The sequence below is a fragment of the Aphis gossypii genome, unplaced genomic scaffold (genome assembly GCF_020184175.1).
Source record: "Aphis gossypii isolate Hap1 unplaced genomic scaffold, ASM2018417v2 Contig00103, whole genome shotgun sequence".
Lineage (NCBI taxonomy): Eukaryota > Metazoa > Arthropoda > Insecta > Hemiptera > Aphididae > Aphis > Aphis gossypii.
The window spans coordinates 39,396-94,224 of record NW_026083016.1 but is presented as its reverse complement, the minus strand read 5'-3'; the positions used below and the strand labels follow the sequence as shown (position 1 = coordinate 94,224).

The 54,829-nt window shown below is 29.9% G+C and overlaps 5 protein-coding genes and 1 long non-coding RNA gene across 6 annotated transcripts; 4 read left to right on the top strand and 2 right to left on the bottom strand.

Moving 5' to 3' along the window:
• The first annotated feature begins 11,296 nt into the window (after positions 1-11,296).
• Positions 11,297-12,543, top strand: LOC126553237 (uncharacterized). Its single transcript, XR_007606456.1, has 3 exons — positions 11,297-11,440; positions 11,513-11,648; positions 12,417-12,543. It is a non-coding gene; the product is annotated as an uncharacterized LOC126553237 (long non-coding RNA).
• A 357-nt stretch (positions 12,544-12,900) lies between these two features.
• LOC126553227 (52 kDa repressor of the inhibitor of the protein kinase-like) lies at positions 12,901-15,810 on the top strand. The gene is made up of 6 exons (XM_050208382.1): positions 12,901-14,014; positions 14,074-14,567; positions 14,636-14,795; positions 14,927-15,119; positions 15,181-15,497; positions 15,575-15,810. Exons 4-6 carry the CDS (start codon positions 14,930-14,932, stop codon positions 15,656-15,658), a joined length of 591 nt encoding a protein of 196 aa, XP_050064339.1. The 5' UTR covers positions 12,901-14,014; positions 14,074-14,567; positions 14,636-14,795; positions 14,927-14,929; the 3' UTR covers positions 15,659-15,810.
• On the top strand, positions 12,937-14,788 carry LOC126553235 (zinc finger MYM-type protein 1-like). The gene is made up of 5 exons (XM_050208389.1): positions 12,937-12,983; positions 13,569-13,681; positions 13,736-14,014; positions 14,119-14,567; positions 14,636-14,788. The coding sequence occupies exons 1-5, from the start codon at positions 12,937-12,939 to the stop codon at positions 14,786-14,788; spliced, it is 1,041 nt and encodes a 346-aa protein (XP_050064346.1).
• A 5,116-nt stretch (positions 15,811-20,926) lies between the features above and the next one.
• Positions 20,927-22,137, bottom strand: LOC126553234 (ATP-dependent DNA helicase PIF1-like). The gene has a single exon (XM_050208388.1). It carries the CDS (start codon positions 22,135-22,137, stop codon positions 21,109-21,111), a length of 1,029 nt encoding a protein of 342 aa, XP_050064345.1. The 3' UTR covers positions 20,927-21,108.
• Positions 22,138-24,567: 2,430 nt separating this feature from the next.
• On the bottom strand, positions 24,568-25,925 carry LOC126553233 (uncharacterized). The gene is made up of 3 exons (XM_050208387.1): positions 25,099-25,925; positions 24,683-24,967; positions 24,568-24,609 (listed from the first exon to the last, which is right to left on the bottom strand). Exons 1-3 carry the CDS (start codon positions 25,576-25,578, stop codon positions 24,568-24,570), a joined length of 807 nt encoding a protein of 268 aa, XP_050064344.1. The 5' UTR covers positions 25,579-25,925.
• Positions 25,730-28,575, top strand: LOC126553232 (uncharacterized). The gene is made up of 4 exons (XM_050208386.1): positions 25,730-25,748; positions 27,957-28,025; positions 28,152-28,217; positions 28,280-28,575. Exons 1-4 carry the CDS (start codon positions 25,730-25,732, stop codon positions 28,573-28,575), a joined length of 450 nt encoding a protein of 149 aa, XP_050064343.1.
• The last annotated feature ends 26,254 nt before the right edge of the window (positions 28,576-54,829 follow it).

Sequence of the window (54,829 nt, the reverse complement as noted above, 5' to 3'; positions counted from 1 at the left end):
ATTTTGAATCTATTCTGATGTTTTTGGAATATAATCCACGACTTATTTCAGATTGTAGTTCTAGTCGGACTAGGTATCTAGGTATTTATTATATAATATATTATTATTAAGGGGCCTGGCTACGGTTATTATTCAAGAGATAACATTTAGGCAATTTATAATCTCGTCTAAGCCGCCCGAGATCAATGTGTTAGTTGTAAATGATTATTAGTGTAAGTGAAACGCAATGCTGGTTCCGGCTGGGATCATCGTGTATCGAAGGTTGCCACTCTCGCATACGCATGCACATGTCAATAACTCGATAACAATAAAAATTCACTGTACGAATTTTACGACAATACTTACTTATTGATATGACAAAATTAAAGTTAGTTGACGAGGTCCGTTCTTAATTCTGAAAAAATATTTAAATTCAGCAGAAAAATGTCTGTAGATCTTACAAAACATTCCGGTTTTAATTTAAATTTAATATTATAATTTGAAAAAATTCATATTTTCAAGTTTTTATTACCACTTTATTAGAATATAAGATTTAATTTTTACAAAGTATTCCGTACGATCTATAGTCTGCAGAGTTCAGGATTTTTTTCAAAATCAAAATCGGACATCTTAAACTAACTTTAATTTTGTCAAAATTATACATCTTTTGAGCTCAAATTGACTGTAGTAGTGAGGCCCTGTTGTATTAGGATTTAATGAATTTTAATAATTAAGCAATAATAAAAAATAGAATTTAAATAGGTTAAGATAACAATTATGAAATATAGTGTTGTTAAACTTTTATATTTTAGTTAGCATAGTAATCAAAACATAGTAGTAAGAAATGTAAATAAAATTAGTTATTAATTGGGTTAAAATAATAATTACGTAAGTTAATGTGTAAATTAGTACAATACAATCGATAATTACTCAATTGTAAATTTAGTATATAAGAGATATGGTTAAGGCAGAAAAGGGGTCATTGGTGGTGATCGCGTGATTCGATTACCACTGGACGCCGCGTTAAATAAAGTATTTCACATCATTTTTGGTTTTACTTTATTTTGGTATACGTTCGAGTAATTGGAATATACGACAAAGTGGCGCCCAACTCGTGGCTCGTTACTCTACGACTTTTATTTTGTGTGTGTGTGTGTGTGTGTGTGTGTGTGTGTGTGTGTGTGTGTGTGTGTGTGTGTGTGTGTGTGTGAGTGTGTGTTATACACGATTTTTCGAGAGAACAGAGAATTTGTGTGCGTGTGTGTTGAGTACACGCTAATTCTATTTTTGGATTTCTTCAGTTGTGTGTGTGTGCGGATTACACGCAAATTATTGCTGGATGTCTCCAGTTATGCGATATACATGAAGCGGATTTTTCAACCCAGCATTTGTGTGTGTGTTGATCATCACATTTCGTCGCGATTTCGTCTAGATTCTACAGTGTGTGTTTTCAGACAGCGCAACAAGGTTAATATTTATATATATATATATATATTTTGTTTTATTTATTTATTATTTTAGTATTAGTATAGTTATTTATCTATAAAATTGTTTTATTATTATTACTATTTAACAATTTATTAATGGGATATGAACAAAGATAATAATAGGGCACTTGCTATATCGAAATTAACAGATATTTACTTAAAGAAAAAACCAGAACTTATAGAAATTTGCATATTAAATAAATTAAAATCAGTAGGTACAGTATATGGAATAAGAACTAGATTATCAAACTTTTACAAGGGAAAGTCAACATTTAATGACCTTGAGGAAACATTAAACGACTTTGAAAAACAGAGTATTATAGATACATCAATAAACAATAAAATTAGGGATACTGATATAAAGGCAGAATTAAATGAGACATCATTAAATAATCTAGAATTAAGTAAAGAGATAGCAGAGAGTAAGAAGGTGTATGTACGATAATTTAAATAATAAAGCACAGGATATCACTCAAAAAATTGAAAGAATTATTGGTGGTTGTGAAAATTATTATCAAAATAAAGAAAACGAATACGAAATAATTAACTTTAATAATCAGGAATTAGAGGCAGGACCTTCGGGGGACATTACAAAAACAAGTAGCACGGAGGAGCAATTAGATAGAATAGAAGCGAAGGAAATTTCGAACAGTGATAATTTGTTAGTATACGATAATATTATTTTAAACTCGAGTAACAACCTATACAACAATACTTTAGAACCAATAATTAATAAACAAGAGAAAGAAAAATTAGTACCTTTTTATGACGAAGTTGCATCAGTAGATTATAGTACACCAAATAAAAATTTAAACATTGATTCGGGAAATAAAATTGATTTAATGATTGAGAACAACAAAATAGATTTAATTATAAAAGTGAATAAGGAAGAACAACTAATAAATAACCCTACAAACAGAAAACAAGAGAAAAACATCATAAATGAAAGACCGAAAACCCTATACGTAACTCCGGAACATTTCACGGGAAATGAGGACGTAAAAATATTTTTGAGACAATATTCAATGATTACAGAGTTTAATAATTGGTCTGAAAAAAACAAAATAAAATTTTTACCCATGTTTGTAAGAGGTACAGCTAGCAATTTTTTGGACAATTTATACAATATAAAAGATAGCTGGACATGGAAGAAAATGGAAGAAGCGTTTATAGAACAATATCTCCCTATAGGGCACATAGCGTTATTAAAAACAATTTTAGAAAATAAGAGACAGGGAGAGTCCGAAACAGCAACGAATTTTATTACGGAAATAGAAAGCTTGTGTAGACAGATTGATAATAAAATGAAAGAAGAAGATATCTGCATTTATGTACTAAAAGGTCTTAAAGAAAATATTTTACAAACAATTGCTATGCAGGATAATACTACTTTAAGAAAATTAAAAGAAAACCTAAATAAGTTTGAATTAATGCAACACAGAATAAATAACAGGGGAGCAACCACGAGTGAATATACGGATATGTTAAATTTACAAGTAATACAATTACAAAAGTATCACGATGAAAAAGAAAGGGAAGAGAAAAAGAAACTTCAGGAGGAAAATGAAGAATATAAGAGAATAGACCAAATTAGTGAAGAGGTAAAGCGTTTAAACATACTGGGTAAACAATCTAACAAAACAGTTGAATTTGAAGACAGATACGACGAAGAACGATACAGGACGTACAAACCAGATAGAAATACAAGATGATGAAATTACGACAGAAATAGAGATTATAAAAAAACAGAAGAATATAGGTACAGAAGTCCATACCCAGGAAGGTCACGAGAACAAAGTCGGGTTGCGAGCGGTTATAATAGGGGTAGATCTTACTCAAGGGAAAATCAGAGAAATAACAGAGATAGATCATATTCAAGAGAGAGAAGATATCAACAATACGATAATTATATAAAAAAAAACATAGACACTTATAATAGACAAGACAGTAGAGACAGATGCAGCAGTAAAGATAGACAAACGAGGTCAAGAACACCGGAAATATATAGATATGAGGACAGACAATGAGAAATGAAAGGAAACATGGAATCCGTTGTATGTTACAAAAGTGACCAAAGGGGACACTATGCCATGCAATGTCACAATTCAAAAAACTAAAAAATACCGGGTTGGCGGAAAAATTTGGAAAACTAACTCGGGAAGATAAAAAATTAATTAATAAAGAAAATAATAGACATCTACACTTTGTAAAAAAATGGTACGAAAATAAATCCATAAGATATGAGTTAAATAAACAAGAAGAGACAATTAGGAAAAATAGAGTTTTATCAATAAAAATTCAATTTGAAAATAAAATAGAACATGCAATACTGGATACAGGTTCAAACATTTCATGTATAGAATATGCCTTAGTAAAAAAACAAAGTAAATATAACATATTATACAAAAAATAATAGTAACAGAAGACATCTTAATACCACCCAAAACATTAACAAACATAAATATTGGAACAAATATAGGTGTACTTGATGAACAGTCAGTCATTCACCCAGTGGACCGTTTAAGTCAAAAACAATATTTAAAGTTGGAAACGGATAGATTAGGGAAAAAGGCCACAGCAATTCAACTATACAATTTCTCAAATTTATATACAAAGGTATACAAAGGTACAGTAATAGGAACGACAGAAGATTATATAAAAAGGACAATTTACTTACAATTAATAAAACAAATAACGATGTATGTGATAACCAAGGTACAATTATTAAAATTTCTAAAGACCTAACAAACGAAAAGTTCGAAAAAGCAAAGGCTCTAATAAGTAAATTCCAACATTTATTTACGTCGGAATAACTAGATTTAAACTGTGCCAAGGTAGAGGAATGTGAAGTTAAATTAAGCTCAAAAGATCTGGTTTTTCAAGCACCATACAGAGTGTCTCCAAAACAAAGAGAAAAACTGAAAAAAAAAATCAATGAAATGATTAATGCAGATATTATCGAACCAAGCAAAAGTAGCTACGCAGCACCCGTTTTTCTCATACCAAAGAAACAAAAATGGGAATACCGATTTTTAGTAGATTTTAGGAAACTCAACGAACAAACAGTAAACGACAGGCACCCTATTCCACGATCACAAGATATATTTAGAGCTCTAGAAGGGGCAAAATACTTTTCAACAGTCGATATGGCACAAGGTTACTTTCAGATCCCAGTAAAACAAGAAGATCGAGCAAAATTAGCTATTACAACTGCTTTTGGATTATTTCAATTTAAACGAATACCACGGGGTTGGAAAAATTCAGCACCAATTTTTCAAAGAACAATTAATCAAATATTTAGCGAATACCTATACAGATCAATAGTAGCCTATCTGGACGATATTTGCTGTTCGGCAGACGAATTCGAAAAATCATTATATAATTTAGAGAAAATGTTCATTAGGTTAGATGAGACAGGACTAAAACTAAAAACAAATAAATATTTTTTTTTTCAATCGGAAATAGAGTTATTAGGGCACAAAATTTCAAAATACGGATTAAAACCATTAGAAAGAAACATTGAAGCAGTAAAAAATTTTCCCAGACCAACTAAAATCAAGGATGTTAGGGCATTTATTGGATTATGTTCATACTACCGAAAATATATCAACAATTTTTCTAAGATAGCAAACCTTTTAATAGACATAACAAAAAAAGATATTGGATTCAAATGGGAAAAAGAACAAAAAGACGCCTTTGAGGTACTATAACATACAATAATTTCAGCCCCAGTGTTGGCACATTTTAAAGAAGGAAGACCAATTTATATAACAACTGACGCATCATTAGAAGGACTAGGAGGAATATTAGAACAAGAAAACAAACAAGGAAAAAAACACCCCATAGGTTACACATCTAGAAAATTAAAAGGAGGAGAAAAAAATTTTTCCATGACAGAGCTGGAAATGGCAGCAGTTGTTTTTGTAATTAACTATTTTAGGGAATACCTATTAGAAAGGGAGTTCACAGTATACAGTGATCATTCAAGTTTACAATATTTCAAAACAATGAAAAACCCTTCATCAAGAATAACAAAAAGTATTTTTAAATTAATCGAATATGATTTCACAATCAACCATAAAGCAGGATCAGCAAACTTAGCAGCAGACAGTCTATCCAGGTTTCCAATAAATTTAACAGAGATAGAAAAACTAAGTACAAATGCAGAAATCAGTATAGAGGATATAAAACTGGAACAATCAAAAGATGAATTTTGCTCAAATATGTTAAAAACACTTAAAGGGGTAGGAGAAGAAAAATTTAAAAGAAAATCACGAAGATACTGTGAAAAAAATAATATACTATACTACAAACAATGGAATAAAAATACACTGCTTAACCTACTAGTAATCCCGAGAAAATTAGTCAACATCGTACTAAAATCATATCACGAATCAATTTTTAGTGGGCATTTTGGAATAACCAAGACAATCGCAAAATTAAAACAAAAATATCATTGGAATACAATGATAAAAGACACCACATAATTTATTAAGTCTTGTATTTCTTGTTAACTACTAAAAACACCGGTCGGTAAAACATCTGGATTACTACAACCAATACCTATAGAGTCAGGAAAACCGTTACAAAGATTGACGTTCGATTATTTAGGCCCACTCCCACCGTCCCACGGAAAGAAATACTTTATTGTGGCAACGTGTAATGCAACAAAAATGGCTTTTGCAAAAGCAGTAGCAAATGCAACAGGAGCAGAAACAATAAATTTTCTGATGGATTTAGTAACATCATACGGGGTCCCAAAATACTTTTGTAGTGACAGAGGAACACACTTTGAAAATAAAGAAGTGGAGGAAGCGTTTAAAAGTTTAGGTATAGTTCAAATATTTTCTAGTGCATATCATCCGCAGACGAACGGAATGACAGAACTAATGAACAAATTAATATGTAATAGTCTAACTCACTATGTTAATAAAAACCAAAAAGATTGGGTATTATATTATAAATTAGTGGTTTTTGCATACAATACATGCCCAAGCTCAAGACTAAAAGTAAGCCCTTTCTTTCTACTGCATGGCATTGAGGCCAACCAACCGTTAGATAATAAAATTTTACCCAATATTGACAATTTTAATCTAGCGAAATCACTAGAAGCATTATAAGAAATCAGGAAAGAAATACCAAACATAATACGAAAAGAACAACAAACACAAAAATTAAACTACGATAAAACTCATAAAACTGTTAACTACCTACCCGGTCAGAAAGTATTAATAAAATTCCAATTTCAGGAAGCGAACAAATCAAAAAAATTAGCATATAAGTATAGAGGACCTTTTAAAATAATTAAAAAGATATCTAATGTAAATTATAAGGTAGAATTAATTTTTTTATATAACAGGAAATCAACTACGGACGTCATACATGTACAAAGAATAAAACCATTCACAGACAGGGAAAAATCGTTTTAATAATAATAAAAAAAAAAAAGTAAAACTGTATAAACTAATAACAACCAATTCATATAATTACATAGTTTGTTTTAGAAATATGTTTCAGTTCATGATATTGATAATAGCAAGCGCCATTGCAGAAGAAAAGATGAGCATAACAGTTTCCTCAGGAGCTTTCTTCAATGAAGTACCAGAGGTAATAGTATATGAAAAAAGTATACCCTTCATATACACACAAAAAATAATAATAGAAGAGAAAAATTAAATAGATAACTTATTAGAAGTAGAAAATTACTGCGAAAACAAGAAAAATAGCTACTGTTACATTATACAACAATCTCTAATCTTATTAAAAACCCTTAACTTAAATATTAACGAAAACAAAAATCTGGGAAAATTATCAGAAATAGTAGGAGATCAAAAAAAAAAAAATAAACAAGAAAAAAGGCAAACAATTCATAGGAGACTTTTATAATTTTTGCTGTGATGTAGCAACCGAAAAACAAATAAAAAACTTTTACACAAATGAAGACAAATTAAAACAACAAGCTGACAAACTGAGGGACGTATTTTTATCAGACCACAAAGATCTAAACCAGATTACATCACAATTAAATAACTATACAACTGCAACTAGTAATAAACTTGAAAACTTAAAAAATATTTTTAAAACATACCTTAACGAAGAAAAAAAATGAATTAATAGAAAATACTAAAACTAACAAGGAAATAAAAGGGATGCAGGAAATAATCTTTAATCTGCTAACAATGATTATGAAAATTATAAATTATGAAAGAGACACAAGTACACAACTACATTGTAAAATTAGGAAAATACCCCCAAGACTAATCACTATAGACACCCTACACACAGACTTACAGAAACTTTCGGAAAAATTAAGAAAAGATGGATTTGAACTGGCAATAAAAATAGACAACCTCTCATTGTATTACAATACACCAATAACTGAATGTCAATTCTCAAACACACAAGTTTTAATAAAATTAAAAACTCCAATTCGTGAATTTAAGTCAGACTGGAAACTATTCCAATACGTACCAGCCCACTTCAAATATAAAAATGCAACATGCATAATACACTCTGAGAAAACATACATGGCAGTAAATACAATTAACAATTAACATAGGATAATATCTGGGATAGGTCTCCAACATTGCGCCCCCCTTTAACAGACCTATGTTACACACCCAGGTTACCCTCGGACTTAACTCTAACACCAAGATGCGTAGAATCAATTTTTAAAAATTTGCCTCTGGAAGAAATAAATTAATACTGTTACTTTCAATGCGTAACGCAAACAAACAATGAGGAAACAATTATTAAACAAATTGGGGTCAGCACATACGCAATAACTAACTCACAACCAACATTATTTATTAGAAAAGAAGTAGGGAACACCACAACGACACAACAAATTTACATGAACTATGAACACCCCGGACTTATTAAAATAAAATTGCCATGTAATCATGAATTATTTAGAAATGAACTACTCATAATGTCTCTCATCCCAAAAATGTACCCTTGTGAACTCAGCAACAATAATAAACTAACTATACAAAGAGTGCTACCCATATCATGGACAAACATCAAATCACTTAAAATAATACATGAAGAACAAAAAGAAAAAATTTACTTTACAAATCTAACAGAAATATTGAACACAGACTGGACAAAAGATATCCCAAATTTCCACATTAATAAACAAATAAAAAATTACGACCAATACTTCAAAGACATTATATTAGACGGGATGCCGAACAGATTAATAGATGACTTTTTGGGAGACATTATATTTATAACTTGGCTGACCTTACTAACTTTAAGCATAATTTTTATTTGCTATAAGATATACCCAGTGCTCAGTGGTCATAACAGTACAGTTGCTTATGACAGCACATACATTAGCCCCACTTATATCTCCGAAGCAATAAATATAATACTTAAAATAAACTAAAAATAACTTAATTAACTAATTTCCGCTGCACATGAAAAATATCCACAAGACATCCATAAGTAAGGAAACGGGAAGAAATCTGCGAAACGAAGACGAACAGCACAAGTACGCAAGTCCATAACTCTCGGCCTAAATCAAAATAAAATAAAAAAAAAAACACAGTATATATTTTTTTTATATATATAAAAAAAAAAAAACAAAAACAAAACCCAACAACGTACCTTGTATCATAGTTTTTGTAATAAATAAAGCTAAAATGTATAGAAATGTAATCCAAACAAAACTTATAGGTGTGTAAAAGTACCCAACCTTGTTTAAATTTTAAAGCTATAATATAAGAAAAACTTGTAATTCCCCCTCTAACCAAAAAGAATTTTTTTTTACACTTGTATAATATTCCTAATATAAATATTCCTTGTATAACGTTCCTCGAAATCAAAATGTACACCTACCAAAAAATATTACTCAAAAACTATGTTCACTGCTCTTCCATGTTCGCCTCCAGGGCAGAAACATCCACATGGTACGGCGGTCGCTCAAAACCAGTCGGCCACTCCATGGCAACACTCAGTTGTACAGTGCTAATATAACTAATACATATACATAATAAAGAAAACAAAAATAATAAGAAGAAAAACAACAAAACAAACACAACATACCATAAAACTCATATTATATCGACACGTTTTCCGTCACAGTTATAATTTCCGGAAAAAAAAAAGGAGGAAAAATTACAATAAAAAACAGAGTTCGTAGAGCGACTTGAAAGAACGCAAAACAGCTACTGAAGTAAAATATTACACAAGAAATAACACAAAAACACATCAGCAAATTCAAAACACCTAAAACACAGATCAAGCATATTCCACGTCAACATATTTCAGGCATTACAACTTCATAGCATCACAATATACCCAACCTGTACTGTCGCAGTAAGCAAAAATCGACGCTCAAATGTGTTTAACAATGAGAACATTGCGAATAAGATCAAATTAAATTATTCATGCACCGAACAGAGGAGTAATATATGAGGTCATATTTTTTGTAATTTCGGGGACTGTTGTATTAGGATTTAATGAATTTTAATAATTAAGCAATAATAAAAAATAGAATTTAAATAGGTTAAGATAACAATTATGAAATATAGTGTTGTTAAACTTTTATATTTTAGTTAGCATAGTAATCAAAACATAGTAGTAAGAAATGAAAAATAAAATTAGTTATTAATTAGGTTAAAATAATAATTACGTTAGTTAAGGTGTAAATTAGTACAATACAATCGATAATTACTCAATTGTAAATTTATACTCTATTCCAAATGAGATCAGCCTTCGGCGGCCGAGTTGTCCGCATGGGCGTGGCTTACGCCGCTGGTAGAGTTGCAGTCGAAACACTACTAGGTGGGGGAACCTGACTACCACCGGACGAAAACTGGTCGCCGCGCAAGGCTTATCTCATTTGGAATAGTGTGTAGTATGTAAGAGACATAGTTAAGGCAGAAAAGGGGTCATTGGTGGTGATCGTATGACTCGATTACCACTGGACGCCTCGTTAAATAAAGTATTTCACATCATTTTTGGTTTTACTTTATTTTGGTATACGTCCGAGTAATCGGAGTATACGACAGCCCCTTAGTATGGTACATTAAATTATTCATGAATCATGATACAAACTAAATATACTCTGATATTTATAACATAAGTTAAACTATATATTATCTTTGTATTTTTGTTTATATTTTTAACATAATATTATGGTCATATGGGCACGTAAGACAATGTTGAGACGAGACACAACTTAGAAAAACCTATATATTTCTCATTTTATAACGTCATTATAAATTGTATATTTCAAAAATATTTTTAAAAAGTTAAGTTTTTAATGTTGAAAAAATAACTTAAAATTAATATATAAGAAATATTTTAAATGTAATATTATTTTATATTATAAACATAATATTCTTAAAATATTCCAACATCATTAACTTCCTAATATTATAAAAATAAGCCATCTAAAATATTAAGAAAATGTTTCGTAAGTAATATTCTGATTTTAATATTTTATTAAAATTATAGTTATACTAAACTATAAATATTATGAATTTAACCTGGGAGAAATATTATTGTAATATAAATATTACGGTTTTGCTATGTGGGACAACTTTTATAGAAAATTATGAAGTGGGTTGTAGTTCATTTTATGGATGAAGACTCAGTTGAGGCAGTCCCTGATACTTGGCATCGAAAGCATAACCTAACTTGTGCTTGGCCTTTCAACAAACATTCAATAAAAAGATATATTGAAAAAAGGGTCTACCCAAATGACTTAGAATTTCAATGGCTATCAGCAAGAATACTTGGACAAAATTATTGTAAGTCATATATTTATTGAATTTGGTGAAAAAATATTTGTTTGATTTAATTTTTTTATACAGCAAACTTGCAAGAAGCTTTTGCCAAAGCTAATAAAGCTCTTATGCTCTCTGATTTGTCTACCAATGAAGATGGTAATATTAAGAAGAAGAGTAAAAAAAGTATTTTTGAAAAAAAAATATCTAGTCCTCCAGCATTTTATTAACTACCAAGTATTACCCAATATAGATTTTAACCTAATTAAAAAACATATTACATTTTGTTTTTAATTATAATATTTTTAGAAAGAAAGATTTTAAAAAATAAGCCTAATTTATTTGAAATTAGTGATGATGAACCAGTAGGTAGTAAACGATGGTTATAATTCTGACAAAGATCCAGATTATTGTCTGCTTCATTCACTTCAGACTTCAAATAATGGTAAGTGCATAATATCATGATACTGAATTATATTATTGATTTATGTAGACGATAGATAATTATAATATATCTAATCCTTTGAATATATTCATTATTCTGTTCTATATTAATTAAAACATAAATATGTTTATTTCATAGAAAAATTTTAGAGGACGTCACACCCGCATATTACGTTGTCTACTTGTCTCTGTCTTACACGCTTACATTATAGCAAATTTCACTCTCAGCAGATCACGTTTAGCTCCGTTAATTTATTAGAGTGAATTTACCTCTTATAAAATTTAAAGGTAAAATAATTTTTGAGGGCATCTCATCGGATTTTTATTCTATTTTAATGGTAAAGCGAATTATGAGTATTTAAAGGTACACAAACAATTTACAATTTTAAAATACTCATAACTCGCTTTAAAATTAAAATAAAACAAAAATCCGCTGAGATGCCTTCAAAAATTATCTTACTTTTAAATTTTAAAAGAGATAAATTCATTCTAATTTTTAAATTATTGGAGCTAAACGTGATCTGCTGAGAGTGAAATTTGCTATGTTGTACGAGTGTAATATGGAGAGAAGTAAACAACATAATATGCGGATGTCCTCTTAATATAGTGCATAAAAAAACTATAATTTTATTTTATTAATACTGTTTTATTAAATTGCTTATTTTTAACTATATAATTTATGACGCACTGATAATCTATGGAAATGCCGATGATATAAGGGCGACCCCGATTTATATAAATATATTTAATTTTAAATCTATTTTTATAGCTACGATTCAAAAAAGCACAAGTACTGTTACATCTGTATTTGAAGAAGTACATACTAACATGCCATATATTATATCATCACTAGGGCTCGGATTTATATGTTAATACATATTTTTAGTGTGACTTGATAAATTAATTTAGGTAAGTAATAAATTCATTTCAAGAGATTTCCAATAAAATGAACTATAGTTTATTTTACATATTTTTACATATTTTGCCATAAGTACATATTTTTTCATATTTCTCAATAATTCCATTTTTCCTACATATTTCGACAATTTGTTCATTTACAATTAATAATTATTAATTATATAGGTACGATTATATTATTAAATACAGAAAATTTCCCATGTTTCTAAAAGTATAAAATTGAAAATAGTAACAAAATAATACTAATTATTAAGCTTAATCTACGGTCGATAAATGTCCGATATTTATGACCTCAATAAACGATAGATAACGATATATTAATACGTGTTTTTCGATTAAAGTACTGACAGCTTGTCAATATGTACATAACCATGACGCGGACCTGGTGCTGTCACGGCGTCAAGAGATGTGAGGATGGGTGGAATTAAATAAATAACACCAGTGGCGTACACACGGGGGGGGGGGGGTGTTCAAACCCCCCCTTGAGTATTTTTTCAGTTTACGTAATTACCTACGTAAAAATGTATAATAATAATAATGACAATTTGAAAAAAAATTAATAGTACTAATAAAAATAAATAGTTAATACAAAATTAAATTAGGGGAATTTCAGTGTTACCGTCACAATCGAGTTTCGATTAAAAATGTACGAGAAGACCGTTGGCACCGAAGTTATTATTACATATGGGATATTCCAAATTATATTCTATTATATTTTAACTTATAAGCAACGCAGTTTGTTATAGATATTATTGATAACTGGTTACAAATTAATGAAATTATTGGGAATTTTGTTCAAACACAAACATGAGGGTCGACAATCGAAGAATATTTATAGATCTGTGTAATCTGATATAAATATACGAGTATAATATGCCTTAATAGCTATTATATTGTAGTATAGAAATTATTTCTTAGTTTTCAATTGAATTCCTGACGCTTTGGACGTTTAGTAAATTGTACTTACTGTTTAAATATTTTATAAAACAATAAAAATGAAAAGAATAAATGAATATTTTTCTACTAATACGAATAAAAGAAGTTCCGTGCCTGCTATTCCAATAGTAGCAGAAGAATCATCACTAATTTGTGATACAATTAACTTGGAGGAACCAGGTAAATATTTAATATATTATATTATCAATTGTATTAGATCATTCCTTGAATCAGATTCACGTAATAAATATTTAAGCCCTAGGATACAAAATGAAGTGATAGCTATATGTGGTGATTTATTATTAAAGAAAATTGTTGAAAAAATCAATGTATCCAAATGTTTCTTAGTCTTGGCTGATGAAACAACAGACATTTCAGTTACAGAACAACTCACAATATGTGTAAGATACTTAAGTGGAACGGAGAATGATGTACAAATCAATGAAGATTTTATCAAGTTTGTTGAGATTCATAGTTTAACAGGAGTTGATTTAGCATCTGCAATTCTTAATGGTAATTTAAAATAAATATTATTATTTTAAACAATAGTTATTAAATAAGTTTTTTTTCAGGTCTCAATGTTAGTGGTATTAACTGTGATTTTTTGTATGGCTAAGGGTATGATGGGGCTGCGAATATGTTCGGGCAATTTAAAGGAGTAAAATCTATTATACAAGCAAAGTATCCTAAGGCATTGTACTTGCACTGTGTTGCCCATTCCTTAAACTTGGCAGTATCCTCTGCGTGTGATTTACAACCAATTCGAAATTGCCTTGGGGTCATTGAAAAATTGTATTGTTTTTTTAATACACCTAAACACAAAAATGCACTTTTTGAAGCTATTAGTAATAGTGATTTGATACCAAGCATAAAATCATTAAAACGTTTATGTGCAACCAGATGGATTCAAAGGTATGATGCCGTTAATGATTTTGTTCAGTTATTTCCATACGTTGTAGTTTCATTAGAAACTATGTCAAGTTGGAAAGATGTAACTGCAGTTGAAGCTAATATGTTAAGAAATACAATAGACTCAGAATTTCTTATATCAGTACAAATTATAAAAGTACCTAAATCAATATATTAAATCATGTAGTTGAATTAAAAATTAAACGTTTATTTGTTTTATAATAGGTTTTATTTTCATATGGGCTGCCATTGTGCAAACAACTACAAAGCAAAGACATTGATTTAAAAGAAATGGTTGGTTTAGCAGAAGATAATGTTAATGCTCTTAAAGAACTAAGAACTAATATTGAACCTGAATTTAAAAAAAATATTTTATGAGGCTCAAGTAACTAACATTAATGATTAATATATATTATGTTTTTACAATATTTTAATTAATTAAAATCACTAGTTTGCTTCTTAAAATCATATTTATAAATACAGTTAAGAGTATTTAAATTTTTTCTTTTAATTTAGAAAATGGCTGAAGTTCTAGATTTTCAAATTGTAGCAAAAAGAATAAACAAAAGGCAAATACACCGTGCTAATCCATCATTATCATCCGAAGAACCAGAAGATTATTTTAGAGTTACTATTTGTATTCCTTATATTGAGTCATTCATAAATCAACTAGAGCTCAGATTCTTAGAGCACCAAAATATTTTTAAAGGTTAGTTCCTAATAACATAAATTTATATTAATATATTATTTATAATACCTACGTTATTCAGGTTTTCATTGTTTATTTGACAACAATGAAGATTCTAATGAAGCTGATTTTGAATCTCTCGTTTCATTCTACTTGCCTTATAATGATTTGTCTACCACTCTTGGTGAACTTAAAATGTGGAAGCTAAAACTTGCCCGTCTAAATTTTAAACCATCTAATGGAATTGATGCATTACAACTTTGTAGTCCCGTGATATTCCCAAGTATTCATATGTTATTAAAAATTCTATGCACATTGCCGGTATCAACAGCTACTCCAGAAAGAATGTTTTCAAATTTAAAAAGAGTAAAATCTTATTTGAGAAATACTATGAAAGAGGTAAACAGTTTTTTATCATAAATATTTTTAATCCTTATTTACTACATTTTATACTAAAAAAATAATTATTTACACAGGACAGATTAAATGGATTGACCATGTTGTCGTTATACCGTAATATAAATTTAACTCCTGAAGAAGTCATTGATGAGTTGGGATAAAAACCCAGGAGAATAGACATTGTTTTATGATGAAAATAAATATTAGTTTAACAACATATCATTTTGATTTATCAATGTATAATATATAATATATATATATATATGTGTATAATTTTTTATATGTAAGCCCCCCCCCCATTGAAAATAGCTGTGTACGCCACTGAATAACACAATGAGATGTCTGAGGTCAGGGTGGTTGTTTATTGTTAGGTAAAAACAAAAAAAACACTGACAACGTCAAACAAAATATTTCGTACCAAAATGTATTAAAGGTGCGAAAGAAAAAAAAAACAAGACGTGCAAAAACGTGGTGACGATATTGGTTTAGCAAGAAAAAAAAACAACGGGGAAAGGTGAAAAACTGTTGTATGCGTAAAGGCGCGGATCACTAGACTGACTAGCCTAGGTCCGGTTCGCGGTGTCGGCGGCTCGGTTGGTCCGCGTGCGGTTATCGCACGTCGGTGTCGTCCGTCGTCATCTGGTGGTTGGTAAGAAAAGTAATTAGCGGTATTCCGCGTAAATGCCGTTTGAATTCAAATGGGTATTACGCGGGACCGCGTCAACCATGTCGAAAGTACGATCATATAATACATCCAAAGCTGCAAAATATGTTTCTGAATTTCCGGACGAACATTTACAAAGTGACGGTAAAATTTTATACTGTTCTGCTTGTGAAAAATCCATAACGACTGAACAGCGGTTTCAGGTAGTACACCATTAAAAAACTATTAAGCACTATGTAAATAAAAATAAAAAAATAAAATTTAAACAAAATTTTTTTTCATCTACGTCTTTCGCAATTTCTAATACATTCAATAGCGATTTATGTCAAGCTTTGATTAAGGCTGATATTCCGCTATCAAAACTTCAAAATTCTTATTTAAGATCATTTTTGGAAAAATATACAGCACACTTAGTTCCTGATGAAAGCACATTAAGAAAAAATTATATTCAACCAATCTACAATGAAACTCTTACGTCTATTAGAAATTCAATCGGCGATGGACCCATATGGGTATCGATTGATGAAACAATTGATGTAGATGGTAGATTTATTGTAAATATCATTATTGGCAAATTAGATGACAATAAATCGAAACCTTTTTTGTTAAAATGTGAACAATTAGATAAATGTAACCACCAAACTATTGCATAATTTTTTAATAATTCTATGAATATACTATGGCCTGATGTAGTTTTGCATGATAATGTATTATTATTATTTGTATCTGATGCCGTGCCTTACATGGTAAAAGCCGGTAAAGCATTAAATGCTTTTTTCCCCAAAATGATTCACATAACGTGTTTAGCACACGCATTTCACCGTATAGCAGAAACCATCCGATCAAAATTTATAAAAGTAGACGAATTAATATCTACAGTTAAAAATATATTTTTAAAAGCGCCTAGCCGTATCGAAATATTTAAAAATATGTACCCGGATTTAAGCCTCCCTCCACAACCAATTGTAACTAGATGGGGGCCTTGTTAAATGCCGCTAATTATTATTGCCAAAACTTCCAAGAAATCAAAAATATTGTTGCCAAACTCGATCCGACTACTTCAATGTTTATAGAAAAAGCTGAAATTCTTTTAAAAAATAATGATTTGAAAAATGAATTAGTGTACATTTCTGTTAATTTTTTTTTTTTTGGTGGATGTCATTACAAAATTAGAAACTCGTGACTTAACTTTAGTTGACAGTTTGAATATTGCAGAGAAAACAGTAAAAAAACTTGAAAAAGTTCAAGGAAAAATTGGTGAAATTATAAATACCAAAGTAAAAAATATTCTACAAAAAAATTCTGGTTTTGCACAAATTAAAAATATCAAAAATATTCTTACTGGTTGTTCTTCTGATGTTTTATTGGATGTAGAACTTACTCCTTCAGACATAGCCAAAATGCAATACTGCCCAATAACATCAGTGGAAGTCGAAAGATCATTTAGTCGGTATAAGGCAATTTTACGACCAAATCGAAGATCTTTTGAATTCCAAAAATTAAAAATGAATATAATTATAAATTGTAATTGTGATTAATAATTGTATACCTTTTTTTTAATAATTCTATTATTTAAACATAATTTGTTTCATTAGAAACTCATATTGATGTATTATATAATTAAATATTAATAAATAAATCATATAAGTTAAATACATATTTTTAGTTTTTTAGCACATATTTTGGTAACATTAATACATATTTTGGTTTCATAAATACATATAAATCCGAGCCCTAATCATCACCAATTGGGAAGGTATTAGTTGAGCCACATTCTATAAACCACATAAATAATGAACATAATATTGAAAACAAAAATATGCCTGAACATCAAAAACTTTCTACACCAGTAGGTAACAACTGCCAAAAGAATGCTATTATGCCTGAACCGGTGAAGTCAGGTTTAGGTATAAACTATTATGAATTTATATTACCTATGATGAATTAAGAACGTGCAACCTTGTAAAGTATATTGGAGTACATTTTTATATTTTGAAGTATTATTAATTATCAGTATATTTATATCACACTCAATTAATTACCAATTTTTTTATTCTTTAAAAAAAATATATCAAACGGATGTTTTATAAACACTTTATTTGCAAATACAGTATTTAAATACTATTTTAAAATCATATTTTACAAGGTTGATATAATATATAACAAAAAATATTTTGTCCTTAATAAATGTATATTATATTTTTGTTTGAAAAACAAAAACCATAACTATTATATTATAATATAATTTTTAATTTGCAGCTAAAACAAATTATAAAAGTCATACAGAAAATAATTTTTCTGATACAGTCACAGTCGAATTTATGATGCCTCCTTCTGAAATGTTGAATCTATATTATAGTTATAATTTTTTCAATTTCATGATAGCATGTTATTTATTGTTCTATAGATTTCCAAAAATTTGTAATTAATTCTTTGGCAAAATTAAAATATGATTTAACTGCATTGAACAACACTGTATAAACTTCATGCATATCTTTGGATACATTTATTGAAAACTCACATAGTTCAAACCTATCTGAATGTATTAATTATAATGATCAGTTAAATCTTGATAAATATTTTCCTATTACCAACGAAGAGGATCTAAATAGCCTTGAAAGCAAAATTCTTAAAAAAGATTTTAAATCAAATTTGGTACGTTAGTTTTTAAAAATTATATTATTTATGATTTTCCATAAGTTATTAAAATATGTCAAAATTGTTAGCCAAACTAAAAAGTACTAACAAACTCATAATTGTTTTATTATAATATATATATTGTTTATTAAATTGTATATAGGTATCAAAGTCCAGCTGTATTGGTTAGAGTTAAAAATGCTGGAGATAACATCAGAAGAATTATGTCAAAAATGTTCTCTGATGAATTTCTCTGTGCATATTCACTTCAAGGTTTCAAAAAGAAGAAAAGTTTTATCAAATTAGGAAGTTACAGTGTATTAATTGGTAAATAAATAATATATTCATATCTTTTAATATTATAGTGATTTTTCCAACTATGGCAATATGGGAAGGATGTAGGTATATTGGAAACACGTGATTCACAAAAATATTATGATTTTATGAATATAGGTACCTAGCTATATTATATTAATTAATAAAATCTATGGGGGTGGGCTGAGTATGCATTTTATACTCCATGATGATTTGAGTTAAAAAATACTTTCCGCCACCACTGTTTTACATTGTAGTTTATAAACAATTATTCTAAAAAATATACAGAGTGTTCAAAATATTAATATTAAAATATTATTACTATTTATTATAATAAAAATTAAGCAGTAATTAGACTAACTGTTGGGACTGATAAATAATACTATGATAACGCTGTTATGTTAGACACACATTTATTTGGTAAATTTTTTAATTATCTTATTAATTAGGTATATCATATTATTGATTATCAGTCCTAATTAGATTAATGACTGTTTCCAGACTTTGAACACTCTGTATTATATTATCTTTCATTTTTAAATATAATATACATTTTTTTTTGGTTTATGTCTATATAATATATATACTGTATAGTGGTGTCACGAGGGCACTTATTAGGGTAGATTGCTGAATTTTATAAATGGGTGGCAGATCTATATTATAATCCTAGTTAAAGCTGATGACTAAGTTTAGTTGTTAATTACTTGTTATACATTTGACAGTATAAGATACAACTATAGTCTATAGGTAATTTATACATTGGCACAAAATTGAGTGGGTGATTTTAATGTGATTTATGATTCAAAAAGATACTTCTGTATATATAATAATATATATACAGATAATAATTAATAATATACTTATTACAGCTTATATCTTTTAAAATCTTCTTTACAGATTCCTTAAGAATTCATCCGAAGTATAAATCGATTGTTGAAAAAGAATTCCATGTGCCATTAGCAGTTTGGTTGGTGCATGCCATATATCGGCTTGTTAATAAAAATGTGTGAAAACTTATTTTCTATAATACTATAATTATTTGTTCATAATTTTGTTTAATATACTCGTATTTTTTATAAATATAATTAAAATATTTATGTAAAAACACAAAAATATGTTTATTTTAATTTTAATACACCTATACATATATGTTATTATCCTCTTTTCTATGTATGATTTTTATTATGTTATATAATGTTTTGAAGTGTAATTTATTAAAGTTTATAGTATCCAAATAAACTAACCTAACCTCATAAGTCATAACCAAGGCTCGGAACTTTAGGCATTTGCATATTTGTTTAGAAAGTGCATATTGAACTTCTGGTTCGATACAAATTTGATCCATACTACGTATATTTCAAATACAAAAATGTTTGTTGCATAATTTTGCCTATTTCGTCATTTTTTGTACGAATTAGTATATTTTAGGTTTTAGAACATTTTTATGCATATTTCATAAATTTAACGAAAACAATTTTTTTTTATAAATCTATAGTTTCCTAAACAAAAAAATATTAGATATTTTACATAATAAATTCATCAAAAAATACGTCAACGGCTATTTTTGTATTGCTCCCAATACATTTAACATTAATATTGATAAAATATTTAGTACTGAGGAATGAGAACTCATAATAGTGATTGCCGAGTGCCGGCCCGTATTTATTTTTATCCAAATTTACTACGGCATTCATATAATATGTTGTACCATGATATAAATAAATTGTATAATCCTAGATAATTTGTAAACAATTGTATTTAACCACTATGTGTCTATGTCGTTATCAGTATTTATATTTTATACATAACTAGCAGACCCGGCGAACTCCGTTTCGCCACCAGATTCGTTTTATGTAACATTTCGTTTGGTGATTAAAAGATAAAGAAAAAAAATTTTTTTTGTTATATATTTGAAAAGGAAAATATTTATTTCATTTCACAACAGTAATAAATTCATTTCAATTACCTACTAAAATGAAGTGTTATTTAATTGTTTCATTGTAGTGCTCTTTGGTAAACCACATTTTTTGTTTTTTGGTCTGACGTTAACACAAACAAAGCGGATGGTTTCCCAACTCGTGAACACGCAACGTATAACTGTCCATGTGAAAAACAATGATTTTCCAAATTTATCCCGCAAACACTAAGCGATTGGCCTTGCGACTTATTAATTGTCATTGCGAACGCAAGGCGAACTGGGAATTGCAATCGTTTGAAGTCAAACGGAAGATCAGTCGGAATCATTGGTATTCGAGGAATACATACATTTTCACCTGCGTACTTTCCGTTAATAATGGTTGCCTCAATTAAATTCGGCATAAGTCTCTTTACCGAAAGTCGAGTACCGTTGCAAAGTCGCGGTGGATTCAAATTACGCAGTATCAAAATAACTGTACCAACTTTCAGTTGCAAGTTATGTGGTGGAAATCCTGGTATCTCCAGAGAGTTCAAAAACTCCGTTGGATAATTTACTACATCATCGGGATTTGTTATTGAATCAACGGATTTGTATGTCACCAAATCGCCAGCAATTTTTGATTGAATGGTGAAATTCAGTGCGTGGACATCATTATTCTTTGCTGCAAGAATTGCTCGTTGACTTAACCAAGCATAATTCATATAATTCTCACTAATGTTTGGGAAAACATTTTCAATAAGAACTAATTGAGTGTCTACAAATCGGCAAAAGTCGTTGGTAAGAGTAATTAATCCAGATGTCGCATCAACTGGGACTTTTCCATTTCCAAGATCTAACAATTGTTTGGAAAATTGTGCAGCACTTTGATCATTTTGAAGTTGAACTCTCATATTAGTGGTTAGCGATAATGTTTTTACGTTATTCCATAAAGGTGATGCCTTTAGGCAAGCATTCAATTCATCTGCAGGCGTTCCACGGGGAACTACTGGCAACGTCTGCCTGAAATCGCCTGCCAACAATATCATCAAGCCGCCAAAGATGTTGTTATTTCTTCGAAGATCCTTCAGTGTGAAGTTAAGTGCTTCAAGTGATTTCTTATGTGCCATTGTGCACTCATCCCAAACATGAGCTTGCATTGCATTAACAATTTTCCCATTGCACTGGATCGGGAAATATTGCACGTTGGAGTATCAATTGTGTTTAAATTGAGTGGCAACTTAAGCGCAGAATGTGCAGTACGACCGCCATCTAGAAGAGTCGCCGCAATTCCAGATGATGCTAACGCCAAAGCTATGTCACATCTTGATCGAATAGTGGCCAAAATCAATGAAATGACAAATGTTTTCCCTGTTCCTCCAGGTGCATCCAGGAAGAATAGACCACCAGTATTATTGTCCACCGCTTGCATTAATGTTTTGTATACTTGTTTTTGCTGTTCATTCAGCAACGGAACATTATTTCTAACGAATTCCTGCAATGTATCAACATTGTATTGCAGCTCTCGATTTAATTCTTGGTTGAATGCATCGTGCATCGATCGATTTGGCGCAATCATTCCTACTTCAATCAGTAGCTTGTTTGCAATAGTCAATCATTGATCCTCAATCAGAATCAATCCTTCATTGTAGATTTCATCGGTTATTTGGATGTCAGGATTATTCGTTTGAATACGCAAGCGATGCAAGATATCTTCACATATGGCGTCTTTGTATTTGTTTCATAACTGAATTGGTTGTGAAGGAAAACATGTGGTGATGATAATTGCGAACAGCGTTCGTATTTGGTACGCATTTGATGAAACAACTGAATCTGCAAGTGTTAAATCCCAATGAGAATCGTTCTCCAGCAAACCCAATAGTTGACATGCTTCTCGATATGTTTGGCATTGGTGGCCATTCACAGTTTTCAAATGCGCAAATGATTTCGGTCCACGTACATTTACTAACAGCAGTCGCAAATAAAAACATTCATCGTTTCTAGGATGAACAGTGTACATACGACCTAGTGCATCAGTTGAAAACACCTGTGGCCAGTCTGGAACTGGGGTTCCTTGTTTGCGACGTTGGAATTTCTTTGTTGATTGATTCCAAGTGTAATACTTGGGCATTTCAACGTACATCAGCGTCGCTGCGAATGGATCTGCTTCACACATTGCAAAGAAGCTAGTCAATGTTGTCGATGGTGGTCTCTCAGCTCGTTGTGCCGCATTAGCCTCAGTGAAGTAAACTCTTTGGCCATTTTCCAAATGCACTGCTAAATGTACAACTGTGGGATATCTTTCATGAATTTGAAATGACAATAATCGCCACAGTGCTTCATTAGTACTGACGTATCTGCCCATTTGGAAGTTGCTGATTTCGTCATTCACATTTTCCGACGCAATACCAAACACAGCCATGTCGCTGCCTTTTGTGACGTACTTGCACAAATATTTGATTGATTTGGCCGAATGACAACTCTCAACGTTTGCATGTGTTTCGAAAATTCGTGATAGCAGCGGGCAATATGGTACAATGAATTCATTTCCGATCTCAATCTCTTGATTTTGAACTTTAACTTTGATAGTTCGACCGTTATCTTCTTTTGAACGCCGACGATAAACTGGATATCCATCGTTCCCTGTGACTGTTTCAGCAACTAACGGTCGCGGATATCGTTTTGTGCACTTTCCATCAGCCATGCAAGGCGATAATGGATTTAATGCACCGCACGGTCCATGCACCATCTGTCGTCACAATGTCGTGTAGACGGGGATCAGTGACTGGATCAGGAATTTCAGCTGATATGATGTCATCCACTTCATTTCTGCCATTCCACCGAGTACATATAACAACGTGTGTCACCAAAAACTCGATACTTAGTAAGCACATCCATCATAACCTTGAGTTTTTGCTGAAATACTCTGGCGATTATGTCATGGCGATCTTGCGGTTTTTGACCCGGTTCCAACTCGTGTTCAATTTCCGTCCACTTCGGATTGCATGTGACCGTAATAAATAAATCCGAAGTTCCATAATTTCGCACGTACGTCATAGCGTCTTGAGCGTATTCGTGCATGTGGCGTGGGATTCCGATATAAGTTGATGGGAGAATCGTCAGTCGTCCAATATTCTGAACATCACCATCTGAATGAATAGCATCACGCAAGTGTATATAGTCCTCAGATCGTAGCTTTGGCTGATTGAATCTGATGAACGCTAAACGTTCGGTCTCGACTTTGACATACATGTCGACAGCGAATTGCTGGAATAGCCGACCGCACTTCAGAATGACATTCTCCTCATGTGTACGAATCATCATACGATACGCATAGTAATTCATTGCGCTTAGATTTTTATTATTCGTTGATACTCCTGAAAATGCAAAATTAAATGAATTGTTAATGGAAACCAATAAAAGTAATAATGGAAATAATTAGTGTGTGAATATTGTACCTGTAATTGGATCGACCATCTTCAACGTGATGTCGTATCCGTCTTGCCCTTGCCAATAAATGATTGGATATTGTAACGCATCGTACAAACGATATGTCTCGTTTACACGATGCATGATATTGCTTCTTCGCTGAACGACAATGTCTCGTGATTTAGTTGGATCGCCAACAATAATTGCAGCAACATCATTAACGGTGGGTGCATTGAATCTTCGCACATGTTCACCTGTTGGAGTACAATCCGCTTTTATGACAAATTTGTGCGTATCCGATGGCATTCGTTCCAATGCTGTTTTGAACATATTAACCACAGCATTATTAGCGTGAAAAAATGCTTGCAACTGTTCAATAATTCGTCTCTTTAACTGTTGTGCTCCCTGTATATTGCACCGCACGTTCAGCTGATCCACCATCGACGAAATGAAATATATTTGCAGAAATTGATGCGGTTCATCTGGTGTTGGCACCATTGAACCATGCAAATGATATATTTGACCTTGTATCTGTAATTGCAAATAATCATTAAAATTTGTTCATGAATACATTGTAAATCGTGTGATGGTGTAGTGTGTGGTGTATATGAAGTTGTTATGTGTTGCAATTATGTGTTGGTTATGTGTGTTGTATCTTTTACCTTGCAAGTCGGCATGAAGCCGCCTTCTCGAATGATATTAGCTCCAAAGGAAGTCATGCGAAAGCAGTTATTAAATTCAAGGATGTGTTGAAGAAAATGGCTGGAATCGGGATCACTTCCATCAAACAATGTTTTCAGTGGCTGTGGTGGTGTAAGTAATGGATCCAGTTTGACTTTTCCACTTGCGCAGCACAATCCAACCGTTTCTCTTTTGAACTTTACCGCATTGCAATATCGGCATATAGTCGTCATTCGTCCAATATCCAAATTTTCATCATCAATGTAGTTCGCAGTGGGATCATATTGGAATGCCAAGCGATTGTATGATGCCAATGATCTTCGTGTGCTCACGCGATGTCTCAATCGGTCATTTTCTCTTATTATATTTTGTCTTTCTTCTCTTAAGTTCCTTGAATAGACTTGTTGCTGGCTTGCATGTCTTGTGCGGCGGCCGATGTTCGCACGTCGTTCTCTAGGCATTTTGGACTATGGACAGAGTGTTGAATTTAACTTCAAATGCACGATCCACATAATTTACACTGAGCTTAAATGAAATTAACTGAGCAGAGAATAATAACTATCTGTCACACACTTTATCACGCACCGTTGCTATTGGTTTGAAGTACATGCTATGTATAATAGATGGCGCTGTATGTGAAAAACGATTTCCCCACTTTTCTGTTGAATTTTTCCTGAATTTTCCAGAATTTTCTTTGCTATAAACCTCACGGAGCCCAAGACCTTTCCAACGAATGCAAAACCGTGGAAATCGGTTCGTGCGTTCTGGAGTTATAGCGTCAGGGAGGAAAACCGGACTTATTTTTATATAATAGATGTACAATAATATTATATTAATAAAATTATAATATTTTTTTTTTCATATTTCTTGTTTTTGAGATATGACTTTATTTTAGCTGAACAAATATTGTGTTACAACATTAGTCAAGCCAGAATAAAGTCATATCTGAGAAATGTCGATATTCCAGCTGAAAACTAAACAATTTTTCAAGCAGAAATAAAGACATTTAAGCTCATCCTGACTTAAATATTATACCAATCAAAAATTTCAATTAAAGTAAAATATAAAGGATGAAATTCTGAAAATTTTGATAGTAATAACTTGAAAATCGTATTTTTTGAGTTGTGTCACTATTCTTTCAGGGGTGCGATATAGTAGTATCAAATAAGTAGGTACCTATTAATAAAAAATATAATGTGAACTTGCCGCTAGTATTGTTATTCACCTCGATTCGCGATATCTTCATGATTTCCTAATTTTCGTGTATTGTGTATAAATATATTCTATCATTATTCATTACGGATTAACGATACTACGAACTTAAATAATATTGAATATAAACGCCTAAAAATTATACTGTTACTACACTCACTTATTTTAATGACTTAATCCTTTATAAAATAATAATAATAATAATAATAATAATTTTCATTTAATATAATATTCAATATTCATGAATTATAGCATTTATAGGTGAGTTGTCTTTTATAATATAATTTTAATATAGGTAGATACCTACTTAATAGATATACCTAAATAAAAATTAATATAAATCTATTTCTTATTCAATCATCGACGTTCCGATCAATGACAAAATAAAAATTAGTTTGTACAAATTAATTGCACTCAAAAACGTCATGTTTTACCGACCAACGTTAAACACTCCTTAACGCTAAAAACTATAATTCTCGTAATATATTTTATTCAAATTACAGTTTAATTTTTTAAATCATTATTTAATGTGCAGTATATACTTACCTAACTCGGCTAACTGTATGTATAAATTAATGTTAAACAAATTATGCACTATACTGTAGACTCTACAGTGTACTTGAAATGGTTACTTTCGTCATTCGAAGCATAAAATAATGAATTAAACAAAAAACAAATTATTGATACTCTCAAAATGATAATTGTGTAACTTATCTTGGCGGAGTTTAAAATCAGAATGGTTTAACAAAACAATAATCATTAGATAATAAACGATTCGTTATCGTCGTGACGTCGCGTGTCGTCGAAGCACAGCGAAAACGCAAACATCATTGGTAATTCCACATTTCCACAAAACAACTTGATAAAAATAACTAATAAGATAAACTCTACAATAATATATTATTATGTTAAAACATATAATATAATGTGACTACGGACACATCATATAAAACTATAATAGTATTATTTCATAAGTCTAAAGACTTTCTGTACATTGATCAATCGTTTTTATTAACTAATATTTTTTATACTTTTATAAAAAGTTATTGTTTTTAACAATTACTCAATTATATAGAATACGTTGATTTTTGTATGTAAAATATACAACATTGACTGTCGTAATTTTTAACATAAAATACAAATTTTTCATTTTTGCGCCTTCTCAGAAATTGCGCCCGGGGCGTAGGCACCTTTCGCCCCCCATTTGCTACGGCCCTGAGTACATAATATTATCCACTGTTTGTTAGAAACCTAAAAAAATTACGATCTCTTAGTTTATGATTTTATATATTTATAAAGTAGGAGTAAGATATCTTTACAATTCATGACATATACATTAAAAAAAAATTTATTTTGTATATAAAAAAAAAAATTAGGGCCAATAGAACAGAACTTCAATAGGTACACATTATTTTTTATTTTTATTAGCAGGTAATTTATATGAAAATATAAATCTAACATCTACTTAGACATTTATAATTTATACACAGAACACACTTATATTACTCCAAAAACAATAATTTAGAATAACTTTATGTATACTCTTATAGTCTTATAATATAACACGTCTACTAATAACAGTGATATTACTTTACATTACTTACTTTTACCTTATGAATAATTTTAGATTTTGATCAAGAAACAGAAGAAACAGTTAATCCTGTTATTGAAGTGCCAGATAATAATCAAGTCATGGGTATGTAGTGAAATATAAAATTCATAATGTATATCTTATTCTAAATTATTACTAATAAAATATAATAATAATGTTTATTATATAATAAAATATAATATTTTTTGACATTGTATTATTAATTAATAGATTTACAACTTCAAGAGCTGCCTAACAGAGCAATGGATGATATCCCTGGGCCAACAGAACATGATTGTAAGATAAATGGAAACAATTATACTCTTATACTCTTATATACTATTTATACTCTATAACAGGGGATGAAAGGGATTTTTTTGTTCCTGAAGACTTGGCGTTGGTTATGTGGCAGGAAACTTATGGAAGTGATGAACATTTGGATATTCCATATGTCCAAGTTAATACTAATCACATCATTGAAATAAATGTCAATGAAGAAACAATTTGTATTGTCTGTAAAGACAATACTAGAACTCATGCACTTGTACCTTGTGGCCACAAAGTGCTTTGTGAAGATTGTGTTAATCTTTTAATTGATAAGCGTTGTCCTCTTTGTAATACAGAGTTCAACTTATCAATTAGAATTTGGGATTAGTCTTTTTTATTGTTTATTATTATATAATTATTTGTTATTTTTAAAATAATTAAAAAGTTTTAAAATTCAATTAAAGATAACTTATTATAAAAATTGTTTGTATACCCAAATCGAAAAAAGAAAATTTGGTGTATTATCATGTTTATCTTTAAAGCTTTGGTTCTCAACTTTTTAATTAAATACTGAATTTCTAAATACAACAATCTTCAATTAAATACACATTGATGAGTGGATTTTATTAGTCATCGGAGATAGAAATGTATGATAAAAAACATTTGTAAGTATAATATTATTATAATATTGGCTGCGTTTGCATACATAAAATTAGCTTTTACAACTAATAAGTCCTAGTTACGGCTGTAATATATAAGTACTAGTATTGATTGTAGAATATACTTTAATATATTCTAAAAATCTAAAATCAATGGTACTAATTACTAGGTACTAGGTAGGTACCTATAATCTCAATCCTTTCAATCCCTTTGCAAATTGCATGTATATATATATATATATTAAAAATGGATAAGCCATACTATATTAATAAAATAGAGGGAAATGTGTCGGAATGGGGAAGAGAGAAAGACTGTTTTTATCATTACCACTTATTCTGCCAGAGGTCTCATCATAAATTATGTACAAATTTGTGTGGTGATTTTGTAAATCTATTTGACAAAACGTTGTCCTATAAACCTATGTGTTGTGAAAATGTCACTAACTTGTTTAGAATTTTGTAAAAATATAAATACTTTGTTCACAAAAACTATTGTGTAGATGCCTACCTATGAATAATTATGATATAATTAAACAACTACACATGTACTTTATATAATACCTGTTAGACTCATTAAATTATTAATATATTTATATATATTATATAGAGTAATGCTATGTGGTTTGTCCGGTGAGTATATATTTACATATATATATGTATATATATACAATATACATATACTTATATTTATATACTCCTAAGTCCTATTATTAATTTATATTCAAACAAAGTAAATGTATTAGATAATAAATTATAAAAAAAGTTCCATTACAACACGTTGCTATTATTGGATTAAGTTGATGAGAGATTATGTTTAAAATACAAAACAAGTGATGTATTATTATAAAAAGTTTACACTACAAGTTCTAGAAAACATTCTGGTAGACAATTCCTTTTTATTCGAGTGTCAATTACAGTTATATGCAGAGTGTTCCCATACATATTTTTAAAATTTTACTAAATTACTAAGCCGTCAAGTACTAAAATACCTACTACATACCATATAATATCTACCGCATATAGGTACCATACCTATAATTTTATAAAAATATTTTGTGATTGTATGATGTATATATGTAGTATAATCTATGTGAACACCCATGGTTAAAGTATAAGAATTAAATTAATTAATTAATTAAAAATTTTTGTGATTAATAATTCATATCAATTAAAGTACCTACATTATTATTTATTATAGCTTGTAAATATTTTAATATTCACATATCATTTTCTCTTAGATACCTATCAATTATATAATGTAAAATTATTGGTATTTTAAATAATAGATAAAAATAAAAAATAACACATAACTTATTTGACAGTAAAAACTTGAATGTATAATTCAAACTAAATTTTAAAAATTATATCTAACTAGACATTATGATAATTAGTATTTTTCAAACCACATTATTTGAAGATGTACAAATTAACAAAATAGAATGAACATGGTTAATTGTGAATATGTAGTGAAATCCAATGCCTAAAATGTATATAATTTGCTACTGCATTATTTATTAAACTCACCTGCCAAAAAAATAAAATACCCTAATTGTAAATTATTGTATTAAGTATTAATTAGCGAAGTAACTATGTCACAAATAATTGTACAAAATATTGTAGTACTTAATTATTACTTTTATCTTTTTTTTTTTTGCTGTTGGAACCGACGACCGGGAGGGGACTGCTTTCGCATTACTTCCTCCCGGGATTATTACTTTCATCTAAATTAATTAATACAAACTCTACTGAATTTTTCAATAATTTTTAAAAAATATTTTAAAAATACAAACATTTTAGTTAAATAGATACCGTAAAATAAATGATTGTGAACCAAGTGAGCTCATTGTAAATGTAGCCTACTTAAGTGCTTTACCTATCACCGTTAATAATTGTTATATATCGTGTATACCATGTTTTAATAAGTTTTATCATGAATAAGTAGTAGTTACTATATTTGTCATAAATAATAGCAGAACTTAAAAAAAAAAAATTAAATATAAAACAATTATCTAAATACATTTTTGAAGATCGATGAAAATTAAATTAAAGAGTGCTGGTATCTCCTAAAACTCACTGCGTGTATATACCCTACCAATAGGTTCATCAATGCAGCAATGTATTCTGACCTCCCGAATATTCCAATAAAATTTAGACATGTCAAATAAGACATCGAAGTTGAAAGTCAAAGCATTATTTCGACTATTTATTAAATTTAATTTATACGCAGACACAAAAAAACACATATCATTGTAAAATAAATACATCATAAGTGCAGGCTTATCAGATATATTAGAGAGAGGTGGGAAGGGGCACTAACAATTTTCAATTTAAAGTTTCGATGGGGACTCTATCTCTTACATTCTATTTCACTGATTAATGTTAATGACATTTATTTAAAAATATGCATGTCTTTGTATCTTTAATCTTTAATATGTTCAAATTGTTATAAAAACAACTTATCAGGAACTTTGTATTAAATGTTTCAAACTTTTTGATTCACGAAAAAAGTTTTATAGCGAAGTATGTGCTTTGTCTATGTTTAAACAATTTTATAATTTTTGATAAGTAAAATTACCTATTGTTTATAATTCATTTAGGAGTGTCGTAAGGCAGTTTAAAAAGCATTTAAGGGGGAAGGTCGCGGAAATATAATATAGAATAAATAAATAAATATAAAGAAATAGCATTATAATATTAATTATGGCCTACTTCTACCTCTTAAAATAACGAATAAACGCGCGTCCAGATTTGTACCGTCCAGGTTTTAACGGTCTGGTTTTGTACCGTCCAGATTTTTATGGATTTAAAAATTTTAAATTCCAGATTTATACAGTCCAGATTTGTACCGTCCGGATTTGTGCCGTCCTGAATTGTACTGTCCAGATTTTCACATTCCAGGTTTATACGCGCTCCCGACCGAACATTTCCGATTCATGACGAAAGTTCACGCCGACGCGACGCGCACGCCACTACACGGTGCACCATTAAACCAGTCGCCAGTCGCCCGACGGCGCAACTACACAATAGGTGTACTTTACAACTTTATTTATTTAATATAAATTAATTCGTAATCCTGACATTATTCTTAACGAAGTTCATTTGTTTAATACATAACCAGCACGATATTATGTAGGTAAATAAAACCTCCAGGAAATGTACCTTTTTAACGGGGATTTTTATTATTATATAAAACATTAGTTGGGGTTAACAAAATGATAACATGCATTTTAATCATGTTATTACATAAATAACACATTATTTATTACTATTATGTTTAAAATAGAAGTCAAAGTAATATACACATTATTATACAAGTATACAAAATAACATATGTATACAATTTTACATATTTTATATACAACAAAAAAGATAAATTATACATATAATACTAAAAATATATACAAGGTACATATTATTTTATATATAATATTATACAGTCGAGTCGCGATAACTCGAAAAACTTGACAACTCGAATTGCGTTTTATCCCCCTTCAACTTCGAGTTATCGCGACTCGACTGTATACAATTAGGTAAATATCAATAAATATACAAATAATTTATTCACTATCTGATAAATATCTGAAATCACCATCATCATCATTATCATCATCGTCATCCGAGTCGTCTGAGTCGCTGTTGCCTATGGTCAGAACGCATGGCTGGCTTTCTGCAGTCACGGAATCGTCAATTATGTTGTCCAAGTTCCAGGCTTTTTCCTCTTCCTGCATCACGTGACTGATGAAATTTTTCCACATATCAGGATTGACTTTTTCCACACTCTCATTCATTAACTTTTTGACGTCCTGTAGTTTGAATGTCTTATTGTTGTCCCTGACATGTTTTTTTACTGCAGCCCATGCGAGCTCAATAGGGTTGAGCTCGCAGTGGTAAGGAGGTAACCTGAGGACATCTTTATTGTCAGCCTTGACCATTTCATCAATGACATATTTGTTGTACATTGGTTTGATTCTTTTGACTATAACTAACACTCTGCGATGATCAATGTACTATCAACTTCCTCCTCCCTTTACTGCGAAGCCACGCGATGATGTTTTCTTTTCTCCAATTTGTAGTTGGGCATTTCTCCATTTTTACCGAGTGGTAAGGAGCATTGTCCATCACAATAACGGCATTGTCTTTGAGTCTGGGCAAAACACCTTTCAACCAATCACGAAAAGAATCGCCGTTTATCTCATCGTGATAGTCTTGTGTATTTTTTTTTTGACTCAAAGCACAAAAGACCTCCGGGGACAAAACCATCTTCAGAACCGATGTGGCTAACAATTAATCTCTTCCCCTTGCCAGAAGGATTTACTGCACCGGTTGAAAGTCCCTCAGAAGCTGCCATTCGAGCTGTTTTCACGGTCTTGTCAAACCACACTTTACTATTCACATCTCCGGCGTTCACCCACGTTTCGTCTAAATAGTAAATGGGCCGACCTTCTTTGCGATACCGCTTGATCTCTTTCAAGTAGTTTCTCCGCCAAAGAATATTTCCATTTTCTCGATCAAAGCACTATTACGTCCTCGCTTGACGTAAACGAAATCCATAGATTTCAACAATCTATATAGGGATGTGCGAGAAAAATTTGGAAGACCTTCATCTTCGTTTACGGCGACGAGAGCTTTATCCAATGTAGGCAAATCACGATTGTGCCAAAATTGATGGATTTTTCTTCTAATGGCATATTTGTCGAAGTCATCAATTTTTTCGTGAACTGTTTTCCTAACTTTTGTTTTGTTCGGCGAAGAAACGGTTTTGGTTCGTTGGTACTCCAACACGGTATTATAAATAGTGGATTGTCCGATTCCAAGTTCTTTTGAGAGAATTTTTTTGAGATGTAGCATTTTGTAATCCGGATTTTCGGTCATTTTGGCTTTATAAGCATTGATAATCATCAATTTTTGACGAGAAGAAACAAACTAAGAAAAATAAGTCAGATAAAAATATTTAAAAAAACACCTTTTCATTTTAAAACAATTACAATTATAATCAGTCTTGTTCAAGTATTTGAAAACTTTTATTTAAATACTATTTCTTATTTATTCGATTTTTAGATTCTGAACCAAGTGATCTCTGAGATCGATCGATTTCTGTAACAACTATTGTAAACAACTTGTGGAAAACCTTGTATAAAATTTAAAATTTTTAGCTATTTATACAAAATTATTTAAACATTTTTAACTACAAAATAGTTGTTAAATATTTGTAATGTTGACGAATTGTGTCTATGTATTTTGATAATTTTCGAATCACTCATAAATTAGCTTATGTAAAAACTTTCACTTAATTTTCAAGTATTTTTCTCAGTTAAAACAATTTTATCGACGATTATACATAAAATTTCAAATACCAATTAACAGCTGAAAATTAACTAACATTTTTTTTAAATTATTTAATAATTTTGAAAAAAAAATTATATGAAGAAAACATCACTTAAAAATAACTGGGGGAAGTTTCAATTGTCTACGACTTATAGTTTTTGAATACAAATAAATATCGAAAATTCGCTTGAGTCTAAATCTTTATTGTACGTGATTTCGAAAAAGTTTAAATTTCAAACTCTCATAAAATTGTTTGGTTTTAGTCCGGTAGAGTTTTAATGGATGGTATTAAATTTGAATTCAATGATATATTATCATTGTATAAGAAAAACGATTCTGATCGAAGACGGTCAGTCAGCCTATGATATATTTATTTAACTAAGTATATTTGATGATATTATTGTGTTTTATATTATATAACCTAATTACGTGGAACCTTGTTTTAAATTTTTAATCCTTAGCTATAAAAATTGAACATTTTTTAAATTTTAACTACAAAATAATCTGTAAATAATCAATTTGATAAATTTCGTCTAAATTTAAACTTTAAATGATTATAAAAAAATTGTGCCTATATTTTAAATATTTTTCAACTGCTATTGTAACATATATCAGGAGCCTTGTATCAAATGTTCATGCATTTTTATCCTACAGATAAATTTTATTGACATTTATAGAAACAAAAACTAAAAAAAAATCGAAAATTGCGTATGTCCGCAAACAGCTCAAAACAAATCAAAATATTTTGAAAATTTTATCTTGTATCGAAAATGCTCATTTAAACAACCAGTGAAAATTTCATGTATCTACGGTAATTTACTTTAAAGTTACATCCAACACCAAATTTGATTTTGTCGAAAAACCGATTTTGCGTAAAAATTCCCGTTTTTCCTTAATTTTTAAGTTGTTTTTCCCGGCGCTTTTGAAAACTATTAACACAAAAAATTAAAAATTAAAGAAATAAACACACATCATTGTCAATCAATACATTCATGACTCTGTTCTGAATCTAAAAAGTACCTACATTAAAGTATTTTAAATACCTACTTTTGAATGACAGTACCTACTATAATACGTATTCCAAATACAAATTATATCAAGTACCTATATAACCAAACACTGCATGAAATTTTGTATTTAAATAATTATTTTTATTTTTATTCTCTTTTTTTGTTAAAAAATTGTTGAACAACGATATTTACTGGTGTTTTAACAAATTTTTTTTAAACATTATAAATGAACCTGTTCAATTAATTGAACGATGTACAAACGAACAAATTACCATATTGCTAACTCGGTATAATGACAAATGTCTATAATGTACATTATTCAAATAAAATGAAAAAGCGATTTTTTAAAAATAAAATCAGTATGTAAACAAATGAATATTATGCAGTGTACATTACATTTAAAAAGTATTCTTAACAAAACTGATTATAATAATGAATTCAGATTTAAAGAAATATTATTTAAAATATTTATATTTAAAGATTGATTTACCATTCCTCTTTGATTTGGTTTTGATGGAGATTGAGTGCCGCCGGGTAACTGGTCCATAATTTTAAAATGTTTTAAACAAATTGCTTAATAAAATCGAATATTAATGAAAAAATAACGATCATGTGTATACGGACAACGGGCAAGTGAACACTCTTAGCGTGGGTATAGATCGCAAATGAACATAGGCATACGTTATGTGTTAAGGTTATGTATCCATATTATGGAATAAAAAATAAACATCTGCCAGCCCTTACCAAACCTACCCTGGCTGCCCCCAGTGGTTCCTAATATACAAATACACAATAGATAACGCAGACGAACGAGACACGTCTGGCCTTTTAGGAATTATACATTCCACAGGTGGCATTCCACGTGCAGTGTTCTGCCCGCCCGTATGACGTGCGACGTTCACGTTAGCCGGAAACCGGTGGTCGTCGACGACGTGAGCCGAGAGACAGAGGGCGCCGTCGTTGCCGCGCGAACGCGGTCTGAGGGTGGAGCATGCGCGAACGCCGGCGAAAACTGGTCGGCGGACTGATTATTCTCTCGTGGAATAGACTGTAGTTCCACAGAAAATCTATTTTTAATTTGTAAACATATTGTATTTTGTGGAATATTGGATATTTATTGAAGTAATTTGTCAGTTGTCTAAACTGCAACGCGTAACTGGTCACAAACTAAAATCGAAAAATTCTAAATGCATAGTGCGTTCTTGTTTTCTTGGTTGTAGGCGTATTAGAATTTAGTGTATTAACTATTAAGTACCTATGTAGATTATTATTATACTATTATAATTTGTTGTCAATAATAAAAATATAACGTCAGATTCCAATTACGCTGTTTGTTTATGTGGTAAAAAGCGGTTAAAGTTAAATGAAACAAACTGGAAAAGACATTTGACTTTTTGTAAAGTGGCTAAATTAAAAAAAAAAACCAATACCGTTGTGGACGTACAAAATATTTTTACAAAAAAACGTAAAATAGATGAAGATGTACCAGAAACAGGTAAGTACAATATTATAAATGCTCATACTATTCCCTTCAAAATATTTATTATTATCATTACAATTATAAATAGTTCTTATTAGAAAAACAAAATTTCAGTTTTAGAGAAAAAGAGTAGTAGGCACCTACAATAAAATATATTTTTATGAAGACGTGTTTATTGTCTTAATTAAATATTTTTTTTTTAATTTAGTTTTAACTTTAAGTACAATTTTTTTCTTACAATATACCTATTTAATATATCAAATAAAAAAATATCTGTCTTGCTTTATTCATAAAACATTATAATTATTGTATAAATTCTATTTCTATTTTTTTTAGAAATTGGCTTAAATGTAATTGGTAAAATTGAATCAACTGCAGACAATTGTGACTCTGTAGATAAGTGTCAAGTTAATAATGCACCGATAATTGATTCAGATAGTATTAATTTGGCTTCAAATTCATCTAGTTCTGGTAAGTACATATTATCTAATCTTCATTTATTTTGATTGAATAAACCATTTCACTTGTATGTGATAAAATTAAAATTGTTATTATAATTTATTTTATTCCAAATGCTGTATTCTTATTACCTATAGTCCGCGACATGAAAAGTGGCCGATGACCGTCGCGAACCTAGCGGCCGTTTCACCCTAGTGGTTCCCAATCCCCACCACACTACATTTTACAGCTACCCTCTAGGCATTCCAGAAGATCCGCTAAGGGTGCACAAAAAAAACCAGTATACTATAATGTATGGAATATATGTAGGAATGGAATACACAAAAAGTACGCGCTGGCGCGCGCCGGGTAGTAGGTGTTCTAGGTTGAGAACCAATGACTAACAGGTTGGGAAGCCGCAACGGGTCGCGGTACACATCGGCCACTTTTCATGTCGCGGACTATAGCTAACTTATTATAATTCATAGGTAATGATTTTAAATCTAAACCATCAACCGGAACCAATCATGTAGACTTATCTAATGATCCGGATAAATATAAAATGCTTGTTGATTTATCACCTACGATAGTTAATTTTTTAATTAAAAAAGTACCTATGCAGCAAACTATTGAAGATCTTTCTACTCGTGTTTTTCCCAAAGATAAATTTGGCCGCAGTTTCCAAACTTCATAGTATTGGAAATCTCTGCCTGGTAATGTAAATGTCAGAAGAGATTAACACGGTCGTGTCGCACGAATACCGCGATCTCACCCGTTAGACCCCCTTGCCTAGGTATCACCACTCGTTCGATAATCAATCGGGACACCCGAGCGATTAATCGAACCAGTTTCTGAGTCGGCGATGAGCCCCGAAGCTCCCGCGGCGTGGGTGACGACCGCCGCGAGCGACGGCGGCGTTTGTCTGTCTTTAACCGCGCGTTACGCTCCGTCTTCGTCCGCCGCTATCAGACCGCATCTGTCGCGACAGATATTATATATATTATTATATACTCGTATATATATATTTTTTTTGCTTTTGACTTTTTCTTTCTTGTTTGTTGACTTGCGAGCCGTGCCTCCGCACTTACGGTTCGGTGATTGTTATATTAAATATTATTATAAAGCAAAGTTTCTTTATAATTATATTAATCTTTCTTAGTATCATATATACATTTGATGTTGTTTTGTTTTCATATTATTATCAATATTAAATTGTGCTACGTGACAAGATTGGCTCAGTTATTCTGTATCAAGTGATAAAATGTTTTGTCATCATTGTTTATTGTTTGGACGCAATATTAACAAAGCATGGTCTGTGGATGGAGTTGCTTCATGGCCGAGAGCTTTGCAAAGTATGCAAATTCATGAATGTTCAGAAGCACATATTGAAGCTTCCCTTAAATTAAAATTGAAAAAAAAAATATCATTACCCATACTACCTTTATTAGAAGAAAAACATAGAAGAGACAAAGCTATAAACATAGAGATTGTTCAAGATTTGATTGATATTACTTTTTTCCTTGCAAAAAACTGTATTGCATTTCGTGGACATAAAGAAAGTTTAAAAGAAGAATTGGGTAATCGAGGAAACTTTTTAGATTTATTACACTTGATGTCTAAACGTTCGCCATGCTTGGCTTCATATATAACTAAATTGCAATTATCGACAAAAAAACAAAATGTTAGTCTTATTTCAAATATAAGACAAAACCAGTTAATTGGGTCACTTGCTTCAGCAATAAGAACATCAATACAAGAAGAATTAAAAACTGCTAGGTTTTTTAGTATATCAGTTGACTCAACTTTTGATTTATCTAAGAAAGAACAAATTTCATTTGTTGTACGCTATGTCAATTCAACAACAGGAACTGTATCTGAGCGGTTAATAGCGTTAATCATCTGTTACGACTGGCTTTCAATTATTTAATTATTCAATTATTTTTGAAAAACTTTGTGCTGACTTATCTATTGATTGGGAACAGTATTTAGTGGGACAGTCTTATGATGGTGCTCAGAATATGAGAGGTCAATTTCAAGGATTAAAAACTTATGTACAACAAAAATGTCCATCTGCAACTTTTATTTGGTGTCACACACATAGGTAATTTACATTTTAGTTTTTATAATAACAGTTCTTTTACATATATTTTTTTTTCTTTTAGTTTAAACTTAATTGTCACTAAATCTGTTGGTTGCAATATAAATGCCATAAATCTTTTTGGTAACCTAGAGTCAGTTTACAATTTTATATGTGGAAGTAAGAAAAAAGTGGCTATTTAAGGAACTAAACAAGATTGTTACTGCGGTAAAATAATTCGTAGGCTTAAGCGAGTCGCTACAATTCGTCGGATGTCACATGGATATGCCCTTGATTCAATATTAGAAACATTCGAAGCTGTCATTGAAACTCTGGATGAAGTCAGGAATTATGAAGGATGTAATGACCAAAGTACTGGACATATTGCTGGTTGTCTTATTGAATACCTTCTTTCTAAACGGTTTTTGTTAATCGCATTCTGTTTTAAGTACATTTTTGAGATTTTTGGACCAGTCAACATTTTATTACAAAGCAAGGATCTTGACTTACTTTCAGCTGTGAATAACATACATAATTCTCAGTTAGCTGTTCAAAACCTTCGTGATAGTAATATTTTTAATAAGATATTAATTGATGTTAATAATTTTATGAACAAGTTTAGCCAATTTGAATTTTCTGATAGGCTTAATCAAAGAATTTGTCGTAAAAAAAAAAATGCCAGGCGGAAGAGGCTTCTGATGATCCTATAATAGATATAATAGAAAACTTCAGAGTTAATACATTTTATGTTTGTTTGGATATAATAAATTCAGCATTTAAAGAATACTTTGGTAATGGTTCAATCGGAATTTATAAAGATTTATCATTGTTCAGTAAAAAGAGACTAGATGAAGTGAAAAAATATCCAGCATCACTTTTCAAAAGATGCTTTTTTAATACACATAGGTATAAGCTTAAATGCTTTCTCTAATTTTATAGTAATCATTTTCTTTACACGCGGTTTTCTCCCGAACTTAGTGTGGTAAAAATCATCCGTAACCTTGCTACGTGTAACCTTTTTATTGTCTAAGCTTAAACTTCTCGCTAAGCTGTGTTTTATTTTCGCGCTCTAGCGTTCACTTGGGCTTCTATATAGACTAGGGCGTTCTTTCGGGCTTTCAGTATGACTAGGGATTTTACTAGGGCTTCCCAAATCAATCAACTGTTGGGTTTTATTTAATACTTCTAAACTTAAGTCTGGAGTTTCTAAAGACGTCTTATTCGATGGATTAGCTACTTCCAAAGGAGATGTACCTGTGTTCTCCATAAATTGTTTCACACTCATTTGATATGTTTTATAATCAACTGTAATAATATAACTCAATAATATATGCCCTTTAATAATTCTCAATAATAATCTCAATAATTCAATGATAATTCAAATTTATCAATATGCCCTCAATAATAATATAATAACTCAATATTTCTCAATAATATTTCAAATAAATTAATTGCCCTTTAATAAAAATATATTAAAATATAAATATATTCAGTTACTTAAATGATACTTCTTAGGTTTTATATTTTTGTAACATATATCTGTGTAATAATTTAATTTATAATATAATAATATAATTTAATTCACTCTCAATAATGCGATGTTCGTTGATGTTGTCATCCTGTCTGATACTTTCTGCAAAGTTGAATTGAATGGTCTTCTCTTCTGGAGTTATCAACGAGGAAGGGTGTACAAGTCTTTCTTGTTGATGGTAGCCTTTGACGGTTTGCCTCCTTGAAAAGTGAATCCTACCGACTGCGCCAAATTGTTGCGTGCCAGTATCAGATTTGAATCCAAATGGTTAATTTGAATGAAAGTTAAACTTAATAACGAAATATGTCTTTATTGCATATAAATAAAATACATGTAACTGTAAAGTGCCACGTACAATCAGTTGAATGATGTCGAATCGGAAAGGTGTTGTGAAATAAACGAACTCTCGAAATTATTCTAAGTCCAATTAATTAATTTAATAAAACTTGTGAAAAATATTCTAAGTCCAGGAGACATAAAATATTAAACTGGGTGACGTGAAGGTGCTTGCTCTAACTCTGGTGGATCACGTCTGAATTGTGCCTAATCTGGGCCCCCTTATATATCGTCCAGGGACTCCCGCGGTACCTTCAGGTCCCTGTTGGTCATCTGCACCTGCATCCGCTTCTTCCCACGCTTTGCGTTATCTGAACGATGTTGTGCGTCAATTATGTATCTCTAATATTCTACCGGGTGGGTAATTACGCACCTAGTATATTCTACCGGGTGGGTAATTACGCATCCACCCATTTCACCAAATAGCAATCATATAGCCATTATTTCTAGCGGGTAGAAAGCATACGTGTGATGATACCTTTTGATTAGTTATCTTTTACCTTTTATTTTAGGTCCCAAATTGTTGGTCTATACTCGATCATTACTTGCTTAACTACTCACCCTTAGCATAATTATAGGGATGTTTGTTATGCCCCCTAGCGTTGTGGTTATTGTCGGCTACAGAATGTAATTTATATATTATATTTAATATAAGTATCAGAGCACGTTGCATAACAAACAAAATAAGTGGCTGAGTGACGTGAAAGTGTTCAGTTGTTGCTAGCTTTGGTACATCTGCCGTTGCTGGTCTTCGGGCTCCCTTATATATTGTGGTGCGTCTCTTGTTTACGTCGAGTTGCCGCCTTCTAGGTGAAACCAGGTGTCCTTGTAGTTGTTGTTGCAAATTTGGACACGAATTTGAGAATGTGCAATAACATCTCAAATGCATCATTAGTGCACTGTAATTATTGGTGCGCTTACTATCCCGACACGTGTCATGGTCATAGTAGCATCCGCATTACCCTCGACAAGAAGTATGGTCATACTAACTTAGCCTTGATATCTCGTAGATATCTTATAGATATCTCATAGCCCATAACAAGTTTATGATTATTTATATTTATATATTGTTGTTAATAGTGCCGCAATTACAGCTGCGGGTTGATCATATTACCTCATCTATTTTTAGTACTCAGAGGCGATGAAAAATGAGCCTAATGATGATCATTGCGCATGCGCAATTTTGCTTATTTAATAGTCGCATACTTACGTGTGTGTGTGTGTGTGTGTGTGTGTGTGTAATTCATGTACACAAGTAACAATTCAGAGGCGACGTTAAACGGTTAAACGGTGCCTCTCCGACGTCATCGGTGTATTGCCGCCGGCTGAAATTTGAGGGTTTGTTTACGTAATAATTACTTCGTATATTTCTTATCAGTTTTTCACTATTTTTGGTAATAAACACGGAATAATATTATACAATAGTAAAATAAATAATAATTCATATTATTCAACTTCGTAAAGAAGAATTATTTTCAAATAAAACCATAAATACGTCAAAAATTGTTAACGAAAATGTGCTATCGGTGGGCTAGAATTATACTTTTAGAGTATTATTATTTACTACAAAATTTTGGGTGAGACGCCGCCTCACTTGCCTCACCATCAAAACCGCTACTGGCATTGAGTAAACAATATATACTCAATGCTATTAGCTACTATATGATGATATATTTTAAGGGGAATTATTACAATTTATGTCCTTTTTTGAACTAAATATGAGTTTAATGGTATTAACAAAAAATAAAACATAACATACAATTTATACATTATTATTTATTTATCATTAATTATAGTTTTTTAAAAGTTGCTTAAACGCTAGGCAGTGAAAGGATATCTATTTGTTTTCATAGCTCCAAACATATCAACATAATAAAGATTAGACAGTGAAAAAAAATGATTTATATCAGTAAAAACAAAAACGGTTTATATCACTATTCACTATCATGGAATAAAAATATCATATCGGTTTGGCTTGGAATAAACAACAAATTACATTATCACAATTTTTATTTTTTTATTAAATTTTTAATATAATAATTATATTATAATATTATACATTTCAAATAATATTTTGTTATTAGTGTCTTAGTATATTTAGTAGATAGTGGTATTTAGATTATGAGACATGAGTCTTAACATAGTAACTAGTATGACAAAAATTAATTACATAAAACTATATACTTATGTATTATTTATGTATTTAGGTAGATGCAGGTAAGCATAATATGAGATTATTAATTTATAATTCATTATTATTTTTCGGTAAAATACGATTGCGCTCATTTTACCTTTTTCATAATACGATTGCGCACGTTTTAATGGGACAATAGAACATACATTTTGGGTAAGATATATGTACGATTGCTCGTAAAACTTCATGCGACGTTGCCAAATTAGGCATAATTTAATTTAGTGGTTGTATTAAAAATTGAGTTTTTAATAATACTCTAATAAATATAATAATAAAATACACGAACAAATCATAAAATACATATAAAAAATACCCTAATATGTTAATTAATGTATACCATCAATAGTCAAAAAATAAAACGAGATTATAATATTATTTTTACAATTTCTTAGGTTTATAAAGCTGGCTAAGTTCACTTAAATAAATAATTAATTTTTCAGGGGTCTTATTATTTTTATAATTTTTATATAAACTAATAGTTTTATTATTGAGTAGTTTATCTTTTTTTGCCATTTTATTGATAGAACCTTTTTGGACGATCGAATACAATTTTGTAGACGTTTCGGCTTGCATTTGAATTAAAACAGAAATGACTACTGGAACTGCAGGATGACACGCATAAAACTGTCCGTTAAAAGTACGATGAAAACTTTCCGGACCATTTGTAGTTCTTAAATTAAAAGTGAAAATGTAAATTTTAGTAAGAAAAAAAAATTTCTTCATTTAGATAGTATATTATTATCTTACTTAGGATTTAGTGATGGTTCACCACTCCACACATATGGAGGAAATATACTGTCGGGTGAAACAAATGTTTGCAAAACGTAATCAGAAAATATTGTTCCATTTTCCTGATCAGGACAAATACTAATTAATTCCACGAAGGCGTCCTCAACTTCATTTGGTGGTAAAAAAATTAATCCAGAGAACATTTTGATCCATTTCCCAAAATCATCATTTTTCAAGTATGGTAATCTTAATTGCGAATGTCCACTTATCTAAATTATCAAACTCCTATTATCAAACTTTTAGGTAAGAACATTAATGTGAAATATCACAAGTTAAAAATCCTAATATCTCGCGAATATCGAGAAATAAATAAATAAATATCGCATTTATCAATTGCTTTATCATAGTTCATAACCAATATCAGCCATATCGATTTGTAGTGATCGCTGTGCAGGACACTGCGACTTCGTACAAATTAATTATTTAAACGACGTAGCACGTTCTGTGGTTGAGCTTGAGTTGTTGGGAGAAAGGTAGGTGTTGAAAATTAAAACACTTGTTGTTTTAATTGAAATAAAGTAAATGTTTTATTAAGTTAAACAACATGAAACATTAAATAATGACATAAAACAAAAGTAAATAGCTTGCTGCTATGTAAAATTACAAGTACTGGGAATGATCGTAAACTCGCGGCGATGTGGCTGTGACAAAGTCCACGACGAGCAATAGTCTTACATTGGAGTTAACTACCTTCTAATTACTTCTAAATACTCTACTCGTATTTATATGAGTTCTCAATGACGTACAGGGGACTAGTATTCTATTTTAGAGTGATATGATGATTTACATAATCATCATTAAATAATTATATAACCATTATATAATGATAGCATCATAATAATATTATATAATTATATAATTATTATTCAATCGACAGAAAAAATATGTTTTTCTGATCTCTGGCCTATTGCTTATAATGCAGGTGTATTAATACACATTTCCCATAATTTGATAATCTATCCCAATATAATATAATGTAATATAATATAGTATAACACAATGCAGGTGCATTGGGTTTACTACAGATTCAATTATATAAAAAAAAAAAAAACAAATCAATTATAGGTACATATAACTGAAATTATCTCTCTGACAGGCTTGGGAATCCACACGTTTATTATTTTTATTGTAGATTAAATTTATTTTATTTAGATTTAGATTTATTATGAACTTATTTTACGCCATAAACATTGACCGTAATGGAAACGACAACCAATTAATGTAACTTCAGGAAATATATTGATAGCTGCTTCGTGTGCGCCTTTCTCAAAATCCAAGTGTAATTTTGTTACAATTAAAGGAGATGAACATAATTCGAGGCATAAATTATTTAAAAACCTCCAAATTGCCTCATAAGTGTTTTTAGTTTTGTTTTTTTAAAAAAAATACACCAAAGGTAAATAAAAACCATTTTTTATACTATGAATGGTGTACATTTGTAAAAAAAATTTTGGAGCGTAGTCAAAAGTCCCATCAGCGAAATACTCATTGCAATTATTTATCATAAAACTCAAATTCTCCTGAGTCGTTAAACAGACAAAATCATCAGTGTCCGGAGTATAAACAAAATTTTGATTTTTATACATATACGATGAATTATTTTTCATTTCCTTTCATTGTAAAAATACATGATCTATAGATTTTGGAAATTCGGGAAACAATTTTCAACGTTCAATGTACATTGCTTTTCTTATGGCCTTAATATTTTTATATTCAGTTTCTGCAGGACACTTTAATAATTCAGTTCTTATGAGTTTTAAGGGTCTTGTAGATATGGATTCAGAAGCTTTTTGCTTGCATTTTTCTCTTAAAACCTAAATAATAGTTGAGGTTTATGTGTGGATAAAAATAATTATAACAATTTTTAAATACCTGTAGCTCAATATTGTCTTCTTTTTCATGTTTGTGGTCGCCATTTGTTGATAGAACTGTGTAATTTGATTTTGTTAGTATAGAAGCTGAACACATTTTTCTAGTACATCTCCATTTCATCAAATTATCTTTTCGTTTATTAATTAAACGATATTTAAATTCTTCTACCACGAGTAAAGTTTTTTTTCTTTCGGACAAAATTACACGTACTTCGTTAACTGGTTCCATGATGATAAATGATATTATTACAGCAGATATTAGTAGGTAACTCAACTACATACATATGAGTATATGGTGGAAATTCAAAATTACGATAAAAGATGAGATAATCAGATAAATACGACATTAGTTATCTTAGAATTTGTATCATCGTATTATTCAATTTGACAACATTGCACACTCGTGTAATTGTATTATTCGTATTTAACACGCGCAATCGTAAACCAATAGGGTACGCGCGCAATCGTATGCTACCCTTATTTTTCTAGTCTCTACAATCTAAAGGTCAATTTATCAAACTTCAATAAACAATCTTACATATTATGATGATTCAACAATAGAAATAAATCATTATACCTTATTTTTGATGTTCAATGTCCATTAGGGTGTCCGTTATTTATAGATGAACAATTTTTTTCTTGAAAATTCGAGGAATACTGCCCAGGAAATATTTCCTATAGATCTAAAAATAAGAGATGTTCAATTTGAGCTTTATATAACATGATTAACAGGGCGTGCTCTAAACTCCAAGTTTAGAGAAAATGTGAAATTTTTAGTTTTTTAAATACTATCGCGCAAGTTTTGGTTTTTCCTAAAAAATCATTAAGAACTTTTTTGTATAATTCGTTATTTACTAAAAAAAGTTTTCTTATAAATTATTTCTACACTTAATATTTATTCGTAAATATTAAAAAAACTAGATGAAATTAACATTTTGTGAAAAAATTCAGTTTTAATGTTTTTTGCAATTATCTCTCTAAATACTAAAAATACACAAAAATCGTATATTACTGAAATTGACCCTTATTTATTTTTACTAAAATATATTATGTAACCATACAATTTTGTGTTAGGCTAACTCATTTTGATTAAATTGAGAAAACATAAAAAGAACTAATTTTTCTGAAAAACAAATTTTATAAAAATACTTTTGTTTTCTTGTATTTAAATATTCAAAGGAGTGGACAAAGCAATTTGTGTTGTTTTAGGATACGTAGATCTATAGTCCTTGACTGTCTGAAATAATATAAGTAAAAGCTTGGTTTATTTTGAAATACAATATATTTTTAGAATGTTTAAATTACTGACTTGTAACAAAAATTGTTTTTGAGTTTCGTCTCTCGTAATACTGTTATTATTATCTTCTACAAGTTTTAAGCCCCTTTCAGCTGAATTGTTGACAATTCTTAGTTGTTCGATGATAGTTTTTCCTTTTTGGTAAGCACTTGAATTTAACCATTCGACGAATGAATAATTAATGAATAAATTTTCAATTTTAACGCTGAAATATATTTGCAGATTTTTGACTTAACAGTGATACTATATTTTCTTTGTCTGGTTTGCTTAAAAATGTCGTAATTTCACTCATTTTTAAATTCAAATTTTTTGTGTGTACTTCAGGTTCATCGATATTGATTTGCTAGTTTATATTCATTGCCATCATTACTTTTGTGTTAACATCTATATTTACATCAAATAATGCAAATGCAGCACACTCTTCGGTTAAATAGTAAAGGTGGTTAATAAATTTACGAATTGTTACTTCTGATACATTTTTGTCTATTTCTTCGTATTTCTTTAATTCTCTAAGAAACTTTATGTCGTTTACATAACATTTTACAATAGGTAAATGACGTAATTTGAAACAACGACTTTTCTTCTAATATTGATAATTTAAATTCTGTTCGAAATAAATATAATTTTAAAGTATATATGGCTTTTGCCATGTGATATGCTCCAGGTTTTCTAAATTTTATTCTACCTGGAGGCACACTTCCAAAATAAATAATAACTGATAAATCCAAAAGCTCGTGGTAATCTTCACGGGGTAGTTTTTTTAAAACGGCAATTTTAAGTGACATTAAAATGTCACCTCAATTGTTTTTGAAGACCAACTGGCTTGAAATCTTATGAATAGTGGTATGTCTGGTCCAGATACGGTAAGTTTACATTTTGTAAAAACTGCTACCACTATAATTTCGAACACGTGATGTCGACATCCAAAGTATAATACGTCTCTTTCTAACTTCTGCTCTAGTATAGTACAAGCTCCTTTCAATCTGCCAGTGTTTGATGCTTTTGTGTCAAAACCAAAAGCTTGAACATCTTCTATTAAATTCCAGTCTTCTTATGTGTCGTATATGGCTGACGGCCTGACGCAACTTCATTACCTGTTGCAGCTAGTATTTCTGGAACTCCTAGCAATTGTTCGATATTTGTATTGTTCCAATTATTGACAGTCGTTCTACTGGTCTGCCCGTTATATCATGTAGTAATTTAGTATCCCAATGTACAGTGATTACTTGGGCATTCAGCTTACTGAAAATTTCTTTAATTTTTTCGAAAAATATAACGTTGATTTCTTATAGACGTTCTATTTATAACATAATTCGACGGATATAAAGAAACAGCTTTCTTATGAATGCCATAATTAAGTGTAAACAATCTCGTTCGCTAATTTTATATTTATCTAATGGTGCAGCTAAACGTGGAGTCAACAATTGTTAACGGGCTCTTTTTGTTGGGAGGTTTGAAATATTGGTTTCTTACTCTTGAATGTACTCATTTTAACTGTTATCTTCTTGAGAATCAGAATGTGTTATCTCGACGTTCACTAAAATAAATTGAAAAAATAATATAATCAAATTAATGGTTATTTTTTATTTTAGTTATGTTAAAAACTTACTGTCAGTAGCTGAAATAATCGAATTGTCTATATACTTACGTTCTCTCTCTTTTTCTCTATCTAATCGTTGTATTCACCTTTTTTTTCCAAATTGTCTCTATTTTTATCAATTCCAATCATGCAACCTATACGTCCTTTCTCACGCTGTTTGATTAAAAACTGTTCATCTTCTTCAACGGTTATTATGATTAAGGAATTTTAATGTGATATATCAAATAAATCATTCATTGAGTTTGAAAACTCAAAACGCTTATTAATTAAAAATTCATTCATTTTATTAATACTCTTAGATAAATTTTTCCATAATTCGTACAACTTTTTAAGTTTTGACTTACATTTATGGAGCTCTTCTGTTGGAATCCGAGCTTTTTTCCAAAAAATATTACACTCTTCAATGACTAAATTTGCACTAATGTCTAAGTTAAAACCAACAATTATTGTTATAAAACAAAACCCGTAAACAATCTCCATTTGATGGTAGTTTACTACCTCTTATTTGGTGCTTATGATGCCCTGCGAGATAAATTTCTAATCGAGATGATGACAATATGAATAATTTAATAAAACTAATAACTATCTATTTAAAACTACTATAATATTTATAATGAAGTAAAAAGCAAATATTGACGTACTCAATGGTGCTCGGTTAAGACGAAACTATTACAGATAGCATTAAATGATATCTATTTTATTAACGCGATTACATTGCTGATATAAAAAAAGGTAATACAAAAATAAATTTAATAGAGTATATCATTTTTATTTCAATTATCATGTTACAATTAAAATAAAATTATCGCTAGAATATTTGTTAACTTAAACATATTTCTTTTCACGGTAATAAAACTATTGGTATAATTTTTTTAATATTATAAAATTTACTAGAAAAACTAGTTATTTATATATGTTTTCTCAATTAAATCAAAATGAGTTAGCCTAAGGCAAAATTGTATTGTAACGTGATCAGGGATGACCAGTTAAATATATGATATTCAGGGAAGAAGTTAGTTTCTTATGAATATAAGTTAACCGTAGCTGGAGAGCATAAATGGTACCTACTTAAGATACAAATAAATGTGGATTGATCCAAATACTTATAAATATACCAAGTTTATTCTTACCTACTAAAAACGTTTACGAGCTGTTGGGCAGTCTCGTAGTTCGTGTTTGCCTGTCTCTGGCATATTCATATTTATCCGTAGCTTTACTATAGTTAAATAAGAGACAACACAGGAGGGGCTTAATGTATATTTAGCATAATATATTTTATATGTTTTGGTTTAAGATACATATTTATATATAAATGTATGTATTCTATATAATATACAATATGTGTAAGTACATAATATGTACCTACAGTTGCATATTATTATGTTTATAAATAATTATGTAACAATCGTTCCAGTATGGTTACACATAATTTAGAAAAAATAAATTGGGTCAATTTTAGTAATATATGATTTTTGTGTATCTTTAATACTTAAAGAGATAATTGCAAAAAAAAATATTGAGTGTAAGAAAAATTTATAAGAAAACTTTTTTTACTAAATATAAATTGTATAAAAAAGTTTCTAGTGACTTTTTAGGAGAAACCAAAACTTGCGCAATAATATTTTAAAAACTAAAAAAAATTTACGTTTTCTCTAAACTTAAAACTTAATTATGTTATATAAAGCTCAAACTGTGCAGATCTTATTTTTAGATCCATAGGAAGTTTCCCGGTCGGCACTACTCGAATATTAAGACTTTAAAAATAACGGGGACTCTAATGTCCATAAAATTTAAATCTTGTATCTCATAAAAATATTTCTGAATTATCAAAACAATAATAGGTAATTCACTTATGAGATGGTTCATTTTTATGTTTCTGTCTTGTTTTTTTGTAACACAAATTAAAACGTTCTTATTTGATGTTAAATATGTTACAAAAAACATACTTTCTACGTATCAAAATCATTTTTAATACGTTTTTATAAAATGTTACAGAATTGTTTTCTTTGGTTCATAATACATAAAGGAAAGGTTTAAACTATACATTTTTGTTCATTCAATTTAGAAAGTATATAGGTAATCAATAATAATATATTTTTATATAATACAACTTATACACTAATTATAATAGAACATAATGTTATACTTTATAAATTTGCTTCATGAAAAAATTGATATTACTATTTTCATGGATATTATTTATTAAAAACAAAGCAATTTTTTTTTTAATTGTTAACACTTCATTTAATATATTATAATACAAATTTGAAATAAAAAAATAAAAATACATTAAAAATATTAAAAATGTATGTTATATAAGATTAGGTAGATATAATGAAAAAAGAGAATTTACATAAAAAAAACCGGTGCAATTGAATTGGCTCCCCAATACAGGTAGTCAATATTTTACCCTTAATAAGTACCTTTGAATGGCTGGTACCGAATTGGTTCCCGAGCTCCAACCCCACATGCCGAATTGGTTCCCGTTTGAAAAAGGTATTTTATTAATTTGAGCCGAATTGGTTCTCGAGCTCCAACCCCACATGCCGAATTGGTTCCCGCTTGAAAAAAGTATTTTATTAATAAAATTTGAAACGAATTGATTTCCGTTTAATTACACACATTTTCCTTCTCAATTTTACAGGCTTAGGACTGTCAACTTAAAAGTAGGCTTGGTTAAAAATGTGCGTTAATGTGTGTTATAAAAAAAATGATATAATATATACAATTTTAAATCGTTGATTTGGAAGTCAATTATAGTAAAAATAAAAATAATAAAATATAAATAAATAGGTACAATTATTTAAAAGCGTTGATTTGCAAATTTGAAGCAAACTTTCTTTAAATATTCAATTCTCGTAATTTTCTCATTAATATAATCTGCCATACAATTTTCCAAGTACTTGTTGTTTTTTTGTTGTTTGCTAGTTAGTTTTCTAGTATTATTACTTCGAAATTTTATGTAATTTAATGTTTGAATGCTATTTAAAGTTTCCATAAAATAAAATATATTAGGATGAGCACTTGTAAATTCTTTATTCAGCTTTGAATGGAACGATTCGCAACAATTTGTAGTCCTATCGATATTTTTGTCAAATCTAGCCCAAATTTTCGGCGGAAAGATACTGTCTGACATTATATATGTATCATGGACGTAGTCAAAGAACTGATCCAATTTTGGGCAGTAAGGTTTTATGGCCATCAAATCATTATAAAAACAGTCTTCGACGTCTTCGGGTGATAATAAGGGCAGTCCAAAAAATAGTTTCAGAAGTTGCCCCATTTCTGAAGTATTATCTTTAAATTCATTGGAGAGACCCAACTGTTGAATTTTTCTCCACCATGACTGACATAAATGGAATCTGCAACCTCTAACTGTAATTGCTGTAGCTGTGAAGTAATGGCACTATGGATAGCTGTTTCAAAATCAACGAAAACCGTGCCAACTGATAGATAATTTGAGACCTTATTTAATGCAAGTCTGTAAGTTTCCGTAGTCTTGTTAGGGAGTAGGCTGAATACGACAGGAACATAGCTATTTTGTACCTTGATAAAAATAGAAAATAATTGGTAAAATTGCTTAGGACAGCTTTTGAATGTTCCATCGACAAATAATGTAGTGGCTTTCTTGAGCTGTTCCAAGTTCTGCGTGCACGTAAATGTAATTATATTGTTGACACAATCGTTGTCATAAATAAAGTTTTCTCCGAGATTAGTTATTAACGAATATTCACTGACACTTTTATGCAGTTCTTCAAGATTAGAAGGTAACTTGGGGATTGTTCTTAATTTAGCAGCATTCAAATTTTTACGGATTCTGTTAATATCATTTTGAAGTAGTGAGTCACTATGACTGTTTGTAGCTATCTCCTTGCGTATAATTTTAGATGGTCGCTCTGTAATAAGTTCGTCACATTTTCTTTTTAGTGAATTTGTCAATTGTTGTCGCACAAGTGTACCATTGCCTTCTCTCTCGTGGTTATGTGTTAATACTTCTTCACATAAACAATCTCCGTTCAACTTAACGTATGCTTTACATTTTCGTTTTGTACATATCCACCTCTGTATGTTATCTGCTAGGTTTTTTTGGAATCCAAACTTGTAATTGTCAATAACCAACAACTTAGTTCCCTTTTCACTAAACATAAACTCCATAATTACGAAAAATTAAAATTTAAAAATAAAATATGAAATATAATTTACAAATTTACACGATGTGTTCGAGACTTATACGATTCGGAACTGTACGGTGCTCACTGTTCACTAACATTATTGTCATTTGCACATAGGATAATATAGAAGATATACCATACAGCGATAAAAGTATATATTATATCTCAATCGTTATCTTAATTGATCGGGGTATCACCGATAATTTGCTAAACTGCCAATGTATAAATATTAAAGATATTGCCATCTTATTGTATATTATACTATAGAGTATAGACTATAGAATATTGTCATGAAAGCACATTTATATTTTGTACCAATTATAAAAATTAAAAATTACCTGTACGCAAACGGGAACCAATTCGGCTCAAATTAATAAAATACCTTTTTCAAACGGGAACCAATTCGGCCAAATGGGAACCAATTCGGTTACTCCCCTTTGAATTGGCTCCCAAAAATTTACTATTGAATTGGCTCCTTATCGTTTTTTTTCAAAAATGTATTGGTTACCAAAATGTTAATAATTTAAAGTACGTAATTCATGGTTTGTACAATTTACATCGTTACAAAAAATTAAATAAAAAAAAAAAACAGACGATATTTTACTTAATTGCGTCATTATAAAATGTATGTATATTATAAAAATTCAAAATTCAATTAAAAATTAAAAATAAACAGACAATATTATACTAAAGTGTGTCATTATAAAATTTATGTATATTATAAAAATTCAAAATTCAATTAAAAATTAAAAATAAACAGACAATATTATACTAAAGTGTGTCATTATAAAATTTATGTATATTATAAAAATTCAAAATTCAATTAAAAATTAAAAATAAACAGACAATATTATACTAAAGTGTGTCATTATAAAATTTATGTATAAAAATTAATAATAATAAAAATAATAAAAAATAATAAAAATATTATATTACTAGACTATTTTTCGGGGTCTATACTTATTGGCCATTATTTTTATGTATTGAAACCTCGAACTTACACCAGTATCATATTTACTAATTTCATTTTCTAAAAATTTTATTTTCTCTCTAATTTCTTTCCTGTATGGTTTTGTTGTATTTGAACTTCTTATAATAATTCTTGTATCAGATTGAATACTTAATAATATATTTAGGAAGTTGAATATATTTGGATGTGGAGAATAAAATTGTGAATTAAATTTAGAATGAAACGATTCGCAAGAGTTGGTTGTTCGGTGAATACTATTGCTTTTTTCTGCCCAAATTTCTGGTGGAAATGTTGAATCATTCGCAATATAATTTTCTACTAAATAGTCATTGAATTTTGTGAGTTTTTCATTCATAGGTAGTATTTCAGCTAATTCATCAGAAAAGCAATCCCCAACTGACTGTGGATCTAGGAATGGCAATCCAAATATATACGTTAAATATTGTCCTATTTCTGTATTTTGTACGTATTCCGATGAAAGACCAAACTTTTGAATTGCTCTGTACCAAGATTGTCCAAGATGAAATCGACAACCACGAACTTTAGTCAATGGCCAAACATCATTTATTGCATTATGAATAGCTATTTCAAAATCCACATAAATGCTTTCTAAATTAAACACATTATTGTAAGTTAAACAATAATTATCAATAATTCGAAAAATTTCAACATATGATTCTTGTTTTTTGTCTTTCAGTAAAGTGAAAACTAAAGGTACATAATGATTGTTTTTTAATACATGAATTGTGAAAAATTGGTAAAAAAATTGTGCACAGTACGAAAATGTTCCATCAACGTAAAATGTAGTTGATTGACTTAGAAATTTTAAATTTTCATCCGTACTAAATAATAAAATCCCTTTTTCCGCATTATTAACTTGTAAAAATGTATTA

Excerpts from the sequence above, each read along its gene's own strand:
- LOC126553235 (XM_050208389.1), top strand. The coding sequence starts at position 12,937 with ATGACGCGGACCTGGTGCTGTCACGGCGTCAAGAGATGTGAGGATGG. Across the intron at positions 13,682-13,735 it reads AATTAACTTGGAGGAACCAG|ATTCACGTAATAAATATTTA; the intron begins GTAAATATTTAA and ends TCCTTGAATCAG. Across the intron at positions 14,568-14,635 it reads TATCAGTACAAATTATAAAA|GTTTTATTTTCATATGGGCT; the intron begins GTACCTAAATCA and ends GTTTTATAATAG.
- LOC126553227 (XM_050208382.1), top strand. The coding sequence starts at position 14,930 with ATGGCTGAAGTTCTAGATTTTCAAATTGTAGCAAAAAGAATAAACAAA. Across the intron at positions 15,120-15,180 it reads GCACCAAAATATTTTTAAAG|GTTTTCATTGTTTATTTGAC; the intron begins GTTAGTTCCTAA and ends TACGTTATTCAG. Across the intron at positions 15,498-15,574 it reads TGAGAAATACTATGAAAGAG|GACAGATTAAATGGATTGAC; the intron begins GTAAACAGTTTT and ends TTATTTACACAG.
- LOC126553234 (XM_050208388.1), bottom strand. The coding sequence starts at position 22,137 with ATGGCACATAAGAAATCACTTGAAGCACTTAACTTCACACTGAAGGAT.
- LOC126553233 (XM_050208387.1), bottom strand. The coding sequence starts at position 25,578 with ATGCCTAGAGAACGACGTGCGAACATCGGCCGCCGCACAAGACATGCA. Across the intron at positions 24,968-25,098 it reads GCTTCATGCCGACTTGCAAG|ATACAAGGTCAAATATATCA; the intron begins GTAAAAGATACA and ends TTGCAATTACAG. Across the intron at positions 24,610-24,682 it reads GTACTCCAACAGGTGAACAT|ACATTGTCGTTCAGCGAAGA; the intron begins GTGCGAAGATTC and ends CTAAATCACGAG.
- LOC126553232 (XM_050208386.1), top strand. Across the intron at positions 28,026-28,151 it reads AGATAATAATCAAGTCATGG|ATTTACAACTTCAAGAGCTG; the intron begins GTATGTAGTGAA and ends ATTAATTAATAG. Across the intron at positions 28,218-28,279 it reads TGGGCCAACAGAACATGATT|GGGATGAAAGGGATTTTTTT; the intron begins GTAAGATAAATG and ends ACTCTATAACAG.